The following is a 72,089-nucleotide window of genomic DNA, read 5'->3' on the forward strand; positions in this document are numbered from 1 at the left end:
TTTTAACATTACCATAAGTTTGTATTGTTCTTAATGATTTTATTTTTCAGTATTTGTACTAAATATGATTGTTCTACATACAATGCATACAATATTAGAACATTATGAGTTTGTATAATCATTCTTACAAGTGAGTTTTATGGCTTCCCATGCTTTCATTTTAGTCATTACTCTCTTTCATTCATTTGAACATCCTTTAGCATTTCTTATAGAACAGGTCTGGCAGAAATATATGTCTGTCTAGGAATGTGTTTATCACATATTTATCTTCTATTTCTAGAGGATAGCTTTGCTGGGTACAATATTCTCAACTGACAGGTGTTTTTTTTTTTTTTTTTTTTGTATGTTTTTCCATCAGTACTGTGAAAAGTTCATGCCACTCTCTTGTGGCCTGAAGGATATCTGCTAAGTCAGGTAAACTGGGAACCTCTATGTATTATTCATTTCTTTTCTCTCGGTCTTGAGAATCTTTTCCTTAACTTTCACCTCTGAAAGCTTGACTATGTTTTGGGATAGATTTAGTTAAATTTGACTGATTAACTTTGACCTTCCTCTACTTGTATATTTCCTATACTTTTCTAAGTTTAAGAAGTTTTATGTTATTACTTCTATGAATAAAACTTTCTAGCCTTTGGCATTCTCAAGTCCTTCTTAAACCCATAACACAAATATTTCCTTTTTTAATATTCTCCCAAAGTTCCCAAGCTTTCTTCATTTCTCTTTGTGCTTTTTTCCTCCTCCAACTCTGTATTTTCAAACAGCCTGCCTTTGAGCTCACTAATTATTTATTTAGCTTGATCAATCATGCTATTGATGCCATCTGTTGCATTTTTTAACCAAATGTATTTTTCGCCTCAATAATTTGTTTGATTTTTTAAAATTGCTTTCATCTCTTTGTTAAGTTTGTTTCAGTATTGAAATGTTTTTCTGTGTTTTCTTCAAGCTAATCAAGTCTCTTCAAAATAGACCTTTTATACTCTCTGAGTTCTCTCATTCTGATCTATCTCTCTCTCTCTCTCTCTCTCTCTCTCTCTCTCTCTCTCTCTCTCTCTCTCATAAGTTTCTAGCACCTTATTAGGTGAGGCCATGGTTTCCTGAAAGCTATTAATGCTTACTGGCATGTGATGTCATCTGGGCATTAAAGGATTGAGCATTTATTCCAGTCTTCCTAGTCTAGCTTTGTGCCTATCTTTCCAGAAATTCTAAGTTGGCGGTTTATTCTTTCTGAGCCTGTAGGTACTTCTACTGTTTCCTTCTTGGTGTCATTCAGATCCAGATACTAAGCATCTGCTGTTGGCATGTTGTTGCTCTTTTGGTACTAAAGGGCAATTAAGTCCAGGTTTACCCCCCAAACACATTATTGATGTATTGTTCAGAAAGAAATAGAACAGTCCCTAGGAAAAAGTAGTCTGTCTCCACCTGCCTCTCACTAGGGATAGCCAGGGGAAGTTAAGATACCTTATTCCCAGTTAACAGCCTACAGTCAGGTATTACAGAATTCTGCCCTGCCTGGGGCAGAGTCACCAAGGATGGACCATCCGCAGACTCCTCTGTCATATCTGTGGCCAATAATTCCACCAATCTGTGTCACACCCTGTGCCCATAGCCTTCCAAAACCAGCACAACATGGGTAGGACCAAGCCCACATCACTGTGGACTTCCTATTGCTGAAGTAGACTTATGGCCCAAGACCACTGCATCCAGTCACAGGTGATTCTAGCTAAAGTAGAGTCCAATAGACAGGATACTTGTCTTCCCCAGGTGCTGAAGATATGCAAGATGCTCTGTCCACAGGCAAACTAGGGCTGAGGGCCATTAAGATCCACCAGATATTAGATTGTAATAGCCTAGCTCAAACTATCAAAGCAAATTCTTGTGCTTCCATCTCCAACCTTGTGTGAGCAAGAGTGTTGTTCTAAACTGTGTGTAAATCGGTCTTGTACTAAACTGTGCTGCCTGAGGTTGGGTAGTGTTGGTGAAGTCAACCCCTTGGCTCCCTAGGCTGATGCTAAGTTGGCTTCCACCCGAGTGTCACAGCAGCCAGATCCTGAGCAGCCTCAGTAGTATATCAAGGCCCTTGACACAGGTGGTACTGATGTGGTCCAACACTTGAATACAATCCATAGTGCATAAGTATAACCTGGTGCCAGGGCAGTTCTAGCAAATTCTAGCACCCTGTCTGCAAGTACTGGCCTAGCAATAGCTGTGTTAATAGCAGGAGGAGGAGGAGGAGGTGGATAGTTCTTTTGCCACAGAGGCTGACACCTGGCTGGACTGAATCTGAGTCTCACAGCTTCGGGAGCCTGCTTAGTCCCAGGAGGAAGACAGGTGTGCCCCAGGCCTTCTCCAAGGCTGGAAATGATGTACACTAAGCTTCCAGTCTTTCCCATTTTAACATTCCAAGGCCAGTCTAGGAGCTCTGCCTGTGAGCTCTGTCTGACCTGTATTATGGGGCCTTCAGTTTCTATTGGATGCTGGGTCTTACTGTGTTGATCCTGGAACTTGGCTTCAAGACAAAGCCCTGTACTAGTTTTCATGTCCTGCTCCACCATGGGTGAAGTTCTGCTACTCTGCCATTTACCCAAGGACGGAAATGGAATTAGTCAGCCACCTGGCCTTACACAGCTCAGTCTACAGGTTTTAGCCCAGGGTCATCATGAGCCTTTTCCCAGCACTAGGTTTCACCACAACAGACTTAGTACTTGGTTTTCAGGGAGAAGACAGTCAGCATCTCATATGGGAATTCTTCTGCCTAGAGGAATCTAAGCCCCAAATGGCCACTCTAAATCTTAATATCTCAAGTAATTAACAAATAATAAAACACAAATACTCAGAAATATATTTACAAAAGTGAAGCCCCTGATAGATCTAGCCCACATGGGTTCTTGAACTAAACAAAAACAAAATGGCTCCTGTGGTTTATTTAAGGTGATACACCAAAGGTAAGGTTTCAAGGGTGGAGTCTTGCTTTGTGATATGTTGTAGTCAGCAGATTGAATGACATCTTGGAAGGTCACACCCATCTCAGGTGCTGTGTGGGATCTTAGGCAGAGCTTGAGATGGAGGTTTACCTGTATCAAGCGATCAATCCCTGAGGGGTTACTACAGGGAGTTCACAATGCCAGACCTAACCCCTCATTAGGCTACTATGTGCAACATAGTCCACACACAGCCCATGACGGCCAAGACACTAGGTTTAATGTCTAAAGCTTGTATATCTCTCCCTCGTTAAAGTAGAAGGCATCTTGTTTCTTGAAGGGCTGCGTAGCCTTGGGGGAAGTTTGACACAACCCACTCTTTCCTTCCTGCCTTCTTCAGTACATGTTTTCATTTTGTTATACTGGAAGAAGGCACTGTGGTCTCTCAACTGATTTCCTTAGTTCTTCTGAAGAAGTGGTTTGGTGCATAAACCGCTGGTCAACTTTTTGGGTTTATGGGAAGACAATCACAAGAGGACCTTAGTTGCCATCGTGTTCTGCCATATAATTCTTAAGGTTTCTTGAAGCTGAAGTCTCCACCCACACATCTTTTGTGCTCAGTGATCACCGTTCCCCAAACTTGCAAACAGGAGGCTTTCCCTGAAAATATTAAACTAGGAATGTTCCCGACCTTAGACACCAAACCCAAAAGAGAGCATAGTGAGGCATCAGATGGGGACAAAAAAAACAGCATCAGAAGTTAAAGCAGGTGCACTTTAGTTATTATCCCACATCCCTGGTGAGAGATTAGATAGTCTCTCTGAAAAGACTGAAGTGCTCCAGAAAATATTTGGGATGTTATAATTAAAAATACATCTCAGTTCACTTATATGTCTGTTGATGCACTTGGGGCTTCAAATCCATATTATAATGCTCTTAAGTGGACAGCCAAGGATCAGCAAACACTTGAGAAAATCCACCAATAACTAAACATCAAGAACAACTGAACAAGACAGAGGAAAAAGACACAAGACAAATGGGAATGAGCGTTAAAACATATAATTGTTCAGAGGAAAAAGACACAAGACAAATGGGAATGAGCGTTAAAACATATAATTAATATGGTTAGAAAAATCAGAAACGATTATATTCATGAAATAAGAAACAGAAAACAATCAATAAACCAAAAAATATGCAGAGATCTAAGGACTATGATAGCTAAACATGTACTGGTTTAATGGATGGCTCAAAAGACAAAATCAAGAAATCTCCAAAAAATTAGAGCATAAGAAATAGTTGTAATAGAGATAGAAGACAGAGGAGATATTAAAATTTGAGATTTAATTCTGGAAATCAAATATCCAACCCAAAGGAGTTCCAAAAAAGGACTGCACAGAAAAAAAATAAAAGGCATAACACTCTAAAAGGAATAAATCAACAGAATTTTACAAAACTGAAGGATATAAGCTGAGTCTCAAATTAAAATGCCCACTGAGTATCCACCAGAATTAATGAAGAAAGTGTAAATAGCAAAAAAGAGAAGACATCAAACCTTTAGGAGAGATGAATCAGGTTTCACGAAAAGGATCTGGAGTCACAATGGAACTAGACTTCTTAGTTCCAGCTTCATCGGTATACATCAGAAGTCTGGTTGCCATCATCAACAATTGGAAGTGAGTGGCAACCTCATTTCTGAATTAAAGAATAAGGGAAAGGCCCAAACATGTACAGGAAGTTACATTGTTATGGGTCTGAGCTGTCTATAGAACACAGAAAAGGAAAGTAGTAAAGTTTTAAGTAAATTAAAATTCAACATATGTCCCTGATCTTAATTCAGTCCTAGCTTAGCTGCTCTGAGGTTTCCTCATTTACCCACCTCCACCTCCTTCGTTCTGTCTTGGAGTCAAATAACATTTAAAAGTAAAGTCTTAGAAATAATTCCCATATATTCTTTAATTTATAACTCTCCTCCTCAATGATTTTAAAGGGTCATTGAAAGGAGAGAAAGAAGGAATTGGAAGTAGATTGAGAAAGTAGGGAAATCATAGTATTTATTGAATGTTCAAAATTGCCACACAAGAGCCATTGTTAGTACACAGGGATTTATTTCTCTTTGGCACCTTACCTCCAAACCATTTTTTTCTCTACTTAATATAGAGGTCATTCAGAAGCAAGCTGGGACAAAGACTATTAAAACCAGCATTTTTTGACTAACAACACCTAGTATAGTACTTGGCATAGCAAATAATCACCCTGCTCTTCCCTGCTTTTACTATCTTAGCAGTTCCTTCAGAATCTGTGTGGGGAAATAAATGCAATAAATGTATTGCTTGGTTTATTTTTTAGAATTGGTAGCTGAAATAGTTGGCAAAGAATTTTTAAAGAGTGCAAATTGAAATCCTTGTCATCTTATTCTTCAACACTAGGGGAAAAAAATACCTTGAATGCAGTTTGTACTTTTCCCAAAACTCTCACGTGAGCTATTAATAGGTGACAAGTAAAAGTGTTTTGATTCACCTGCTAATGAGCTGAGAGATGGTCTGAAGAACAAAGAGAAAAATCAAAACCTTATGGTATTCATTTTAGATGAAAGAAAAAAAGCTTCAGTCAATTCAGAAAAATAATATCCAAGTGAAATTAACCCTTCATATTGTTGAAACAGAGCAGTGAGAGTAGCAACAGGCCAGGAACAGCATAAACAAATACCGGGAAAGTTACTTTGAGAATTCATTTACTTCATTCTTAACACTGCCATCAAACCTAAGAGGGTCATTAGAGAAACCTTCTGCATTACTCCACTTTAGCAATCACAGTCTGTATGTAGTATAAAGAGAAATTACTCATGTGCTCCTCCCACTCAGCAGTTTATTGTTACAGTAAACATGACAGCAGAGCATGGCATTGCAGGTTAGTTTATATGGGTCTGACTAGACTGTAGAAAAAAGAAGGGTAAGACAATTAGAATAGAATTTATAAAAGTGTGTTACTGAACTTTGAGCACACAGTAGATGGTCAGCATTTTTAAATTGACAGAGAAATTATTTCTTTAGCTAATCTAACCTAAAAACCACCCAAATCAATATACATAATTACAAAATTTAAATGAAGCCTGCAGATTTCAGGTTGTCTTCATTCGTGGTAAAAATAGCCCCCGTTAAACCAACTGTCCTATGAATCAGTTCAAAATGATTCAACTAATGAATGTTTACCTACTGGGGTGCTTTGCCTAGTATTTACCACGATGTCCATAGAAAGCCATGAACTGACTAGCAGTTTAGAATAAGACTGCTTATTCTAGTGCAGACTAATAAATTCTGACTATTTCACTTTGAAAATAAAGAACCCCTCAGCCCATGATAGTTAAATCAAGCCTCGGGATGATATGGGATCAAACTCTGCATGAAAATAATTTTTAAAAGATGTATATGCATTATAACTTGTGGCACATATTTGCTAATTTTGTTTTGTGATTTTAGGTCCATTAGTGATTCACATCACTTAAATGAAAGAATTAAAGGTACACGTGAGCTGGATATGCTAGTTTAAGATCCTCATTCTTCAGGCTGAGAAAAAGAGCTGGAAACAATTTAATATTAAGAAGGGCTTATGAAAGATTAGAACTTAACCTGCTGGCTCCCCTTTATCACTCACGTCTTGTCTTTTTAGTATTTAAGTCGTTAACAAAAGAGATAAAGGACATCAAGTTGTGCATTCTTTACTGCCAATTATGGATTAATCAATAGAGTCCCAACTGAACATTAGCATAAATGAACATATTTCGTTTTATCTACCTAAAATGGCTAAAACCAAAAGCAATTACTTCAAATTTGACTATGCATAGTATCCATACAGGAAGAAAAACTGGACTGTGTAAACGAAAATTGCATTATGGTGAATTTCACTACTAGTATTAAAATCCTCTAAGAAAAAAAACATTCTCTATCCTTAAACTATGATTGTTAGAAATCCTTTCTAAAAATACTTTGAAAGGGGTGTCTTTCTTCTCTTTGCAGCAGTGCGGTTTGATTATTATTATTTTTTTTAATTTGACGTTTTCCAAAATGACTTTTCCACAACAGCAGAACCGTGCAGAGCACAGAAAAGTTTGAGAGACAAAGAGGGGGTGAGCGGGGCGTGGGGAGGGACTGAGATTCAAAGAAGTATAAGGAAAACAGAGGGCTACTCGGCCCCCTCCCCGCGACCGCCAGCACCCCTGGCCTCCACAGTCCTTCCGCGCCAGTGCCTCCGCCAGCAGACTGGTTCCAGGGCTGAGTGCTCCGCCGCCTGTCATCCCAGGCCCGCGCGGAGCTGTGATTGGACGCGCCGCCGCCAGGCACCCGCCAGAAACACACACGCGCTGGAAAGAGGAAGGGGGCGTTCTTGCGAGTGGAGGGCTTTGGCTTTTTCTCGTCTCCCACCTCCTCTCCGCACTCCATGCCGGGTCTCTTGCTCCAGCTCGTCACGGCTCGCTCTCGTGGCGGGAGAGTTGGAGCAAACCTCGCCGCCGCCGCCTCCTGCCCGCCAGTGCCTATCCGCCTTCAGCGCCCTCCGCTTGAGCCATGGGGCCAACTCCAGGCTCCTAAGAGTTTTGGGGATCTTGGCTGCTCGTTCACCAGCCAAAGAACCCGCCGGCTGGCTATGGCTTAGGGCGCAAGAGGGGTCAGCCTAGAGGTTACGGAAAGGGGAAAGGGCGGCTAACTGAGTAAAAGAGAACCCCGAAGAAAAACCAAACGATGAGTTTCCACAAAGAGGACGGAGTAAGCAGCCTGTGCCAGAAGGCGCTGCACATCGTCACCGAGCTGTGCTTCGCAGGCCAGGTGGAGTGGGAGAAGTGCTCGGGCATCTTTCCCCCTGACAGGGGCAGCCAGAGCGGAGGCAGCACAGGTAACCGGGGCTCTCTGGTGTTCGCTCTGCTGGGACCCCGCGCGCTCGCTCTAAGCTCCCGGGTGCTGATACTCGTGAGCCGTGCCCGGGGCATCTTTAGGGCGCAGCGCCTTCCTACCTCTGTCCTTCCTTTGACTCAGCCGCTGGCGACCTCGAGCGTGGGGTGTTCGGGTTGGGTTTCCACCTGTCTACCAGCCGGGCTTCTGCTCTGCTTCCTGCCTGCCGGCTTCTTTTGCTCTTGGAGCCTGCACCCGGTCTCTCTGCGCTCTCCCACGCCTCTGGTCTACCTCCTGGAGTGAAAGAGGCTACGCGGGTGGAGACGCCCGGGACCGCTTGCGGCGCGACTGCTTGCGGGGGCGATTCGCCTGCGGGACTCTGGTTGCCCTAGCTTGTCCTGCGTGTCGCGGGTCACCGGCTCCGCGAAGGAGCCAGGCGCGAGAATCTATGCTTGAACGCAAAGTATCTCCTGCACAGGGTGCTGCCTTGACCTTCAGGAACAGAAAGAGTCCCCATCGGGTTAACTTTCGGCAGCAACCTGTGGAGTACTTACTTGAGAGCTTTCAAAACCCTCAGCATGTATGATTTTTTCTAATGAAAAGGGAAAAGGCTATAAGTCTTTTCCACACATACTTTCACACCCGTCCCTGACACCCTAACATATAGCATCATTCCTATACCTTCGGGAAACTTGGGTGGTGGGATGGAGAACATCCACCATCAGAAATCTGGAGATGAAAAGAAGTTTCAGGTGACAGATTTTTTTTTTTCTCAAGGCTTAAGGGAAGGAGGCGAATCAGAGCTACCTTTAGTTACTCCTGGGGGAAAAGGTTTTGATTACCCGCGCAATAGTGGGGGAGGGGGACATGGGCAAATGTCCCTCACTTGTTGTATTGGGAAACAAAACACCTGTGCTGAATTTTTCAGCATTTGACTAGAAGGTTGCCTTTCCTTCTGCAGGATCTCATTTTTTTTTTCCCTTTGCTTTCTCAGATCATTTTTGGTCTCTGGTGTGGGGTTTCATGGGTTAAGTGTAGCCAGGGCAACAGGTGAGAGCTGGATGGACAAGCTCTGCGCAGAGCAGGGCAGTAGAGAACCCAGCGTGAAAAGGACTGCACATGAGTGCTTCCCACACCACCCACCTCAAAGCAGTCCAAGACAAAGGAAGGGGAAAGATGGGAATTGATTTGGTTTGGATTTACATACCATGTTTTTGGTGGCATATCTGCAGGGGTTTTCGTATTCTCTCCTTATGGCAACAGGAGCCAAGAGGGGCTTCTGTCTTCGCGTTGGCAATACGTGAGATACTGCTGCTTAGACCCTGGAACACAATGATACACAATTGCTGCTGTCAACCTACTGGAAACTTAGATATTTGAGGAATATATAAATACAGCTGAGTCTTTTCTATTTGCTAAATTCTATTTTCTATTAAATTCCTGTAAGTGAATGAAATTCAATTAACACTGTAAGGGAATGAACATCATGCATCATGTATATTTGTGTCCTGTGTATGATCTCTAAGCAGGAGGTAAAGAAATAGTATAACCTTAGAGTCCACTGTGATGATATTGGGTCAAATCTTCTGAAATGTCTTTTAGTGATACATAGGATTAAGTTAAGACTCTGAGAATAGGGTACAGTGGAGGAAATGAGAGTATTTAAGTTTAAGGCCCCATGTTTTGGACATTTAGTATTTGATAATCTAAATAAAACTACTGATTATTACCCTCTCCTACCCCTTTGTAATCACACACTAAATAGTGGTTTCCTGGGACTTCTTGGCTGGTAATGTGGTAAATGTGTGAAGGTTGAAAACCAAATACAGTACTGCCTTCTAAATCTTTCCACTCTATACAACTATATAAGTTTAAGGCAAAACACACTATATGAATTATAAAACGGTTTTCTGAGTTTTTTCCTAAGCAGTATAAGAAGGTGTGTAGTCCTAATTTCTTTTGGATTTTACCTTGGGAACAAAAAATGTAGAAAAATTAGTCTAAATTGTGTGAATATTTTTTCTCACCTTAAAGGAAAAACATAAGTAGGTTATTGAATTTAGTATGTGAACATATATATTAAGTGGCTGTTACTAGATATATTTTGCTAGGTGATATATGAAACAAAGGTAAACAAGATTGGGCTGCCTTTTCCATTTGCAAATTTATGCAACAGTTGTAAGTAAACTAATTTGCAAATAGACTTCCAATATGAATAGGTATCTATGAAGTAGATACAATGATATTTACTAAATGTTTAATAACATTCATTAGCTACACAGCTACAAAGTATTCTGTAAAGTAGATTTTCTTATAATTAGTGCACTTGTGCCCTTTATTTTAAGTCCCTAAATAAAAGTACTTCCATAGTTGATCCTTCTGCTCATTGTTTAATGAGAAATCTTTGCTGGTAGGAGGACATCAATGGAATTTAATGGTGCAGTGATTATTTACTTTGAAAGTAATTAGAAACAGAAGGAAGGAGAGTCGGGTAATTCCAGTTAAAGTTATTATTTCCACTATTATTAAAGGAGTTAAGAATCATATATATTTATGAGCTATTTTCCTACTTTTTCTAAAATGTCAAAAAAAGAGCAAGCATCACCATCTTTACCACAACATTGGCAAGAGAAGCAGCAGTAGTGTTATTGCCATTTAGGACCCCTTCCAACCAAGTTTATCAGTCTCATATTTTAATAAAATTTGTGACCAGTTAGATTATAGCTTTCAATATTAATTAATCTACTGTTTTAGAATAGTTGAGATAAAAACCATTAAATGGATCCACATTACTAGCATACCAGAACATTCATCATGTGCAATTTTTGGACAATTAGGTTTGGGGGGATTTTTTTAACCACTGATTCTCCCTCTCCCCCAAATAGATGTTACCCACTAAATTCATTTTATTGCACAATATGATAAATATTAGAATGCCTAGAAAAATACAAAACAATATGTTGTTCTCAATTTTTATTTTTCAGATAAACTAACTGAATATACATGATCATTTTTTAACTGGATTTAAGTTCATTTCAGGTCAGTTTTTACTGCAGAAGTGTCTATCAGATTCAATAAAACCATGTTGCTTGAAAGACAGGCCTCATAAAATAGCAGCTAATCAAACCCACTGAAGTTCACGTTCACACATAATAGTTGCATAGACCTACACTTAATACAAATATTTGAATAAGCACTTAATTCATCAGTGTTTCAATTTTGCATTTTTATACTATTTTAATTTGGGACTAAAGATCCTGAAGCAAAACTTTAGACAAATTCTTATAAGTTCATACATGTATTCTTCGTTTTCTTATAGGTGGGGATAATGAGAAGGTACATATCAATGAAATTTACTGAAGCACTTCATTATTAAAAAAATAAGAGAGATAACTAAGTACAGTTTTCAAAATTACACCATGATTTTTCTCTGAGACCATAATTAGGGCTTAAAATGAGTGGTGGGACTCAGTAGGTTTACTCAACAGACACAAAACAAAAAACTATTTAGTTAAGTTATCATTTTTGGATCACAGTAACTCTAGGTTTTGCACATCCCCCTGACTGTCTTAAGAATTACAGTTTAGAAACATTTATCAGTGGAAAATTTCCCTTGAGACTTGTAGGTCTGGAAAGAAAAAAAAATTGAAGCTCAATATACTCATGTGAAAAGGGATGCATGAAAACATCGTTTTTCCTTCCTCAACATCATCACTCCACTGGAAAATGGCCAATTTTTACTATTACTTGTCTCATTGTCACATGATTATTAATGCACATTGCTCTTGGTCTCAGTTTACTCCAAAAACAAATGGAAGACTATCTTCAAAGGCCCAGCAGGTTATAGCAAACAACCATTTTCCCTTAATTCTGGGATATCTGGCAATATTGAAGGGATTTTTCTTTTTGCATTTTATTCTTGTAATAAACTAAGATATGTATTTCTTCTTTTGCTGAGTTAGGCATCTCTGAAATCTAATTGTTATGCTAGCGATTTTATATAGTTGTCCATTTCATTTAAATCACATTTTCTTTATATCTTAATCTTCAATGTAATTTTGTTTTTATGAAAAAAAAAAGTTGATCATTTTTGGGAGTACATCTACATTCGTTTATAAGGTTTTTTTTACAAAATTTTGGAAGAAGACAAACAGTACCATAAATTTTAATGGAATTTCTAATGCTAATTAAAATTATCTCTATTTTTGAAAGTTTAGATTCTTCCTGATCTAAATTTATTCTACTAATGATATGCACTTTTAAGTAACTAGAATGTAAGTTTTTTTTTGAGGGCAAGGGTTTGCTTATTCTTTAATCTGTAGTGATCTATGGTACATCCTAGAAGTTCAATAAATATTTGTCGAATGAATAAAATAAAATCCTATTTGTAAACGAATAAGTTCTATTTAATAATTTTCAATTACCCTGTGAAATTAAGTTAGGTATACCTGTATCTTTGTGTCTCCAGTGTCTAATACAATATCATATAGATAAGTCTACAAAATATTTTGTCCATGAAAATGCCTGGAAACAGAGCACTTGACCCAGTTAAAAGTTAGAATGTAATGAGAAACATACTCATGAAAAAGCAAATGAAAACAAAATGGATGTCCATTTATTTCTCCAGAGTGTGTTCAGTTACAACTGTGAGTCCATAGCTAAACTTGTAAGTGCACAATAAATCGACTCAGTTTACTGAAGTTCTAGGAAAGTAGGAATATCTGTTTAATCTAGATGCTCCTTGACTTATAATGGGGTTATGTCCTGATGAACCCATCATAAATTGAAAATGTAAGTCTAATATATATTTAGTACCTAACCCACTGAACATTACAGCTTACTGTACCTATCTTAAATGTGCTCAGATCATGTACTTCAGCTTATAGCTGGGCATCACAAGAGAGTATTGCAGCACATATTGCTAGCATGGGAAAAGATCAGAATCCAAATTCTAAGTATAGTTTCTACCGTATTTGCACCACAGGAGAGTCATAACTCAGGGCCATCTGTATGTATGGATGGATGGATGGATGGATGGATGGATGGATGTATACATATGCATTTACAACAGTAAAAGAAGGCATGTAAGTTTGCTTAAGAAGAAAATATCATGGAAAAAATAACCATGTCATTATTTGAATTGCTGTTAGTCATTCCAGTTAGAATTGGGAATCATCATTTTGTCAGTAAGAAAACCAAGGCAAGAAAAATTTAAAACTTCCCCCCAAATCACAAAACTGGTTAGTAATGAAGTGAGGATTAGAACTCAGGGATTCTTAGAGGCCAGCCTAAGTTACAGAAAGAGAAGAAAAAGAAAGAGGAGATCTTGAGGGCATTTCTTGCTGCTAAGGGGCACTGGAACAAATTTTTTGCAAGGATAGTTCTCTCAACTATTATTATGCCGTTGTCTACAATTAATGACATACTAGAAGGTGTCCATAAAAATCTCTCAATTTGCCATTATTACTCAAATCCTAACCCTTTGTCTTTACTACATTTGCTATCATCCAAATCTGACACACAACATTATTTATTATTTTACTTGAGTATGTGCATATATATTCATTTAAATCCACATGAATATTTGTTTACTCATATTCTTGGCAAATAGAATTTATTTGTACCAACAATAAATTATGGAAAAGATTTTAGTGTGTTTGAGATGTACAACTTTAAATTCATAATTTCAAATGTAATTCTTTTTTATGTGTTCATACAAAAGCCTATAATGAAAACAGATATTAAAACAAACAGTTAAATTGTTTTTGTTAATTTGTTATTAGGAAAATGTTCATCAAAGTCTCATTTGTAATATGTTCCTGCCATAGTTTGTCCAAGGTAAGTAACTAACAGTTCATATCATAATTAAAATTCATTACTGTGAGGCACTGGAAACAACATGACAGTGGAAAAAGAGCTGAAAGTCATCTTATTCAAAATCCCAAGGCATAATTAGTATGAACATATCAAAGAAACTGGACCTCCTGTTAGTGTTATTGTTAAAGGTCAATAAATCATATTATCTCATTTTTTACTTGTACAATGCCAATTTCCATTTTTTGAATAACCAACACAGATAAAGTTTAGAAACATAATCCTGACTAAAGAGATGGCTTCTTGTTATTGTCTAATAAGGTAGATTTATTTTCTTCATAATATCACATATATCCTAAGTACCTTTTAAATGTAAGAGCTGGCATTAATATGACTCAGATTAACAGGAAAATATATATTAATATATGTTACATAAAACATAACACACATATATGTAACACACACACACACACACAGAAATCCCCGTATGTCCTTGGGTTCCATATTAGTAGATTCAACCAAGTATGGATGGAAAATATTTTGGGAAAAAATACATCCATAATGAACATGTGCAGACTTTTCTTCTTGTTATTATTCCCTAAACAATACAACTTTTAATTTGGATTATGCATTATAAGTAATACAGAGATTATTTAAAGTATTTGGGAAGATATGAATTGCATATGTAGAAATACTGTTTTACATTCACCTGAGGGATTTAAGCAGCTATGGATTTGGGAATTTTGGGGGGGGGGGGTCCTAAAACCAACCCCAAATGGATACTAAGAATCTACTGTGTGTATGTGTGTGTGTGTGTGTGTGTGTGTGTGTGTGAGAGAGAGAGAGAGAGAGAGAGAAGAAGAAGAAGAAGAAGAAGAAGAAGAAGAAGAAGAAAGAAATTGAATTGTTCTGTGCTGGCCTTGGAGCCAGAAGGGTGGATCATCTGGGGGTAGGGGGTAAAAAGGAACTAATATTGGTAATTTTTTCCCCTTCAGGTAGATTTTGAAATGTTTTACAGCCTATTGTCTAATGTATTATTTTATTATTATTTTATTGTTGAATAGGGAACCTCACTGTCAACTTTGAAGTTTGTGAATGTCAGTTTGTTCATACTAAAAAATTATCTTCATCAAACAAAAGCTATTGATTTCTCTCAATCTTCATGATTCCCTTACTTCTGTTTAAGTACTTATGGAATCATAGGAATAATGAACAAAATAATCAGAAGCTTATTATGTTCCTGATTTTATTTATGTATCTAATTCATTTCTAATGTTACAGTAGGAGTTATTAATATATCTAAAAATGCAGTCTTCACCATATGATTTTATTCAACAAATATTTTTAAGCATTTTCTATGTAAAAGCAACTGTGCCAGGCATTGAACTGTACTGATGCTACTAATTAAGTGTATGATAATCCATATGATTCTTTTAGTTCATGTAAATGTGTAATATATAATCACAGATTACAAATTATTTACACAATTATGAGAATATGTAAAGATTTTAAAATAAATTTGAATACCATACTGGTAACCATATTTGATTGAATCTAACAGGCCATTCATTGATTATAACAGTATTTGGTGTAACACCATTATTTTATGTAGCACCAAGAAAGTAAAGAGAATGTTGACAATTAAATTATGACACATAATTTAAAGCATCCTATTATATCTTGGTAAGATTAGGAGTTAATGAAATTTATCCTATAGGATAAATTTCTTATCCTATAGGATTTTCATTTTATACTAATGGAAAGATCTCTTTAAATCTTAGAGATTTTTAAAATCATATATTACATATGCAAAACCATAAAAAGGAAAACATGAAATAAGTAGATTAAAATAATTTAAAAACTAAAATTCTGAATATGATTCTTCTAAGTGGATTTTTGATCCAGAATTGATAGTGCCTTTGTTTTTTCATAGTGAGGAGGAACCAGTGCTCAGGCCACAGTGAAGAGCAACCAGTGAAACAAAAACACATGAAAAATATCATCAACTAAGTTATCATTTTTATATGTGAAATAAGACTTTTATGCAACTTAAAACATTAAAGATAACTAGAAATTTAAAATTAAAAAAATAACAATTCAGAAAGACACACACATAAGTGTACTAATTGAGGCAGTGGTAACTGGAATCAAGAACATGAAAACTGTTCTGTGTTTTTCTCCATGATCATGACCAGGCCCATGGTGACAGCAGTTGGACCTAACAGTGTTCATGAGTCAAGTCACAGTGGGTGAGATGACACACATGGGATGGCCTGGTTATATAGACGTTGACAAAGTTCTGCTTTTCTAAATGTTTCAGAGGAATTCGCATTTGGAGCATTTACTGTGTTTTCTAATAAGAATAATCTTTTGTCAGTTTTTCAGAACTCTGTTGCTTCATTTTGCTATATTAAGACTCGATAAAAGGGTAAAATGTTTATAGTTAAGGTAGAGATGTATATTCAGACAAAGAGTCAGATAAGGAGATAAGTAAATACATAGTGTGGTAGAGAAATGTTTATGCAAATGGATGTAATCAAACTAGAGTTTGAGTAATTTTAAACCTCATTATCTCAGAGCCTAATTTAATCTGTGTAAATTGCATTACCTCCTAATCTTACCAAGATATAATAGGATGCATATCATATAATGGATTCTTTTTAATTATCTGGAGACATTGAAAATTTAAGCTAGAGAGAGAGAGAGCTCAGTCATCAAGTTTACTCATTGTCATGTGTAACTTAGGAGTTCATGTGGCACAAACAAGCCATTCATATTCATCAACGGGGCCTCCCAGCAGTTGGCCCCTTGCCTCCAGTATTCTCTTCTCTGCCTTACCACTTCCCCTTTATAATGATGCTGAAACACGTGTCACTATGGCAAACAATATTATATTAGAATTACCAATTCAAGTATTTAAGTCCCCCCCACACACACACACACAAAGCTCCTATGTGTTCATCTTTCTCAGCAGGAATGCCAGTTCATGAGCCTTTTCTCCTTCCTACTTCACCTCCTGCTTGCCTGTGAGTCCCCATCAATGAGTACATCATCATACCTGGGATGTCTCATTTCATCATCACAGTCACTTTCACTTGGGGTTTATTACATTCTCCTGAAAAACAAACCAGAAACCTCACTCATGGATAAATACAACTGTTTCTTTTTTCCTACCTGAAAGCAACTGAATAGGAGATTTTAAAACCAGGCAGACGCATATCACTCTCTTTTGTTAAAAAGAAAATACTTATTTTTGGTTGTAGATGGACACAATACTTTTCCATTTATTTATTTATTTATTTATTTATTTATTTATTTTTATGTGGTGCTGAGAATTAAACCCAGTGCCTCACACATGCCAGGTAAGTACTCTGCCACTGAGCCACAATCCCAGCCCTCATATTACTCTTATTAGCTTCCAATTTCAACACTATGCTGACTGGGCATCTTACTTTTTCCTATTCAATTTTTTCCTGTTCTTTGTAGATCCTGTTTCAAAATTTTCTTACCCTCTAAATACTGCAAATGTTATGGTTTGGGATCAGAAATGTCCCCCAAAGGCTGACATGTGGAAGTCTTTGTTCTCAGTGCAGTAATGCCCAAAGGTGGGGCTTTGTGGAAGTAATTAGTTCATGAAGACTCTGACCTGTGGATTAATCCACTGATAGCTGAAAGGACTACTGGGAACTGTATGGACTGCAGGCAAGGCTGGAGGCAGTAGGTCCCAGAGGGCATGCCATTGGGGACTATATCTTGCCCCAACCCTTCCTTGCTGCCATGAGATAAGCAACTTTCCACCACCCACCCTCCCCACCATGTTCTGTGTTGCCACAGGTCCAAAACAAAGGGGTTGCTGGACACAGGATTGAAACTTCTAAAACTATGAGCCAAAAATAAACTTTTCCTCCTCCATATTGTCTATCTCAGGTATTTTGGTCACAGTGACAAAAAGCTCATTGACACACCAAATTATCCCCAAATGTAGCAAAATAATTGTCAGTTGACTCTCTAACTCCCTCTTTTCATAGAAAAATAATAGTTATAAATAAAAATTTCCTTGACTTCTTGCCCTGAGGCAAAACTGATCAGCATCCAGAATGGAAACCTTTTCTTACAAAGGAAAATGTGATCCCATTCTTTCACCCTTGCTTCAGACTCCATCCCTTGTCAACTTTTGTGGGACTTCACTTTTAATTACTCCACTCAACTTCTTTTCTATTGATTCCTTTTCACTGGTTTTAAGCATGCTGAAACATCCTACCTTATAAAAATGTTCAACTCTGTGTGCTACTCCAGTTTTTGCCCCCTCTCTACTCCTCTTGTAAGTACAATTTCTTAAAGAAATTACTTGTGCTCACAGACTGCCATTCTTTTCTTAAACCACGTTCGTGGGGTTAGCATAGCCTCTTCTCTATTGGTCTCATCAAATTTGCTAAAGATGTACTTATTAATGGTAATTTGTCAATCCTTATTTCAAATGAGCTTATTTTGACATTTTGCATTGTTGACCACTCCTTAAAATATTCTTGTTCTAGCTGCTACAAAAACTGCTGACTTGATTTTTATTTCATATCTTTTTTTTGCTGTTTTTTTTTTAAATTTATATATGACAGCCGAATGCATTACAATTCTTATTACCTACATAGAGCACAATTTTTCATATCTCTAGTTGGATACAAAGTATATTCACACCAATTTGTGTCTTTATACATGTACTTTGGATAATAATGATCATCACATTCCACCATCATTTATAACCCCATGCCCTCTCCCTTCCCCTCCCAACCCCTTGCGCTATCTAGAGTTCCTCTATTCCTCCCAGGCTCCCTCTCCCTATCCTCTTTTCCAGTCTTTTATTCAGGCTTCTTGTTCCTTAAAGTTCTCTTTCTTTAAATATTGGTGGACTCATGATTCTACTGAGGAACTTTTCTCTTCCATGGATTCAGATCCTACTATTTAAGGAAGTCTTTCAGTCTTGTCTGCATGACCAAGAGCCTACGCAAATTTCTATTTGCATGATCACAAGTGCTTCAGCCAAAACCAAAATCGTGGTCTTCCTTTCTTCACCATCCTGCCTGTCTCCCAGTGAGTCATATTCCTGCCCTTTTTTTTTCTTCACACTTCTTCACTAGAACTTTTTCCTTCACATTCCTTCACTGGAATGTTGATTTCCAAATTTTCTCCTGAATCTTCTCTTTTTCCTGATTCAGTAACTCTCCCTGGAACCAGAGCACTCTTCACTGAGTCAATCAGTGTTTCTTCTTCCAGACTTGTCTCCTTTTCTGTCTTCTCTTTGGCCAGACTTCTATTTCTGAAGTGCATATCTGATCATTTCAACACCTGACTTAACATGTTTCTGGGGCTACTTCATCTTAAGTTCAAATTCATGATACAGCATGAATTTAGATCATGGTTAAATGATGAATCATAGTCATAAAAATGTCATTTAAAAATTTTGATGACTTTATAAATTCTCCTAAATCCTCAGTCTTTTGATTTTTTTTTTCACTTTGTGGAATGTAGCTTGTTGGAAAAAAATTAACTCATAAAGACCTGAGCATTAAACACTTGGTTTCATTTTCAATGCTTGAGTAATATACAGTGCCCAAAATTTTACATACCTTTCCTTATTGAACCATCACAACATTCGTATGAAAAAAATACAACTACCCTTATTTTACACCAAGGTTCTGAAGACCTAAACAACTTGCTCAAAGTCACACAGGGTTGCAGATGACATTTGAACTCAGGTCTAAATGCCTACACAGTATAAGATAGAAGAGTTCTATACCTTCCCTCCAAATCACCCAACTTTCAGTTAGTCCAAACACCTAGAAATCTACACAGCTATGTGCCTTTTCAAATAACTCCCAAAATATGAGTTCAGTAGATCCACCAACATCTTTTGACCATGTGATATATACTAGACACTAAACATAAAGAGGTGAATAAATTTGATTTCTGTTCTGAAGGATCAACGAACAAATGTACTGATAGGGTGGCAATGTTTAGAGAAGAAAAACACATCTGAATTTTATAATTCTCTTATCCACAACTATAAAACCCAAAACTTCTGAAAACTGAAAATTATTTTGTAAATTGTAAATAATCTGGCACCTATAACTTACCTGAATCAGCATTAATTTGTTTGTTAGGACAATAGGTTTTTATGGCCTTCAGTGTTTTTCCTAGATAATTTGTGCCATATTATATATATCATACCCAAAAGAAAACAATAATATTTTTAAAATGCATCATGCTCCAAGAGTGGGGTAAGAGGATTATAGGCCAATCCATGAACCCAATACTAGGGGTAGAGTGGTTAGTATGGCTTCAAAGTCCATTAAAAAATAGAAGAGAAAGGCAGGGCTACAAGGAATAAGTACTATTAGGTCTTATTGCTGAAGCATAAATAAGGATTTGTCAGGTGGCCAAGTAAGATAAAGAATGCAGAGAAGTAAATGAAATAGCACCACCCCCCAAAAAAAAAAAAATCTTAAGAAAGTAATATGTGGTCAGATAAGGAATATAGATAGGGAAGTGGCAGAAGAGGAATGTAGATAGGGAAGTGGCAGAAGAATGAAGTTAGATGGGTAGCCAGGGATCAAATCTCCAAGATCTAATGAGATGTCTTAGGAAGTTTAGATTTGGCCCAGATGGCTCAGGCAAGACCTGGAAGGATTTTAGGCTGAGAGAGGCAAGGTGACTCTACATTCCAAATGCCAGGACAGGAACTTGTTTTTTTCCACTATCCTGGCTTTATTGATAGCACAACAATTCACTCAAAAGTATCCTGATTTTGGAGAAAGATTACATGATCTTCCAAATGATAGAACCAGATGTCAATTTTAGAAAAAAAAAAAAAAAATCAGCAGTAGGGAAAATGGAAGTAGGTTCAGAAGATTTCCACAGAGCCCTCCTGAATGACAAAGTATGAATACCAAATCCATCTCTTGGGAACAATGACATATAGGGATTTTATAAAACACTTGTGGGAAGAGTATATAAGTTTCTCTCAAGCCTGATCCCATGAGAAAAAAAAAATGAACCCATTTTCAGTTAGAGGCGTGAAACTGCTCACACCCCCACCCCCATCCCATGCGGTCCTGGAATTTTCCTACATCTTGTTTTTGGCTCCAGCTGCACAGGAAAAAACCTGTTCAAGAAGGTTTTCTTAAAGTAAAATATACAGAAAAGTATAAGTAAATAAAGCTGAAAATACATGAAGACTTATGAAGCTTAGACTCTTTAGTGTTGATATAACAAAAAACCACAGATCAAGAATTTATAAAGAAAACAAATCTATTTCCCTTAGTTCATAAGGCAGGGAAATCCAGTATCAGGTATGGCTTTCATGTTGTGGTAATCCCATAGCAGAAGGTGACAGGGCAAGAGGGCACAAGAGAACCAGAGACCAAGAGGGGGCTAAGCTCACTTGTGTAACAAGCCACTCTCTTGATAACTAACCCACTATTAGGATAACAACATAATCCACTCAGGTAGGCAGAGCTTTCAGTAAATGAATCACCCCTTTATTAGGTGCTGCTGCATTGGGAATGACAAATCTGACACATGAACATGAGGGGACACTTTTAAACCAGAGCAGAAGACATAATTTTATTTTTTTATCCATATTTAAACCATAGGTACTAATCAGGAACTAAAACTAATCTCTTTTCCTCAAATTATACTGACAAGTAATAAAAAAAACTATAAAATACGAAATGTGGTCCTACCCTTCTCATCAATGCAATATAAAGGAGAAATGCCAATAGTTACTTTTGTAAGCAACTAGAAAATGAAGAAAAATATTAATGTTTGTGTATCACAGCATGTGAAAATTCTTATTCATATAATTAAGTAGCAATAAAAATTTGGAAATGTTTCAATTTCTGAATGGATTTCCATTAGCTACAAATTTTATTTTACCAATTAAGAAAATGGATATTAAAACAAGGTATCATCTCCTCATGAGGTTAGTAAACATTAACATACAACAATATTCCTGTTAAATTGTGGGAACTGGTAAACTTTTCTGTTGTTTTTGTGACAGCAACTGTTGTACTCGTTTTGAAAATAGCTATACAAAAATTATATAATGCACAACAAATGACCCACCAATTCTGTTTCAAAATATTTACTTCAGAAGGACATTCACAAATATATGCACAAGAAGAAAGGGAGACACAAGGATGCTCACTGTAGCTATGTTGTAGTATGAAACATTGGAACATAAATATCCATCATGACTAATTGTTACGGAATGTTATATATCAGATGAAGTTTGACCTCAAATATTGGTGAATAAAAAGTAAAGCAAATTAAAGAATAAACACATAGTAAGCTATTTATGTTTTAAAAAGAAGGAGAACATTATATAATTGTATATACTTATTATTTTATAAGAGAGATTTTGTTTGTTATTATTGGGGCTGGACAGGCACACTTACTTGGTATCAGTGGTTACCTCTAGGGAGGGATGGAATCTCTTAGACTTAGTCATGTTTAAAGGAAATTAGAAGCTATTCTGTATTTAGTTTACTAGCTGCCATACCAAAATACTCCAAACTGGAGATAATGAAAACTTGTACTTGAGGATAGAAGGGGATGGTAAAGCTGAACTCCACTAAGGCCCTTCCTTGGCTTGTAGATGACCATCATTCTCCCTGTGTCTTCAGATAGTTTTCCCTCCATGTGTTATCCTTAACCTCCTCCTCTTATAGAACACAGCAGTTTCATTGAATTAGAGCCAACTCGTATGACCTCATTTTACCTTTATTACTAATCAAAGGGCCCTATCTCCAAATACAGTTGTATTCTGAGTTACCAAGGGTTAGGACTTCAAGATACAAATTTAGAGAGGAATTATTACTTCTCTATCTTACTATAACTCTCTAAAGCCCTAGTATACTTCCTTTGGTTGTCATGTCACTAGCAGTTAATTTTATTGTCAAGAATGCATGCTTTACTCTCTAAGCTGAGTATGTCTGTATAATATTTTTTTTTAAGCTTGTACTCAGACCTCATTTTTCTACTCCCAATACTTATTTATATTTTTCCAGCACTAGCTTTAACTTCAAGCTAAATATCATTAATTGCTGTGCCTTAAACCCTGAGGTTACTGGTCACCTTCAAGTTAAAACTTGTGCTCCTTCTATCTAGAATAAAGAATTTCTAGTGCTTATAAAAAAAAAAAAAACAAATTTAGAGAGGAGACAGACACTATTCAGCCCATAATATATTCCTAACATTTTAATTTAAAATAAACAAAAGAGATTGGATTTATATTTGATGTTGAGTGCAAACAAAGTTGTGAAGAAAGGTGACTCAAATCTAACAACATCAAAAAAATCCTTCATAGGAAATCTATTTGATTTTCAAAGTTATAAGAATACTAAATAATCAGATTGCTAACATTGGTTGCCGGGTTTCTGTTCTCGTGACTAAAAGGCTCAGGAGTCACTCCAGGTAAACTGGGGTAACTGGGCTATGCAAAATAACCACACAAGAGACACAAATACCTTTTTCTTTGGGGTCACTGTGATGGCTCCTCTGACCTTAAGGGTCTGCAGGAAGAGAGAGAGCGACAGTATACATGCTGACCCCTTTTATTGAGGAGAAGCTATTCAAATGAGGCAAGGAGTCAGGTTTCAGGGGGCTGAGTCTATCTTCATGATTTCCACTATCAGCAGGTTGACTGACATCTGGGTAGGCCACACCCAAGGGCACAGTAAGAGAAGAGGACATACACAAGGCACTTCCATGGAAGATTCTATCCTTAACAGGGCAAGGGGTATACTACAAAGGAACAGGTGAGCATAGCTTCACCCAAGGGGCTGAAGCAAGACACACCCATGCACAAGACACGACCCTCAAACCCAAGAAGGGTGGGGAAAGCTCTGCCACATTTCTGTGACTGAGCGCCTCAGCACTCAGCCGGGGAGTGTGACTCAGTCACGTGTAAGGTTGGTCTCCCACAATTGGTTATCTTAGGAAGGTGAAAAACTTGGGAGCAAAGTTATCAGAAAGGATTTGTGAAGTTGAAAATACAACTAATAATATAACCCATTCATAATTAGTAATGTAAATGTTTACACTAATATTTAAGATCATTTTCTGCACAAAGAATGAGAGGGTTCATCTTGAAATCAAAGATGAAGCAAGTAGAAGCATTTCCTGTTGTTGCACCTTTAGAGTTTAATGTTGCAGTTACATAGTTGGTTGTAAATTGTCAATCATGTTTTTTACAACTCTTGAATCCCTTGTATTTTTTAAATTATATATAATGCTTTTCCTTATATAACTGGGATGAAACTTTTCAAATATCTATAATAATCTCACCATGTCTGCCTCTTTATGTATAACATTCATTAGTATTTCTTTATGTTGTCATTTTTTTTCCAGATATTTCAGTCAGCCTATTAGCAGTTGTCGTCAGCTTCTGTGGCCTGGCCTTGCTAGTTGTCTCACTTTTTGTCTTCTGGAAGTTGTGCTGGCCATGCTGGAAAAGCAAACCTGTGACCCCCAATGTCAGTACCCTTCCACAGAGCATTTCAAATGCTCCTACTGAAGTTTTTGAGACAGAAGAGAAAAAAGAGGTTAAAGAAAATGGAAAGCCAGCACTAAAAGCTATTGAGCCTGCAATAAAAATCAGCCACACTTCCCCTGATATCCCAGCAGAAGTCCAAACTGCTTTAAAAGAACATTTAATTAAACATGCACGTGTGCAAAGACAAACTACTGAGCCTACGTCTTCATCCCGGTAAGGAAAGATTAAATGTGTAAAACTCTGTGTGTGTGTGTGTGTGTGTGTGTGTGTGTGTGAGAGAGAGAGAGAGAGAGAGAGATTTCAGAAGAGTAAAAAATCTTAAGTGGGAAAGTAGAAGTAAAAAGAGGAACAGGAAGGATGGGAAAAGCATAGGAAACACATAATTCCATAAAGAGGGAAAGGTAGGACAGTGTAAGTAGGAGCAGGTGAAACTGAAGGCAGAGAAGGAGAAAAGGGGCAGTCACATGAAAGAACTTGGTATAATTTGAGGTATTAGTAAAATCATGTCACACAGATTATTATTTGGCTCTTTCCTTTGAAATATCACTGGTTGATAGCTGCTACTGTAGTCTTTCAATTTATTTTATTAATACATATAAAAGTAACCATTTGAAATATATATCATGTAAGAAAAACAAAAAAAAAGGTCAGGAAATATTTAACAGTTCATAATCACAACTAAGAGACTAATGTTTAGGTTACAACTATCTAGCACCTACATCATGAACACAAATTTATGGAAAGTGGCATTGTTTATTTGAGCTCAGGTAGACCAAACTTACGCTGGACAGTTCCACAGGAGCCTAATATTGGAGCACACAGAGTGGAGGGTTGCCCACCCAGGAGCCAGTTTGCCTTCACAAAATGCACTTTACCTCATCCTGGGAGGATCAGCCAGTTTGTTTGAATTTCTTTTAAAAACTGCCACAGCATATTCAAATTGTATTAACTGAAAAAAAGAGATTCTGGCAAAGAGGTGTTTTGTTTTTTTTTTTTTCCTGCTAAATATAGTCATCAATTCTTAAAAAAAATGACATCATGATAGTAACATTTTCTCTGGTTCCTAGAAGTAGCAACTAGTTTTACCCAGGGGTAAATTCAATGGTACTGGGAGGTTACTAATGTTTTCTGCTAACCAAATTACTTCCTAATCTTACCTCCTACCCCTGTAAATGTAGGGTGCATGTGTGCTTTCTGACGTGACATGTTTTCACAGGTTGAGAAATCTATCAAAGTGAAAACTGGGTAATGTTTGCTACTGGGATTGGTAGACTATTCAATATATCTCTTGTTTGCATAAAAGAGGATTGTATTTATAAATAAATACACTCCATTCTGCAATATTTTCTAGAGGAATCAGGATAATTGTTACCACTGAAGTGAGGATATTTGGGATAGGAAGTTGGATGGATGGAGGTGCCTTTTCCATATCACGCTTTTCTGTACTACTGAAATCTTATAATCAAGGCATGACTCGTATGAATTGTTATTTTGACTTGTTTTCTGGACAGTGGCCTTTAGTTTGATTTTAATGTTTCTTTTTATGAGTTTTATATAATGTAATCCAGTAAATACTAACTTTAATATATATTTACCTATAAAATAATTATCCAATATACTCTTTCCTACATATTCTATAAATGAAAATAAAATGCCTTGGAGTAAATCTCATTTTTCTAAAACATTGGAGATATATATATGTAAAAATATTTTATATATGATTATGAAAATATTATATATAGATTTATAGAGAGATTTTAACTGCTTTAAAATGACCTCATGTGGCTCCTCATTATCATTATTACTATCCTTTTGAAAACTGTGAACAAATATGATATTTAATATCCAAAAAGTCTTAAGATACAAAAATTTTAGGATAAAAATGTTGAATTAAACAACAAAACATTTTTTAAATAGCGTAGTTCCCACTTACGCACAGGGGAGGTGTTTCAGGGGATACCTGAAAGTATTAAGCTCTATAAAAATATGTATTTTCCTATGCATACATATCTATGATAAAATTTAATTCATAAATGAGGTATAGTAAGAAATTAACAGTAACTGATAATAAAATAAGATAATGATAACATCATACTATAATTTAAACTATATGAATATGGTCTCTCTTAAAATATCTAGTTGTACTGTATTCACACTTTTTATCACATCACATAGGCATTGAAATAACAATGCCTATGTGATGTGATAAATAAGGTGAAAAATGTAGGCATTGTGAGGTAATGTTAGGTAACTATAAGGGTTACTCAAGACTGTGGATTTGATAACCAAGATGACTACTAAGTGATTAAGAAGCAGGTAGTATATATAACATGGATACTCTGGACAAGGAAATAATTTACATCCTAATGGAAAAGAATAGTGCAAGATTTTACCACACTACTCAGAATGATGCACAAATTAGAACTCATGAATAGTTTATTTCTGGAATTTTCCTTTCAATATTTTCAGACCTCAGTTTATCACTATGTGAAACCAAGGATAAAGGTGGGAGATTATTCTATGGACAGCTACTTTGAAATATGTATCAGTTTAGCTTTTAGAATTAGTCAATGCTTAGTTGGTAAGTACACTTCATATTAGAAAACTTTAAGTCAAATTGAGGTAATCAGTGGTTTTCAGAAGCTTTAGAAAAACAAAATTCTATCTCAAAAATATTATCTGTTGATTAAAAATAGACCATTTATCTGATTACCCTTAGCTAGAGAAGAATGAAAACATATGTGTGAAGATTGGGGTTTGGATGAAGAATTGGCTTCTGGAAATAATATGCACTAGCAACAAAGATACATCTGTTTAGTCCAGATTTCTTAGTAATTATGTGAAACTGAAAACATCAGAAAAAAGTTTTTATCTCAATTAAAAAAGCAAAGTTATATTGCACATTTGGTATTCTTTAAGAGGAAAAACACAATACAAATTCATAGTTTTCTTAGAACTTTGATACTTCATCTGCTCTTTGAGTTCCCTTGTTTATTTGGGTGGCTGGGAAAGGAAGAAGAAAAACATTTTTGAGCACTTACAACTTAGTCACTGTGCCAGTGTATCCTTCCTTCTAATCCTTCTGTATGATTTAAGGATTATTAATTATCCTCATTAGTTGTGAGTTAACTGGAGTCCAGAGAGATTTAAAAATTTGCCTGAAGACACGCAGCTACAAGAGTAAGAATGCAATTTTAATCAGATTGACAGAATACAGTTTAAGTTTTAAAGTCCATGAGAGGTAGTTTTTCTGTAACTGAGGATGTTGGTTACAAAATTTGCTGAGGACAAGCAGTTAGTCCTCAAAGAAGAAGAACCTCTTCCTGCTCATTCTACTCAATTAGAAATTGGGGATTGTATATGGTTATTGTGAATGACCACAGTCATGATTTTAAATCTGTTTGGCCTTGGAATGAATTCCTTGTATAAAACTTGATTATTCCTACTTCTCAAAAAAACCTCATCTACACTAATTACTTCATCATCCTAGAAATTACCTTTATATAGAGAGGAAGAGGAAATTGCAGAGTTCATTATGCAGTCCACTTGGACACAGAGATGGACAGTATGTTATCACAAATCAGATTATTCAGTTCAAATGCCAACTTTTCCCTGAGATGTGACAAAATCAAACCTACTTGCAAAAATGCATGTGCACACACAAACCAAATTTAACTTCAAGACTTGGTTTCCATGCCTTGTTATCCCCAGCTCTGCTCAGCTGTTGGGACTCTCTTTCATTTGGCTAAGACAGCAGATGACAACATCCCATTCTTCTGAATTTCATTTGTCTCTATACTGAAATAACACTTTGATAGGTTTAAGTTTAGTGACATCACTGGAAACTGTCACAGTTCCCAATTTTTCATCTCCTTTTCAAATGCCTGTAATCCAATGTACCACCACCCATCAGGCAACCAAATGACCCAGTCAGTATGTGTGTATTTCTTTTTTTACATTAGACATGCTTCTAATGTCCATCTTGATTGATTGTTCATTCATCTAATAACTTTATTCAACTAATATGTTTACTTATGGATAGAGTCATTGTATTCTGAACACTCTACTCTGAAAACTCTAGATGCCATAATTTTCTATACAGTATGGAGCTAAGACATGGGTTACCAACTTCAGTATAAGGAATTATAAGTGACAACTATGTGATGGAGCATGTGCGATTCAGAGGCTAGAGAAATTATTTCCAGCAGAGTCATGGAGAAACTCCATTACACTGAGGATAGAGAAACATAGGAATTCACATTCTGTACATGACAATGCAAGAGGAGGGGCATCCCAGATAGAAACATTTTTATGTGAAAATTCATAGAACAGGTAGTCTTGTTAAGAAAACCAAGTAAGCTACCTGGATTAGAAAAGAGATAAGGAGAGAAATAATGAAAGATACAGTCAGCTGGAATTAAATTATAAGGAGTTCTTGAAACCATGGCTAAGATGTTCCAACACTATCCTGTCAAAAATATTTTCACTACAAGAGTCTCTTGGGTATGAGATATGTTTCACAATAATTACTTTGGCAACAGTTTATAGAACACACTATAAGGGAAGGCATCTATGTATTTTAAAACTAATATAGTGTGTAGTTCAGGCATAATTAAAATCAGGAAATATCAAACATCAACAAAAAGAAATCTAAGAAAATTTATAAAGGAAGAGTCTAAGGTCCCTTATTTTTTTTTTCAAAATCTAGAAAATTTTATCTTAGCAGACAATACTGATACAAAAGGAAATGAAAGTAGAATTCTCTGCAGAATAATAAAGACTTATTGATTATGTCTTCATTTCTTTTGATTCTTTTACCTGCTTTTTGTTTTGTTTATTTTCATACATGTACTTAGGGTAATGATGTCCTTCTCATTCCACTGTCTTTCCTATCTCCATACCCCTCAACCCTCCTTCCCCTTTGCCCCATTTAAAGTTAATCTATTCCTCCCATGCTCCCCACCCCATCTCCATTATGAATCAGCATCCTTATATCAGAGAGGACATTTGGCATTTGTTTTTTTGGGGGGGGATTGGCTTACTTCACTTAGCATTATATCCTCCAACTCCATCCATTTACCTACAAATGCCATGATTTTATTCTCTTTTAATGTTCATTAATATTCCATTGTGTATGTATACTGCATTTTCTTTATCCATTCATCTACTGAAGGGAATTCTAGGTTGGATCCACAATTTAGCTATTGTGAATTGTGCTGCTATAACCATTGATGGGTCTGTGTCACTGTAGTATGCTGTTTTTAAGTCCTTTGGATAAAGACCAAGGAGTGGGATAGCTGGGTCAAATGTGATTCTACTCCAAGTTTTCCTAATTCTCCATACTGCTTTCCATATTGGCTGCACCAATTTGCAGTCCCACCGGCAATGTATAAGTATGCCTCCCCCCCCCCCCATCCTCACCAACACTTATTGTTGTTTGTATTCTTAATAGCTGCCATTCTGACTGGAGTGAGATGAAATCTTAAGTAGTTTTGATTTGAATTTTTCTAATTCCTAGTGATGATGAACATTTTTTTCATATATTTGTTGATTGATTATATATCATCTGCTGAGAAGCTCTGTTCAGTTCCTTGGCCCATTTATTGATTGGGTTATTTGGTTTTTTGGTGTTAAGATTTTTGAGTTCTTTATATATCTAGAGACTAGTGCTCTATCTGATGTGCATGTGGTTAAAAAAAAATGTCACTTCAGTCATTCTATGTCCATTCCAAATCTTTAAAGAGCCTCACACAGAATGAAGCCTGTTGTAATCTGACAAAGGAGCCATTATACCATTTTGGTTCTATAAATACTCAGACATATGGCTATATGATGCTTTCTTAGGCAGAGAATCTGCTGTGTTTACTTTTATATTGCTTTCTGATGCCTAGACAAAGGACTACAGAAACTCAGGGTATATTTTTTTAAATTAAAAAAGTAGTATATAAATTCAATGACCTTATTTTGCTTACTCAAATAGACTTTCCATGGTTGCCCACTAGAAGGGTAGTTGGCCTTTACATCAGACTTTTGGAGATCTTAACTCTCTTTGTCTCCATTTTTGCTCATGCTGCTTTCTTTATATACTGTAAGATCTTCACAAAAAATGTACGGAGAGTCTAGTTTTTCTGCCCAATTATAAACTTATTAGCCTTTATTGTTTAAAGCTGCAGTTACACCCTAGTCATTGTTTAGTGTCTTACTATTGAGCTCCAAATGTTTAACAAACCAAATCCTAAATTCTCAGAGAACAAAGGTGTGTAACCTACTTTTATCCCTTCCTAATCCCAGCACTGTGTAGGTGCATAATAAGTACCAAGTGAATGCTTTTGATTGATCTATCATCACTATGCTTCATTTTGCTCTTCACCAGGTGGTGAGATAACTGTGCTCATATTAAAAGGAGGTTAATGAGGGTATACTCACAGGGAAGTGTATGAGACCCAATGTTCTGTGCATTCATTATGGTATAAAGATGAAGTGAATCGTCAGTGGCAAAATAATTTGTTGAGAATGAGGAATTATAAAGGTTTGACACTGTTAGAGAGGATTCTAACTACCTGCTGCAAATAATTAGGTAATGTAATGGGAGACCCAATGGAACATGAACAAAAGCAGGAAAATATACATGGAAAATAAAATCTCTGACTCATGTGTTCTGACAGATTTACAACATTTACAATTAGCTATGGTTAATTAGAAAAGTAGTTCTTAAAATGATCACACACAATGCCAGAAAGAATACTCAGTATACCTCATTATAAGGAAAATGAAGAATTATGTAAAAAGAAATCAATGGGATTCCATAGTTTTCTTTACTATAACAGAGTTAAAAAAATTATCTTGAAAGAAATCAAAAACTGAAATTGTTCATTCCAGTCCACTATGAGGAATGGAAAACAAGTTGCTTCACAAAGACAGAGTTTAAGAGGTTGAAATCTAGTTAGGAAATCAAGAAAAGCAATGCTTGCCAAAGCGACCCGAGTTCTTTCTCCTTGAAACAGATATTCACAAAGCATGCTTTCCAGTAACTTGACATGGCCCGACAATCTCCTTTATGGAAGATGTGGATCTGATGTACACACTTGCTTGTTCTCTGAAAAGGGTAGCCCTTAGAACCAAAGTCAGACCTTTACTCAATATATTCAAACTTGAAGAGTTTGTTTTCTGGCACTGATAAATATTATTTTTCTACAGAAGCACTAATTGTAAGTTGATTGGTGTTTCTTCTTTATAATGCAAATAATTTGGGGAAAGTTTGATGTTATTAGACACAAGTTTAGGGTAAACTGTTTTCATAAACATGCATTTCCTTAGTTCCAACACATGTTTATGATGAACGCATAAAAAATACTTAGTCTTAATAACACTTAATAATACTTAATCTCTGCCATTATAAAAGCCATACTCTAGAAAAAGATTTGGAGAATGGAAGACATATATGAAAATGCATAGGTTTAAATAGAAAGGGAAGAGTTAAATTGGACAGTGAATATACTGTCCTCAACTCTAACCAGGAGTTTTGCTGTGAATGTTAGAGAAACAGGAGTACAGAGAGAGGAAGTTGGGTGAATGGAGGATTTCTTTAAGACCCTCTTATACCTCAACTAAGATAACCTTTCCAATTTGCCAGAACCTCCAATCCACTGATTCTATCACCACACTGTACTCTCTAATTCCTTACTATTATTTTTTTCCTCTACTTGGTTTCAGTTCTGCAGTAAATCATTAGAGCCACTGTCTTATATGCATCAACAATTCCCAGTTGCACCCTATTTCTTATTTGCACAGTAAAACCACAGCCCTGAGTGAATTCAACTCTGTCATCTCTACATGTTCAAGTGAATATGACTGGAATAAAACAAAAAGCAACTCTCACTGATCCACTTTAAATCTGTGACCACATTCCTCACACAGGTACTCATGCTACACAGCAATCCATTTTTCCTCTCAATCTTACACGCTATTTCACAACTTCTCACCTTCTTCAAACTTCTGCCACATTCATCCTCATACTCCATTTCAATTAATGAGTTTATTTCCAATTTCAGTAAGAAAAATGGAGAAAGCATAAAACTTCCACAGATTCTTACCATCTTGTCAATTCTTTTACCAGCATCTATAGATATGTATTTTCTTGATTGATACTAATGATCAAGGCTGTGATCTAAAGCCAAAGCCACCACACTTGTGTGCCAGAGCTCATTTTTCCTCACATCACTTTTAGTTATTCTCCTCTCTGATTCCTGCATTATTAACTCTATTTGATCAGTACCATCAGAATAAGAACATCCTGTTATTGCTTCTATCTAAAAAGAACCTGGGAAGGTGGGAGGTGTTGATCAGAGAGAGGCAGAGGCATGCATAAAATTGGAGTTGTGGAGAGCTTGCAGTTAATGATAAGGATGAAACGTGGTAGTAAGGGAAGAGGAGAACATCAGTGGAGGAGAAGAATTCATAGAATTTAGAGGCCGAGCAGTTTAAAGAAACATATACATTGCAAGGATTTAGAGCAGAAGCACCATCAAAAAGAGTGTTAATGAGCCAGGAGACTAAAGTAGTGACTTTAAAATGATCAATGTGGATATCAATGAATGACTAAAAATAAGTGATAATAATGGGGAAGTGATTCATTGATGATGCTTCAGCTGAAAGTGGTGGTTGAAGGGAGAATGGTGTGAAAGTGATAATGGGGGACAGGGGACCAGTGGTATAGGGCTGTGGAAAAAACAATAGCCACAACAAGATAGAGCTCTGGAGGATTGGTAATCACCATCTCCTTTTCTTGGGGAAAAGGCCAAGTTGCTTCTAAGCAATACATTGAAAAGAATAGTCAGGGAAGAGGTAAACTAATTTTTAAAAATTCATTGTGGCATTTTATATAACTTAGTCTGCCATGATATACACAGTTCCTTTCATGATATAAGCTCAGATATTTGTGTAATGAAGGAATTGCTCTTGTCCTTGTCTCAGATCAAATGGAAGGGAAGAAGAAACAAAAGATGAAAACTCTGTTTATCAGAAACTTGATTTAGTCTATTTGAACTTCCTTATCCATAAAATGGGGCTATAATTTTAAATATATTATAATTTCCAATGCTAATTTCATTAATCAGAGACAAGAATCTCTTTTAAACATATTTAAGAACCAAATAGAATGCTGCTAAAGAAATTTTTACTTTTCCTCTTCGATTTCTCAAAAAAAAAAAAAATCAGGTTAACTTACTGGATGATAAAGACGTTGTAAATAAGAACAAGAGGATATCAGTTCCCACTTTGAGAAAAGAGACTTACTTTAAGAAACAAGTTGGGGAGTAATCTAGGGCATGCTCACACAGGAACAACTTTGTATGTGCCATCCTTACATCCCCAAATAGGAAGATAAAATTTGAGCTTGTCAAAACTAGAGAGTTCATTATGGCATTTGAATTTCAGTTCCTTGTGTCCTGAATTTTAATGATAATAATTAATATCAATACAAAGGATTACAGTTTTCAAAGTTCTCTATAACTTCATTTTACTTTCACAACAACTATGAAAGGCCTGTTTTGCAGAAGAAGAAAATTAAGCTCAAGCCAAGTGAAATGACCCCCTCTGCACAGGGCAGCTGAAGCTACACTGCAGTCAGATTCCAATTCAGCACTCTCCCCAGTGTTTGGATGGTACTCTGCTAGATCTGAGGGATGAGAATGGGATTAGTAACAGTCAAATGGCTTGCACTTCCACCAGTTGGATATTTGTGTGAGCCACTAATCACTGTCATTCTAAAAAAGAAGAAGAAAAAAAGATCTGTGTTGTCATGGCAATAGTTTAACATTGTAATAATTAAAGCTTTTCTTAACTGACTAGCTAAACTGTGACTTAGAATATACACTATTTACCCTGTAATTAGGACAATGGTTTACAAGAACAAAAATGTTACTATGTTTTTGACTCCTGTTAGAAGAGGCTTTGATTTCTTTTAGAAGAGGATTTACAGCCTGAAAAAAATCATATTCAGGGCATAAAGAAGACATCTCTGATCTTTGAGGGAAGGATAGAAGATTTAAGTTTTATTACATTGAAGAGTATGAGTGTGAACTAGGGAATAAATCCATAAGAAATAAGAATCAGAATCTCATTGCATGGGTAAAAGTGATTTTAACAGAAATATTTGATTACTCAATAAAATATCTCAAATATTTTAGGAACATTGCACAAACCAGATTAGAATAGATCAGTTTAGTACCTCACAATATATTGTTATTATTATTTTCATGTATTCTCTTTGACCATTTTCCTAAGTCCAGTGTAGGCTACTGATCCTATAGATACCTGTGCAGATTTCAAGGTCAAATTACATTTCATGGCATGCCTAGTAAATGAAAATGGGATAGATCTAAGGAAACAGCACTTCAAAATTTAAGTTCGTAAAAAAAACTTTGCTTATATACTTGGTTATAGAAACTAAAATATTGAATTTTAAGTTCAGTATGATTTTAATTAATAGAATTAGTAGCTAATTCTCTCATTTGAGGTAAAGTAGTCCTAGTGTATCTCTCTGTATACAAACAATTTTTTAGTTTAGTCAAATTTTAACTTGACCATTTTTAACATATAATATAGTATAAATTGTAAACACATTTTCCTTTGACCCTACTTCAAAATATGTCAATTTTTTATAAGATGTACCACAACAGTAAACGTTATAAGAATGTTTTACATAATGTCTAATTATAATTTAACTTACAAATTGAACATTTTTGTTCCCTTTCAATTCTTGGTAACTAGTCAAGGAAGTGAAAAACATCTCTAAAAATACATCTCAAGCTATTTCAACCAAATAAACGTTGGATCTGATTGGATTATATAAGTATGTTATAAATAATGTTTAAGTGAAAAAGTTATATAAAAGCATATATAAATAATTTTTCAATATCTCATGTGATTACTTAGTAGAATGACTAATTCCTGAAATAATGTAATTAGGCAGCATAACTAGGAATATGATAGTAGAGCATGGTGGTCACGGGTGTGGCCACTAGGCCCAGGCTCCCTCAGTCAGATTTTAATTTGAGCACCAGCCTAGCTGTGCTACTTTGAATAAATTATGCCTCTGTGCCCCAGGTCCTCACATGTAAATTAGAGAACACTATAGTATGTACTTCATAGGGTTACAGGAGGATCAACTGAGTTGATAAGAATTTAAGCTTGTACCTGCCAAATCATAAGTACTCATTGTTAGTCTTTACTAGAAAAACCTAAAGAGCAAGGATGCATTTTAATTTTTAACTGTGAAAAAATCTGATAGTTTATTAATTTTTTCCTGTCTTTTATTATTCTCCTTTGATATTATCCTAATTATCACTGGATATTATTTTCTCTCATTCTGTTTCTTGTATTCTTCAGCACATGATCTGATGCTGGATGTGATATCATTTTTTCTGTAAGTCTTTTCATCCACATAATTGCAATAGCAATCTGCAAGTTCCTTATTCCAGGTAAAGCCAAGCAGGATGTTGGAGATCTTTTGAAAATGCTACAGTATATTTTCACGTTTGCCTCTGGCAAAGTTCTGCCACTATACCAGTCTTAATATGTAGCCCAATTTACGGTATATGTACTGAATTGTAATTCCTTTAATTTTTTTGAGAAATCTGTGACTAATACAAATAACAGACAAAGAGTTGTTCATACTCTCACAACTCATTTTGGTTTATCTTTATCTGTATAAGAGGAACTATAGAGAAAGGCTAAATAAGTTGAAGTACAGCTCTAAAATTTTTTTATGGAGTTGTTTCAATAACTTCATCATTTCAGTTCAGTTGCAGATAATAAGAAAATATAAGAGAATGAAATTGGCAACACCTCAGACTATATTTCTGATTTTAACAAATCCCATTTTGGTAATACCATGGATATTTAAACCTATAAAATTATCAAAGAACCAAAGAATGACAGAATCACACAACCATTCAGGGTTATACAACCTCTAACTGTTTAGCACCTCACTTGAGGCAAAAATCCTTTTCTTCATCATCTAATCTCCGTTTTAATTATCCCAGTGTGGAGAAGTTCATTACTTCATCATGTTGGATAGCTCTAGATATTTTAAAATGCTTCCTTTTATGAAGCTGAAGTTTGCCTACCTACGGCTTCCATAAATCCCTATTGTCATGAAAGTTCTTCAGGCATTAGCAGACAGTTAGCATTAATTCTATCTTTGCCCTTAGCCCCTGTTTTTTTCCTCTCCTTTTTAGGTTCAACATCCTTGTTTTTTGATGTTCACTAAGTTTTTAATTCCTATTTAGGAAATCAATGTGCATGTATGAATCAATGATTTAAATATTCATTAAGCAATGTCCTGAGTATCAGTGTTATAAAGGTGTGGAACTCGACTCAATAGACAACAGAAGTGAATAGAGGATTTTGAAGTGAGTTACCTGAGAGTATGCTGAAGACTACTGGAGAAAGCAAGGATATGGTGATGAGGATTTGGACTGAGCAGAAATGGAAAGGGAATGGGATGGATAAATATATGAGATCAACAGATTTAGAAAACTGAATAAATCTCATCGATGAAGGGAAGGTGAATCAAAGCACATTGCATGTTTCCAAGTATGAGTGACTCATAAAAATGTTAGTGCTGTTAGTGATTTTAAAAGAGAAAACTGGTTTCAGAGAAAAAGGGAGAAATAGATGAGTTTGCTTGAGTTTAGGTAGAATTAATACATCCGTTTAGAAATATTCATTGGATTTCTAAATTGGAAGACTTAGAGATATAGGATTTAAAATTATTGTAGCTAGGAAATATCTGTGGAACTATCAGATTCAAGACAACAATTATAGTCTAAGAACAGATGATTAGTCTGATGGACAGACCAAGGAGAGACAAGAAAAAAGACCTTGGACTAAGTCTGGAGGAGACAAATGGATTAGTATAGCTTATTCTGTAAGTTATGGTGTTAAGAGAAGCAGGTCTTAAGGCAGATCACATTTAGAAGACATTAGTAAGCTTACGTATTAAATAGTCTGGAAATTTTGACAAGAAGAATAGTAATAGTGATTAAGGAAATTCAGTTAGAATTTTTAAAACTGTTATTTTGACCCCAAATTCTAGAGTTCTACTTTTATTGTTTCCTTAGAGCTTCTAAAGCCAATCTATGTTGAACAAAGGAAAATGTACTCAGTTTGTCTGTCACAACATTATATTCTTTGTAAAAGTAAATATACAATTATTTATTTTATGTATTAGAAATAACATATGAGGACATGTGAATCTATATATATTTAATACTGTAACAACTAAAACATGAAATTTATGAGACCCAAACATCCACATGGAAATAAAACAGTCATATGAATACTTTATCTGTATGAAGTTTACACTAGATACACCCAGGTGATTGACAGCATATTTTTGTGCAATATTGAATTTTGTTGGTAATCACATTTCTTTATGCGCTTATTATTATTCAAAGTACCAAATTCAAAGCCTCATAAAATGTATATCTGTGAGTTTCAGGTGTTTCTAGAACTTGAGGAGGCTTCTTCTTGAATATTGCATATATCACTTTTCAAAAGTATTTATGCATGTGTGTGTGTGTTGGTGTGTGTGTCTATTTAAACATATATATACATATACATATGTGTGTATATAATATATATATATATCATATGAATTTAATTAAATATATATATCATATGAATTTAATTCCTATTTAGGAAATCAATGTGCATGTATGAATCAATGATTTAAATATTCATTAATTAAATTCATATGATATATATATATATTAAATATAATATAAATATTTATATTATATTTAATTTATATTATATTTAATATAAATATTAAATATCATATAATATATTAATTTATATTATATTTAATATAAATATTAAATATAATATAATATATTAATTTATATTATATTTAATATAAATATTAAATATAATATAAATATTAAATTCATATGATATATATAAATATATCTTGGTGAGGAGAGTTTATGTACCTTTTTATAATATGGTCATTAATTTGATCTGCCTAAATGATATGTTTTGTGTGTGTACAGCCACAATTCCTTCAGGAGACATCTACCAAGGCAAATGCAAGTGTCCAGTGTTGATTACAGTATGGGCACTGAACCTGTTTTACAAAGAGGAGAAACAACCACCAGCATTGGGAGGATAAAACCAGAGCTGTACAAACAGAAGTCAGTTGACTCCGAGGGCAACAGAAAAGAAGATGTCAAAACCTGTGGGAAACTTAACTTTACCCTGCAGTATGATTATGAAAATGAACTTCTAGTTGTCAAAATTATCAAAGCCCTAGATCTTCCTGCTAAAGACTTCACAGGAACATCTGACCCTTATGTGAAGATGTATCTTCTTCCGGATAGGAAAAAGAAATTTCAGACCCGTGTACACAGAAAGACTTTAAATCCTCTGTTTGATGAAACTTTTCAATTTCCAGTAGCATATGATCAACTAAGCAACCGAAAACTCCATTTCAGTGTATATGATTTTGACAGATTTTCTAGACATGACATGATTGGCGAGGTGATTCTTGATAACTTGTTTGAAGTCTCTGATCTCTCCAGGGAAGCCACAGTCTGGAAAGATATTCATTGTGCTACCACAGTAAGTAATAATTTCACCATTATATTGTTGTTGTTTTTTACTTACAGGAGATGAATTATTACCTAGATTATTAGGATGAATTCTACAGAATTCTAGAATTTAGATCCTAAGAACCTGCATAGGTAGGATTTGTTTATATTGTCATCATCATCGTCGTCATCACCATTATCATCATCATCATAACTTGGGTACCTAACATAATACAGATAAAATTAGTTATTGTGTAAATATCTAATTAGCCCTTTATAAATTACCAAAATTAGCAGACTTTTCTCTTATAAAATATTTATATGTAACTTACCATCAGGACCTAATTTCCTCATGTTTAATATTGAATTTCATTATTTAATGTGATTTTGTGCATCAGATCAAAACTGAAAATGTACTATGATGTTATTCAGTTTGATCAAACACAATCCATTACTTCAGAAGCCTTCATGGAATTCATATGATTACAGCAGATGAAATACAGAATGATCAAGAAGTGGTCACACTATAATACTACTTTTTCATTATGAAATTCTTTTTCCAATGATAAAGTAATATTAATTTTGTTACTGAAAATTTTGAAAACAGTCAAAATGCATAGCATAAAATTAAGACAATAAACAATACTACCAATTATATAAATATTTTGGTATAATTCTTTCCAATTTTTGCTATGTATAAGTTAACATAATTAAATCATACTGTTAAGGTTTTTCAGCATAATTATCTTTCATATTGAATCTGTTTTAATGCATGTTTTAAATATATAATCCATTTTATTATTGTTAGATGTTTAATTTAGGCATAAATTTTTATACTAAAATTATAGTTTTTCATATCTGTTTTTTTATTTGACTTTGTCTATGATAGAATTCTAGAAGTGGAATTAAAGAACTGGTTTCTTAGGTTAGATTGCTAGATAGTTTTTGGTTTATTAGTTTTAAAATGAGATCATTTGGCTTCTTCCCAGGTAGTCTATGTATTTTTAAATTTTTACCAAAATTAATAACCTTAAAATATTGCAGTTTTGAATAGAGAGGTATTACTAAGAAAAAGAAAGAATAATTTTCCAATTAAAAATAGTTCCTTTTGGACTAGGGTTGTAGCTCAGCAGTAAGCACTTACCTGGCATGTGTGAGACACTGGATTTGATCCTTAGCACCACATAAAAATAAATAAAATTTTAAAATAGTTCCTTTTTGTGGCTGGGTTGTGGTTCAGTGGAGAGCACTTGCTTAGCATGTGTGAAGCACTGGGTTCAATTCTCAGCACCACATAAAAAATACATAAATAAAATAAAGGTATTGTGTCCATCTACAACTAAAACAAAAATTACTTTTTAAAAAATAGTCCCCTTTTGTGTTTTGTCCGCTGATCAGTATTTTGATAATTGCAGTCAGTATTTGGGTTGATTGTGCTATTATTATGAATTATGTAGATAAAGTAATTTAAAAGTTTATCCTGCCAATTTAATACTGTATTACATCATGTTAGTTTTTATTTCATGGTCTCCATTGTAATATTGATTAGGAAACAAAGAAGGAATTTTGAAACTGAATCATATTTCAAAGGCACTCTGGAGTTCTTTTGATTTCACATTAGTTTTTTACTTTCTTGCTTGAATTCCTACAGGGAAAATATAGTGAGCAGTGCTTTTTACAGCTTTTAAAAACATGACAGCTTCTAGAATTCTACAGATGCAGATTGTAATCAGTTGTTATTTCTTTGACTCTTTAGTCTTATTATTCCTTTGATTATTTTAACAAATAAGTTCTGAGTGCCTACTCTGTTTTGGCATGCTGTAAGTATTAAAGATGCAACAACACATTTATGTAAAAACAAATTTTTGAGGCATGTTCTTTTCATACAATCAGGTTCAGAGATAGGTAATCAGCAAATGAAGTCTAAAATTATTGTAATTTTCTAGGAGATTGGTAGTAAATCTTAAAATTTTTTTAAATCATCAGCTTCTGTATCCCAAATTGGTTCTCAGATGAAGGTATTTCTTTTGAGTAAGAAAATAATTTGTGTGTAAAAAATTAATTTTCATGTAGGGATCATCTTACTATATATCACAACTATAGCAAGCCAATTACTTCTATATCAACATGGAAATATCCCTAACAAAAGGAACTATCACAAGGAAAAGCAGTGTATATCAAATACCACTATTTCTGTGATCAGAAAGTAAACTACATATTCAGTTACACGTACAAAAAACATATCTATGTAAAGACACCCATTAATTAAATAATAAACTGGCAAATGTGGTAAAACTGGAGGAAGGAATATAGAAAGGGAGTGACTTGCAACTTACTGCCTTATGTATTTTTCTTTTAATTTTTTAACTATATTGTTCAAATGTTTAATTAGCTCTTGAAAAATTTGATCACTATAGAGACTAATGTATTTTGAATACTTAAATGTAGTTTTCCTTACACTCAAGAAACCATTGAAAGTATAAGAAAATGAGGAAAAGATTTCCCTTTTTTCAACAGAATCAACTTCATTTTGCATATTTATTTATTTACTCATCTATGCAGTAAGCATTTTTTCACAACATTGTCCTGGATACTTAAAAATTCTCACAAGAAAGTAAGGTTCATGTGCACACCACATTGACCTAGTTTACAGGTATGAAATGTTTGAACCCATTATTTTCTAACTTAGCATCTGTCAAGTATTATTTGTAAAAGCAGCCCTTGACATAACAATATAAGAAATTGTGCTTATTGCACCAACCATTCAGAGTACTAAATGTTCTGATGACTATTGAAGTAATGTATTTCATTACACGTTACTAAAGTTTTTTAAAATGTTTTAAATGTTTTTTTCTTATGTGTGCAATATATTTTTAATTTTACCCCCAATTATACTGGATCTATTACAGGATCAGAATAATATCTCCTCATATATTAAAACGTATATGAGTGTGTGTGTGTTTGTGTGTGTGTGTGTTTGCATATGTATAGGTTTTTTGCATTTCATCATTAATTAGAAAAAGTTATAACTATGGAATAGTGTGTTAGCTAATAACATTTTAGAATGTGGCAAAATTCCAATCCCATTATAAGAAAAAGTGTTGTAGATGTCAGGGTAGCAGAGAATGGACATTTTGGTCAGGGGCTGTCTGCATCTCCTGAGATGTAGCAGGCAGTACTGTAGCCACAGGTCTGCAGGTCCATAGGTCGGGACAGCTGGCCCACCCCACATCTGTTCCTCTTTGAGCAGACCTAGTTTGTTCTGTGTGTCATTTCTGTAGTAAACCTAACCCTAGAGTGCTATGGATTACACATTTGCTTATGGAATAACAATTAATTGATTACAGATTGACTCAAATGACACAAGTTTTGTGAACCTATCTTTAAGATCTTTGAGTCATCTTGTAAGAACTGACAGGAAGCATGTCTGTTGAAGTATAAAAATGAATTAAATTTAAGTCAAGCCTCAAATTATAGGATCTATCATAGATGATCACAAACATATGAGAGTTCTCAAAGCATGATTCTTCCTAGTCTAACACCTGCCCAATTCAGGCACACTTGAAAAGAATTCTGAATCACGAATATTTAATAATTCATAAATCACCACTGTTTGTTACATTATTTTTTACATTAGATCACATTATGTACATTTATAGAAAAAGGTTTCATTGTCTGTTGAGATTATTCTGACCATCCTTGAATTTCATGGGAAAGGTTGCAGGTAAATTGGCTATAAAACAGCCCAATGCTTCAGTTAGTTTTTTATTAACAGTTTAAACAGAGGTTTTCTGTAATAGTAATTACAGAGTTCTGTTTCACAAAACAAATATTCAATATTAATGCAAATATGAAATTTAAATTTGTACCACTAGTGTTAAATTCAATTCATCATGGATGCCACACTTTTTAGACAAACAGAATTATTGCATTAACTTCCCTGCCTCTACCTATAGTTTGTGAAGGTAGTCACAGGGATAATGGGGAAGCTACATGGCAATTATAATCTTCACAAGTAAAATGATGTAGAAATTAAATCTGGAAATGATGTAGGTGCAATGAATTTAAGGAAAATAATCATCTTGCTTTTTAAACAATCTCAAATATTATCACTAAAATGTTTGTAGCCATTCCTTAAGCAACTACATTGGCTACCCATTTCTGAATGATACCCTTTCACAATGAGTCAGAGTCAGAGAGAGAAAATTCCAGGTAAGCTCATCTAGCTCCTTATAGGCCATGGAAGGAGCTTCAGGATTTACTTACTCTAAGTAACATATAAGACCATTGTTGGGTTTTGTTCAGAGAGGAGCCATAGTCTCATTTAGTCTCATCAATAAGATCTCTGACTACTACTATGTGGAGAATAAACTTTGAGAGGCATATATGGTAGCATTTATAAATCAATTTGAGATAGATACTAGAATAATGAAACCAAGTTTATTCAGTCCAGGTGTCCAGTTACAGCAATACTTAAGGGATTCCTTTAGTTAGGAATGGTTTTGTAAATTATTTAAATAATTTTACAAAGATGCTTGGAGAGCTGTATATGGTTTATTGAATGATTTACTATGCCCCTATCTATAAATGATGATTAAAATTTAAGTGAGTCTCTAATTCCTTTCACCAAGAATCTTATGAAATCTCTCAACCAGTATATGTTGAAAGAGTTCTTACTAAATGTGTATCTTTTTATTTTCCAAATAACTCTTGTCCCAGTATCTGTGGTGGGCTATTCTCTCTTTGCTTCATTACACAGGTAGTGAGACCTAATTTGCTAAATCAAGGAAAAGCTGTTTCAAGGTCCCAGTTCTACCTCTCTAACCTGAATGCTTCGTGGCTGCTGGTAGCTAATGTCCATGTCTGTGTTGGGTAAGAGCTAAACAATCTTGGTAGAGTTATTTCCCACTTGGATGAGAAACTGAAAATGAGTTTCCACTGAGCAGAAACATGGGCACTCTTAAATAGCATCCCTGGCAACTATAGTTCTGTGTTGTTATCATTAATCATGCAATACCCAGTAGGCTTTGCGACTACCCCACCCTGAACACTGCCAACTTCTCTGCCCTGCTTTTGCCTGACTTAGGCTAAAGACTTCATTTGAATTTGTGCCACAGCCAAGCAAAATGCTTAAGATTATGCACTTATTTCCCCATAGTAACTATTTTACTATGTTTCCTGTAAAATATTGTCAACCATAAATATGCATGATATTTATATTTATGTAAATTTTTTAAAGTTATTAAAGGAAAAATCTAAAGATTACATGTTTCATACAAAATGCATTCCTTCCTTCATGCAGAAGTCAAGGAGGTCCTGCTAAGGGTGAGCATTTTCTCTGATTTACAGAGGAAATAGCAAAAAAGATTCAATAATGCAAGTATGTAAAAATCTAACCAGGTTTTATAGAATAGGCCTCCTTTTCCCATATTTTCCCCCACTTTAATTGAATATAATAAAACCTAGTTTAATTAGAATCACTTGGAGAAAGAGGAAAGGCAGGGAGGAAATGCCTTTGAAAATTGTGGTTGTTTGAAAGAAAAGGGGGACAATGGGATAGAGACTGGAGAAGGGTGATAATGTTAATTACACTTCCTAATTGACAGCTTCCTCCTCCTTCTCATTTGCCATCTAGTGTCACTAGACTACTTGTGCTGGCTAGTTAAGGGGGAATGGCCAGATGTACAAAGAAAAAAAAAAGCAATTTGCAGACATTAGGGAGATATTTGATTCACTATAGAATTATAGCCAACATAATCCCAAACAACATACTCTCTAGAGAGAGCAATAGAGAAGTAAGAATCAATAAGACTAGTAGATTAGCATTCTCTAACTGTAGCTCCACAAACCATACATGTATCTTTAAATGGTTCAAAATTGCTGGTAATTTATTATATTCTCCAGGCCTTGGTTTGAGGACTTGGCTGCAATGGCTATAGGGGTTTTACTCACAAAAACAACACTTGTAAGAAATATCTTTGCTTACATGGTCTCTGGCTACTGAGTAGTGTTCACCCCTTCAAGCAGTAGATTCCTCTCCTGTAACTGCAGTCATGACCTGGCTTAATGCTTTGATGATTTATTAACTCATTTATTGGTTCAGTAAGCTCTTTTTTTCAATTTTTTAATTTATTTTAATTAGTTATACATGACAGTAGAATGCATTTATGCACTTTGATATATCATATATAGATGGGATATAATTTCTCAGTAAGCTCTTTATTAAGCACTAATCTTTTGCTAATCATTTACCCCAGAAAAATTATAAATGAATAAAAAAAGATATTTTATTTCATCATCTATTATATATAATGCTAGAGAACTAGACCTGTAACATACATTGTTTTTGGATATTATCCCTTTTAAATCTGACTATGATTCCTTCAGGTGATTTTTATTAACAATGAAAATGGAACTCATCCTGACTACAGAGAAAATCAGAGGTGATACGGTTAAGTGTTCTTCTAGAAAGGGACATTTAGAATAAGGACACTGTTTCCATTCAGAGTATAATCTGGTATTGCCAGAGCCAGTGCTTCCTGTTAGACTTTGTGATCATCATCAGACACTTCACCTCACCTAGAAGCCTGTGTGGATACTGCTCTCTCTGCTTTTAATTTCCTTTATCTTTCCTAGTTCTTCAAGGGTGAGGTTATTTGTCCATCACCTCTGAGGCCTAGATCCTCATGAGAAAAATCAAATACCTTTCATCACTATTCCTGTAATTAGACCCAAGTAAAAGCACTTTCAACACTGGATCAAAAAACACACAAACAAAAACAGAGATATAATTTAAAATTATATAGACCTGTTTTCACTCCAGCTTGTCCCCTAATTAATTGTGTTAGGTTCTGAGAGGTTAAGTAATTTGTTCAAAATTACCATAAGACCTGTGAGGAGATAAAGTGTGGGGTCATCAGTGTTCCCAGATGACTAGAATGCTTGACACTTTGATGCTCTCTATAAACATGAGCTTGCTAATGAGTGATTGTTTATAGATTGAAAAGGCATTTGAAAACAGCTGGCATGCAAAATTTGGAGATTGTGAAAGTGTAATAATAAATTTATAAGATGAAGGTTAAAAAATTGAGGACTTAATTGTTAGGGGCCACACATTCATACCAAGGAATTGGGATTTTATATTTTAAGACCTGTGCATCCAACATATACTTATCAGTGAATCCCACTGAGATTTTTACCTGAGCCCAGAACAATATAAATGACATTGCACATTCATTAACCTGGTGGCCTTTCTTCATGAATCCTCAACTAGACCAACCCTGACATTCACTGCCTTGAGGATTAGTTCTTCCTCATCTAATGCATTTTCTGGATATTGAAATGACAGGTGGTTTTTGTAACTGCTTGTTCTTCACCTTGAAATGAAGCTCTCAGCACCAGTTAATTTTCTGTTGTGTTTTCTATGAGTCTCTGCAGCCCTACAGCAAACACACCTGAAGGGGCCTGTCCAGACAATCTTGGACGTGCTGGAAATAATTTACTTAGTCCTCATTTTTTACCAGACCTTATTACAGTAACAAAATATCAGAACTAGAATTGAAATAAATCTCACTGAACAACCTCATCTTAAACCAAAGATACTGAAGTGAGGTTAAACAGATGACTCAACGTTAAATTCCATGATTTTCTAAGGTGAATCAGATGTGTGGGTAAGGGAGCAATAAAGCATTTATACTAGTTTTAGTCTGGTATGAATCTACATTTTTCTCTAGCTTCATTTTATGAGCAGGTGGATGAAAGAATAGTAATGATGAAGAAGCTCATCTGATCTAGTAACATCTCACTTTTAGCAGTGTCAAGAAAACCATATGGTTTTCTTACCCTCAAGGAAATGCAGAAGGCAGGCTGCATTTAGGGTGCTAAGTGGATGTGATGACCATGGTCACCATAGCAACCAATTGTTTAAAGTTTTTTTTTTCAACAAGTATTCATGATTCTTACTTCTCATGATTCTTAATTCTCCCTGAATTCAACCTTTCCTCGGCCAACACCTCCTACACCTCTTTCACTTCATTAGCCTCTCTCCAGTCTTTTTTCAACCGAATGTAACCTTCTCAAGATAAATAAATGATTTTCAAATATTATTTTCAGTATCATCATTATTATTTTTGAATGTCTATTTATACCAGGCTCTTTACTTACTTAATACCTACTTCTCAAGATAATGTTATTATCCTCATTTTACTTGCAATTTAACTTAAATTCAGGGAGGTCAGGAACTAGTACATAGAAGATTAATGACTTTAGCTCCATCATTTTCTTACCTAGGAACCTGTGATCTTTCCACTCTGCCAAGCTCCCACTCCTTCATGTTACCCGTTGCCTACTGAAGCCATGAAACATGTCACCAACTTCTCAGTTTTCAAGATACTGCCCATTCCTATTTCTGAATATTTTTCACAGTATTCACATGCAACATTATTCCTCTTACTCTCTGTGAAATCCCATCTCTTTCATTCTTTAATTCACAATGCAATTATTATCTCCCTCCAGGAAAGCTTCCCTTGGTTATTGCCAAGACTTTAATTGGCTTCCTCTCCATCCCTTCAGTTTCTACAGCTTGACTTTACTATTAGTTCTGTTAGTCCTGAAATAGGATGGGCAGTGCAAACATTTGCATACCAATTTACATTTTCAGTGATATTTAGTTATATTTTGGAGAAAGAGTACAAAGGAGAGCTGGGGGTATAGCTCAGTCAATAGAGTGCTTGCCTTGCATGCACAAGACCCTGGGTTCAATCCCCAGCACCACACATACACACACACACACACACACATAAATAGTACATGGGAAAAACATCTCACTGACTGACTGTGAGGTTGACTAAAGTCAATCATCAGAAAATAACCTTTATCTACTCAGCTCCATGTTGGTAGAGCTGGGATGAAGAAACCAAGTGTGTGTGCAGCCCAGCCCAGCCTCCTCTTAGCCTTTCTCCAGAAGCCCCTCGCCAAGCATGCACTCAGAAGATTGTCATTGTAAATGATCAACCAAATAAGTGCCCATGAGGATGGGTTACAGATCTTCTTACCAGAAAGAAATTTTATGGAACTATATCCATTTAAATAGCAGGTTAGATGCAAGAGTTTTTCAAAGGCTAACCTGGCAAACTCCTGATTATATAATATTGAAGATAATAAGATGATCATATTTCATTGCAAAACCACTGCCACCACATTCACATATATTAATGTGTATTCCATGCATAATAATCTTTCACCAACGACATTTTACTAAATGCATGATTTACAGTAATATCAGCACAATTTAAAAAAAATTCAAATAATGGTATAATGGGCACACCCCACATTTTTGCAAAAAAAAACTTTGACATAAAATCTGCCACAATTGCCCAGTGTGGTGGCACATGCCTATAATCCCAGTGGCTTGGGAGGCTGAGACAGGATGATCATGAGTTCAAAGCCAGCCTAAGCAACAGTGAGGTGCTAAGTAACTCAGTGAGACCCTGTCTCTAAAGAAAAAATACAAAATAGATCTGGGGATGTGGCTGAGTGCCTCTAAATTCAATCCCTGGTACCTACCCACCCCTCAAAAAAATCTGTCACAATTATGTAATGAAATACAGGTTTACATAAATAAAATCTTTAGAAGCTCAAAGCCTTTATCATTTTAAGCTGAAATTTCTACTTTAAACATTTTTTAAAATGTGGATAAAAATAACTCAGAAAATAGTGTACTCTTCTCTACCTATTTAACATACAGGATATATTGTCTTAACTTAATGACTCAAAGCCATCATTTTAGTATTAATTTCTGTTCAAGTTTGTAATAAAATGCTGAGTTTAAGTTTACTAAGGTTTTATTAGCATCAGTTACTCTTAATACAAGATAATTCCAGATAATTATTTTTATTTATATATATATTTTATTTATACCTATTTATTTTATTTGTGTGTTTATATATAAGTATTTGTAAATAGCTATTATTTATTGTTTCTATTAATTTCTTCCTCTCCATATTTCATGCCTGAGTGTTGACTGTATACTTATGGCTGCAGATTAATATAGCAAGTAAACATTCTTTTTTACAGTTTTGTCTAAAATAACAATAAATGGATGATTAAAAAATTATGTAGTCTCCTTACATTAAAAAACCCTTAGTGTATAATTTTCTAATATTTATGATGTATGTTCAGAGGCCTTTTGCCTTATTTCTGGGTTCTTTATTGGGCAGCAAGGAGTTCAGATTGCTGTTACTGAGTGTAGGTTTAGAAACCACAGTATTGGGGACCAAGTGAGAAGAGGCAACAAGCAAAGCTCCCTGCTCCCTATAGCTGGACTGTCAATTCAGGGACTGCTCAGAGGTATTTCCTGAGAATGTGTGCACGCTGCAGTTGGGAGCACAATAGCCACAGTCTCAAATTCTGACTTACATCTGTTACAGGATCATTTTTTAAGGTCATATAGCCCTTAACTTCATTACTTTCATTCTCTCACAATTATCTCTTAAATCGCTTCCATTTTTTAAAAGTTTAAGAATATTGGTATTTACCTTAGAGTATATTCTGCCCTTTTCAGTACATAAGCAATTGTTCATTCACATTCATGCTTCCTGAAGAAAAATTTAGTCTAATGAAGAATTAAATTTTTGTGCAGTTATTATGCATGCATACCATGTATCAGTTTTTACCATCCAGTTCATTCCAGTTTCTGAAAACTCTTTTGAGTACATAGAGTTTGAATATTTAAGTGAATTCTTACTGATGCATTAGGTATAAGGGCAATTCAGAGCCCTTTTAGATGTCCTTTAATCACGGCTTCTGCTTTCTGTTTATTGGTGTTAGTTAATTTTTCTATCAGTATCTGTTAATATCAGATGGTCAATATTGTGTTGCACTTGAATGTATAGAAAGGATCTTTGAGAATTGGAACATGGTAAAAATTCTTTGTTCTAGCCAATGAGCATGCAATATATCTAAAGAAGTATAAAAATTACTTTCCTAGATTTTTTAATGTGCAAAACTGTATCAGTCAGATATGTGACTGTTATATGTCAATCCCTTTAGATGACTCTCTTTGTGTACTTTTTCCCCTGTTTTTGTGTGTTGCATTTCCTGTTGTATTCCAAGCATTTCATATCAGTGATCATGACTCTTTTTTCTTAGCTTCTCTCTCATCACCTACACCATGATTCTTGGTAGAACTTGGTATCATGCTCTGCATCCACAGAGGCATTCCTTAATTTGATCAGATAGCAACAAAATATTCCTGTGCTTCTTGATAGTAATAAAGGAGAAATGCCCAATGAGGGAAGAGGATCACCTATCAGGCAGGAAGCTTCAACCCTTAGACTGAGCCTAAGGAGAAGAAACAAGGAGAGAATCATTAGATAAAATGGGATTCTGAATAATTAGCTCTCTTCCTTCTCAACAGAGACCTTCCAGGCAGAATAATACTTTGTTCATCTTGATATCCACAGCTGCTGCCACTGTACTTGACAAATAATGCTCAATTATTTTCAGGTGGCAAAACGAATGAGCCTCCTTAATTGGAGGCTATGCTCCTCCTGTTCCCCCAAGCCTTCTTCTGTGGGACCTTGTTCACTATCTTTGATCTGTAGCAATCCAGAGGAGTCCCAGGTAGATATCTGTACCTCTATTTTAGAATACTTATTTTTACTAATTTTCTTGAAAGATAATAAATGCTTCCACTTTTTTTTTTCATGTACCAGTACCTGCTGAGCACCTGTTATATGCTAGCAATACAGAAGAACAAAACAATATCCAGGGATACCATATGCCAGATGCTGTGTGAAATGCCTTGTGTGTTATTTACATTATCTCACTGAATGCTTAAAAAGCCTGTGACGTGGGTGCTAGCCCCAATTTGAAAGTGGCATTTCAGAGATTCAAAGCTTTATTTAATTCCTTAGGATCTCATACTTAAGAAAGAAAATTGGGATCAAACCCAAATTTTAACTACAGATGAAGTTGTGCTCTTAATTACTAGGCTCTATTTCTAGACCACAAATAAAGAAACCAAAAGTATGTAAGTCAGAACCTGAGCTGTAAGAATAAGTCTGACAAATGTTAGACCTACCTCAGAATGTCTCACCAGCAGAGATTTGATTGAATCCTGTACATAATTCTTCACAATTCTGCAATTGTTCACCATCCACATTCATTTTCTTTTGTCCACCATCAATGCAGTAAAGACAGCACAACAATCTGCATCAGACTACTATGGACAATTCTGCCTTATTTTCTGACTAATTAATTTCTTTGTTCCTTCAAAGAATGGGTACTGAGAACCAGCTATGCCTTTGAGTAAGGTGTAGAAAATAAGACAGCCAGGAATCCTGCTGTCCTGGATGCTATGTATAGAAGTCAGGGAAGCAAAAAATGAACTTTAAAGATGATTCCAGTCAGTGATAACATTATGAAAACATGTGAAGGATCTGAGAGTGGGGTGGGAATGGGATGGCAAGGGATGCTGCCTTAGAATGGATAAAAGGGGATGCCTCACAGAAGAGGGGCTGTTGGAGCCTGGTGAAAAGTCATCCAGATAAATACACAAGGAAAACAAAGGACTTGTCAAAGAAACAAGAAAATGCAAATGCACAAAAGCATTAAGAAACATCATTCAGTTGAGTAACAGAAAAAAGTTTGTGTCTGTACCAGAGCTGGTGGGGGCAGAGGGAGCCAAGAAAGGAAGATGTAGAGAAAGGTAGAGTCCAGATGACATGGGTCTTTTGTGTTAGATCTTGTAGGGTATTGTCCAAACAGTCACAGATAAGAGTGGCAGGGATGCTCTTAACAAAGTGAAGCTAGAGTTTCCCAGGCACAGCAGGACTCAGTTACCCCACTATGTGTCAGTAAGGAGTTTGAATTTTATTCTGGTACAGTAATGAGCTCTTGATAGTCTGAAGCAGAAGAGTGACATAATTTGAGTTGCATTTCATATACTATCACTTTGACTACTATGTGAAGATGAACCTCTGGAATGGAAGATCAATCTCAGATGCTAGTAAAGTAATCCTAGCAAGAGGCTATAGTGGTTTTAATGGTTGTGATACAGCTGAAAAGAAAGTCACTGATTTATGATATAGTTTGTAAATAACATAGACAAGACCCACCCATGGGTTGGACGTAGGATTGAGGGAAAGAGCAGATTAACAGTGATTAATGGATTTTTGGCTCCAGCTTCCAGGTAAATTGTGATGACACTTGTTGACTATGGAAAGACCAACAGAGGGTCCAGTTTGGGAATCTGAGGGGGAATGGACAGAATCAGCAGTCTGGTTTTAACTGTGTTAAGTTTGAGATTCTTGTTGTAAGTGCAAGTGGAAATATCACTTTTTTCTTACTCCATTCAGAACTGCTTTCTTACAATGTTAATCTATATATCGCAATAAAAATTATTTAAAACAACAGTCCAATATTCAATTAGATCCATAGCCCTACATAATGGGTTAAAGCAATTTTCATTTGTCATTTCCATTTCATTTTGTTTTCCTTATTTGGTGTTTGAAGTTGCTAACATTGCTGATTGCCTTCCTAGGAAAGCATAGACCTGGGTGAAATCATGTTTTCCCTTTGTTATTTGCCCACCGCTGGTCGTATGACATTGACCGTGATCAAGTGCAGAAATCTGAAGGCAATGGATATCACCGGCTCATCAGGTATGTACACAGTTGACCAGAGGCCAGGGCACATTCCCAAATTAAATTTGCCATGTATCTAAAATTATATATGGCTATTGAATTATTTATAATGGGGTACAATGAAAGTATAAAATTACAAATTAAAATATTCTAAAACACCTCTTTTATATACAGTATCATTATGAACTTTTAGAAGTTATTTTCAAGTAGAATGACTTTGAACTTGAGTTCTTGTTTTCATTTCTTTCCCTACTGATTTTGTCCCATCTCAAAAATACATAACTTTTAATCTACTTCCCCAGTTTCAACTAGATTACCATATGCAGACATATTTGATTGAACTTATTGCCCTCACCTGCTCTTCAGAGAAACAACCACATTCCAAGACCATCATTTGCATTTGCATTCTTGCAACTTTTCCAATCAAAAATTTGGGCATCTGTAGGGACTGCAAGAAACAATAAGATAAATTAATGCTGTCTGAATTTTGTAAAGAAGTTCTTGAAAAAATTTCTCTTGTGCTGACTTTAATAAACAGGCAAAGCCACATAATGCTCTTTTATCCTTCACTTAATTCACTGAAGCTCTCAGGGGATAATTTCTAACATAATATGTGAAAATCGGCACAGATTTGTGGAAGAAAAACAATAAAGGATGAATGGGGATGTCAGTAAACATTTGATGAATTAAATAGAAATAAGAAATCATAGTGGAAATATAACAAAGGATGATATTAGAGAGGAGGTTCTATAACTTTGTAGTTCTTCAGAACAAAAACAAGCTAAATTCACATTACACAAAGTATAACATAACTCCAAGTTCTAGTGTGGGAAAAGCTCCAGGATCTACAAGGCACAAAAATAAATATGGAATTATGCTCACTTCTGTGCAAGGATGGAGAATTTAGAACATAAATTCATACTGCCAATATTTGCATAAAAATAAGGGACTGGTACATCAACAACAATGGTGAAAAGGGATGGGGACAGATGGGATTGTGATATTGCATGTCTCTCGATAACATCTTGATTTTTGAACATGAATTATCTATTCATTTTCTTTTTAATTTGCAAAAAATAGCATGTAGATAAAGGCAGAATAGAAAATATATTCCACATTTATTTGGGGGAAAAATTCTTGGGTCAATAAATATAGAAGAACTTAAGATAAACAGTGTACTCTGCAAATTATTGTTTACTCTTCTCTTTTTACCATGTATCAAAAGAGATCAAATTTTGAGACAAGCAAACAACATTAAAGTTGTAATTAAGTGCAAGATTACTTTTTTATTTATATGAAGTTTTCTTTGGAGGAGCCTGTACTTGGAGAGCACCACCTCATTAATCCTCACAACAGGCTTGTGAATCAACTATGGAGCCAGTAAATTATCCTTGTCAGAAGAGAAGAAATGCAGGCAAAGGCACAGTGGGGATAAAACTATGCAAAGGATAAACTATGCCTCTTTCCCATTGTTCATAGGCCTGAGGGCTCATCCTGTGTCACAGAAGCAAACTTCTTTCTTGGAACATGCTTCCTATTATTTGAGAAAAAAATCAAAATAAATGGGAAACAGACATTAACACTGTCCTGTTACCTTGTCATTACATACATTATTGCCAGCAGCAAAATAGCTTTTTTGTTCCTTGAGGAAAATGCTTTTGAGCTATTTCAATATATTTTTCTAGAGTTTAAAAAGCACATCCTGCTCAGTAAATTAATATTTCCAACATCAGTTTGTCTTATTCTAAAGAAATAATACTTATTACTCTAGAGATAGAGAATAGAGATGATGGAACTATCACTGTACAGTAGCCAAAAAGAGAGAGCGTGCAGCTGTGATTGTTTTACCTGTCCAGCATGCTCACCCTAACACCAGTACTGCTCTCAAAGCCATGAGGCTTCTTAGAAATGCTGTAAAATGTGTAATTTTCTATAATCACATAACGTTTTTTTTTTTTTTAAAAAACTTAAGATGGTAAGGGTAAGAGAATAGGGATGAAGTTATCTGTGGAAAAACTAGTTCACAATTATTTGTTCCATTAGGCCCATAACAATATAGTAACCTAAAATTTTCTCTTTCAAATAAACCCCACATAAACAATGTCCTATCAGAGCCTTCCTGTGACCACCTTAGAATAAATAGTGCTTTTTATTATATACCATGATGTAGCTACTAAATCACCTTAGTGATCACTTCTTCAATCCAAATTTATCAAGCAACAACACTATGATTAAAATGACTCTTCTAATTTTACCACCTTAACTAGCCATTGATCAAAATTCTAAGTATAATTTAGTTTTTCCTTTCTAATTTCTACTTATGGTAATTTCATATACTTGTCCAGATACAGTGCTGCTAGTCTTTCACAGGTCTTAGTTTTTTTTATTCTAAATCATTCTGAGGTGAAGAAATCTAAATACCCTTATTCTTATTTGTTTGGTTTACATCCTATAAATCACTTCTAAAAATATGTGCCCTAAAAGAGCAGTAGTCAAAAGACACATTAGAATTCTGAACTAGCTCTTGATAAACTACTGTGTTTTCTCTCCTGTATTAAAAATAATGAGGTCAAATTAGTTCTTTTTAGTTTATTCATTATAAATTGCTTACCTTTAAAATAAGAAATCTTAGAGAATCTATTGAATCTATTCAATCTATTTGAACTTTAAACTAGTAAAAGGCTTGACAAACCACTTATTTAGTAAAAAGGAATTACAGTTCTATTTATACTTGATATGAATACTTTCATTTTATTAAAATTACCTTCCTACTCCTAGATCCATATGTCAAAGTATCACTGATGTGTGAGGGTCGAAGACTGAAAAAGAGAAAAACAACTACAAAGAAAAACACTCTAAACCCTGTGTACAATGAGGCTATTATTTTTGACATCCCTCCGGAGAACGTGGACCAGGTCAGCCTCTCCATTGCAGTCATGGATTATGATAGGTACGTGAACCCTCCACTCAATACAGAATAGCCACAACCAGTGCAATACTGGTCTAATTCAGTTTTTCAGGTTATTTTCTGCTATAACAGTGTTAATTTAAGTTGGAAAAGGAATAATTATTCATTTGAAATTCCTTGTTTCTTACGTTATAGTTGTGGGAGGTTTTCCCCTGTAAAGAACTCATCCTTAAAGTTCACCTAAGGCTAGAGAGAGAACGGGTCTAGATATAGTATGTATGGAACACTTTATAGACAGCACTACTTCAAAGTCATTCTATAGTAATAACAGAGTCCACTTCAATAGCTTGTGTTACTAATGGGACTAGAATGTGAGTATCGTGATGCTCAGTGGAGCTGGATCTTAACTAGCTGTGTGAAAGGGTTCATTATGTCATCCCAGTAGGATTTAGTTTGCCCATTTGTGGAACTTCGGCATGAACCATGAACCATGGAAAGTGAATACTGGTCATTGGGAAACAGGTTCCATATGTTCACATCTATCTTAAAACATTACTTCATTGACAGCTCCCCCAGCTCACACACATAGAGTCATCTCTTTCACAAAATAAACTGTATCGGGACAGTTTTGAAGGTTCTTCCTGCTGCAGCTCCTGCCTTCGCCCTTCCACTCTTCCCTTAGTCTGAGATGTCCCTCATAGTGTGTACCTTGTTCCAACCACGCTTCATAGCCCAGCTCATGTTAGCACCCTGGAAGTCTTTCTCAGCCGACAAAACTTCTTCCTCTGAACTCTCGTTCCACTAAAGGCTCATTCTCTCATTTGACCCTTCCTGCATACATCTTTGGGTTGTTTTGCTTTTTATAAGATTTTTGGAAAGGGATGCTGTACGATTTAAACTACAAAACTTTCAGCATGAAATACATTTATTTATAAGCCCTAATACATTTATTGTGTTTTAAGGATGACATGGTAGTACAGGACATATACAAACACACAAAAAGAATGTCTTTTTTATAGTATTATGAAAATGATGGTAAACAGGACCCTAAAAATACATCAAATATAAGTAGGTAAATTAATGTGCCATCCTCTGGCTCAGAGCTACAAAAAAAAAGGCACTGAAAAATAGTATTATTTGTACCATCTATTTGAATCCGTATCAAAGGAGAAAACTGTGGTAACTTAGAAATTAAAACTAGTTCAAATTTCAAATTCTAAACTGTAAATGTTTTCCTCAGCAGCCCCATTTTGTTTTATCCTTACCTCCATTGACTTCTGACAGCAATGAGTGCAAGTAGATACACTTGAACATTTGTCACCCACACCTTTAAATGATCCTTATAATATATAAACAGGAAAATAAAAAAATATTTCTGAAATATACTTGTTCGGGAAACTTCATATTAAAGGATATCAACGTGAAACAAATCATACTAAATATCCAGATCTACATTAGTGACAGAAAGAGAGTAATGAAATATTCTAAACCATTGAAAAGTCTCTTCAGAGATATATGTAAAAATAACCATATGGAATACCTTTTAAATCATATTCTGTTCTCAAGAAGAAACTTACCACATGTATTCTTGAATCAAATGCCCAGATTCAGCTCCTGCTTCTGCCTCCTACAAAGTGTGTAAGCTCACACCAGCTCCCAACCTTCTGGACATTTAGATTATCTGTAAAATAGAATAATAATGTTATTTGTAGTCATGGGGTGGGAGTTAAGTGGGTCAGAACATTTAAATTACTTATAACACTGTCTGGTACATAATAAACTTTCAAAAATGTTAAATATTATTATTTTTTATTTGTTCCTGTGAAAGCAGGGCATGAATAAAAACTAGGAATGTCATCTAGTGTGCTCTCTGTTGTGCAATAACAATCAAATGTAATGGAACTGAACACAACCCTGCTCTGTTTATTTGTAGTACAAGCAATAATATACACTGATATATCATTCAGAATCAATTAAATATGGTCTTTTATGCAAGAAAATGAATACCGTACCTATGGTGTAAAACCTAAATGTCATTATAAAGACAGTAAGCCTTGTAAAAAGAACAGGGTTTGATTTACATCACTTAAACTTAATAGGACTGCTTCTGAAAAAGCAATGTTTCATACATGTAAGGAACTAGTGGCATTGCCATTCACACTATTGTTATTATTGTGAAATGTGCTCAAATTGAAGAGCTTAAAATGATTTGTGAGTGCTTCTTATCCAAATTCATTTTCTTAAATGTTCATATCATTTAGTTAATTGCTTAGTAAATTTTTGTTTGCTTAAAATTTTTCATTTGATTAGAAGTGGTATATAGTAGTCCCCATTATCTGTGAGGAATATTTTACAGTATGTTCCACAGATTGCTGAAACCAATGGTAATACTAAACCTGATACATACTATATATACTGTGTTTTCCTATACATACACACAGATGATAGTTTAATTTATAAATTAGGTACAGTATAAGCGAATAAGAGCAACTAATGATAAAATAGAGCAATTATAACAATGTACTATTTTAGAAGTTATTTTTTTTCTGGAATTGTCCATCTAGTATTTTCAGAGCACAGTTGTCCATGGGTAACTAAAATGACAGAAAGTGAAACTGCAAATAAGGGGACTACTATAATTTGCAAAATGACAGCATCTAGTTACTGTTATGTTTACCATTCATTTAAGATGTGTGAGATTCCATTACCTTTGAAAGTTGGAAATGAAAGTATAATATTCCACAAATCATAGGGTGGGACACAACGAGGTCATAGGAGTGTGTAGAACAGGACTGGACGCTGAGGGTCTTGGGAGAGACCACTGGAATGAAATGCTGGCTTATCACCGTAAACCAATAACACACTGGCACCCCTTGCTGGAGGTAAGCTTGTGATCACCTGACTTTTGCTCTTATCTTTTCAGTTTAAATATTATTTATTTGCTAACCCATATCTGACATTTTAATATATTCACCTTTTAAAAAGATTCCTCTTGCTTTTCTCCCACAGTCTCTAACATTTAGTATTCAAAATTCTGTGTGTCATGTGGGATCATAGAAACCACTAGACTTTCTGGGCTTCATAATTGATAAGCCCATAAGCACTGCAAGTCTGTCATTTTCTCACAGCCTGAAAATTCACATCAGTGAGCAGTGGAGCAATCTAGTATGTTTATTACTGAGTGGACACTGTATTTTGGTGAACAGAGCTACCTTTCCCCAAGTCCCCTTCCATTTAAGAATCCTTAAATAGACGTAATATCATCTGTGAAAAGGGTCAGGGATATCTCCCCCAGCTCTCGTCAGGAAGACCTCACAGATTTTAAAAATATCAAGGCACAAGCTTTAATGGGTGATTATTTATTGTGGAACCTAGGACAAGTGCCTTGAACCTCTGAGTTTTTTCTATGGTTCTGTAATGGTAATCAACTCAGCGAAAGTAAATACTGAATACAAAGTGCTAGCAGACTATTAGCTCCTATGAGAACTACTGGTAATACTTACATTAATCCATTTTTGTTGGGATTTCTAGCCATGAAATAGTTTTCAGTCTACTTGATACAGTGAATGTTGCTAGGGAGAATGACTTTCTTTCTTGTGAGCCTCCTGAAGAGTTACAAAGTAAATCATTTATAGGATTGAGAGGTAATGCAAGTTCAAAAAGGATGTCTAGTAGGTGAAGGATTTCTGCATTCAATTAAAAAAATCATCATAATAGCCACATAGTATATGAATGATATATCTGTCATCTCCCCATGGATAAGATTCTGTTTCTTGTTTTCACACTAGACACTGGGGTAAGAGAACAAGAGAGGTTGTACACTGTTATTGATTAAATATATCAATGGGACCAGGTTCTAATCTCAGTTTAGTCACAAAAATGTGACCTTGGCTGTGTTATATAAAACACTATAGGGTAAATTACATAAACACTGCATGCTCAGATGATAGAGGAGAACTGTCATCACAGATATGTTTATATATATATAAATGTTTAGAGTCTTTACCTAACTTCATAATTTAATGTAAATCATAAAAGACAAATGCACAGAGAGAACCCCAGTCACATGCAATTTTCCAACTGGAAGGTTTCAGAAGTAGATACAGATGCATTCTCTGAATAGCTTGTCTTAGGTTGTATTTCCTTTCAGTGGTAGCTACTGTCTGAAGTCTCTTCTGATTATTGTAGAATTACTGTCCATTCCCTGCTTCTAATCTTGCTTTTTTTTTTTTAAAGTTTGAACAGTGAACATCAGTTCTAAGAATCTAGAAAGGAAAGCACTCACCTGCCTAGCGCAGTGCTTCTGCTCTCTGACTGCCCCCATAAAAATCACCTCCTGCCTTAGAGCAAGTGAAACACAGGCTTTTGTGTCTAGAACTTCTTATTGCTCTTACGCAGCAATTACTGTCACTATAGTAAATCATTATTTTATAAAAAGAACTAAAAGCTTGTCACAAAACGTGAAATTATTCTGCACTCATAAATAGTTGCTGTTCAGTGCTGCTTCAGGTCCCATCTAAATGGCATGCTCTGTGTACATCTCTTTGAAATGTTTGTTTCCCCTCATTTGACCTGAAAAGATGAGTTCTGAAGGATAGGAGAGCGCCTACAGCTTCTCTTCAGAGGCTTGCATGTCATGGGTAAACATTTCCTATTAAAAGGAAGCATCAGCCAGGTACAGTGGATTGGGAGGCTGAGGCAGTAGGACAGCAAGTTCAAAGCTAGTCTCAGCAGAAGCAAGGCTCTAAGCAACTGAGTGCGACCCTGTCTCTAAATAAAATATAAAAAACAAAGGGCTGGGGATATGGCTCGTGGTCCAGTGCCCCTGAGTTCAATCCCCAGTACCCTCCTCCCCAAAAAGAGAAGCACCAATTACCCATTGTATTTTTTCTGCATGAGGTCAAATAAAATTACTGTTTTTCAGCTACCTGGCCGGGCAACCAGTTTTGATAGTCAAGGATCCTGCTCTTCTCCCAAACCACCTTCCACACCATAATGCCTCCAAAATAAGACCCTTATGATAAGGACCTAAGATGATGTGCTTATTGGATCAGAAAAAAAAGTGGAAGGTTTGATTGATTTCCTCATTTAAGATATATCCATGTTAATGAGCAAACTTGATGTGTACTTTTTTTCATTTACTTCTTTTCTGTTTTATAACTTTGAACATCTTAATACGTTTTACTTGAAAACAAATAGTCCTTAGTTAAATAAGGCATTTTATCCTTCATGTTATATGCCTATTAGCACAAAGAGTGTTTTGATATGTTGTAATCTTTGCATAAGCAAAGAAATACGTTTTTAAAAATGAATCCTCATGTATCTAAAATTAAACATAGTTCATACTGCTGTTGTATAAAGTAGTACATGTCTCATAAATGTGGTTTTGATTTTGTTCAACTGTGTTCCTTTCATGTGTACATGATTCCATATAACTTTTAAATGGACATTTTTAAACTTAATGTACCCAGCATTAAGTTCTTGCACATTCAGAATAGTATCACTTATTAGAAAATAGTTTTTTCTTTCATTCTCAGCAAATTACTTGTTGAAGTTTGGTTCTGCCGAACTGAAAACTTTGTAGCTCAAGCTTGTTCTTTAAAACATACAGATAAAGCTGTAAATTTAAAGAATCATTTTGAATATAAACTCAAGAAATGATATTTAGTAGCTGGAAAGTGGAGGTTGAGCCTTTTTGGCTACCATTTTATAATGTCTTACTGTCACATTAGTTCAAAGATCTGTTGCACTGTTGAACTGATACTTTTAAAATTCTAATAAACTTAATCTCAACTGTAGCATTGGTATTCCTAAGTGAATAGCATCAGTTCATTTTTCAAGCATTTGTAAGATTTCAAGTACTGTGACATGTATTTCTTGTGTGTGACATGAAGTTATTATGTATATCCAGTATTTCTGATAGATCACACTAATAGACACCAAAGGTTCAACAAACTGTCTGTGCTCATTGTCATTTAGATTATATGCAGTAATGGTGACTCTTAAACCCAATCAGAAGCTCATCATCGGAATTGGGTATTTTCTTAAACAAAGCATGACTTATTTCTCAGCAAACTATAGAAAAATACCATAGAGTGTAACTTCAACATGTAGTAAAACAAAAAATTTATTCTAAAGGCCCAGACCTCCAGTCCTTTTATGAAAGGCATTACCTTCACAAAGATTAAGGACAGGCCACTAGATGAAAAAACTATGCAAATACTTTTACAGGACAGAAATTTCCTTTTCATCAGGTCAACTTTTTTTTTTTTTTTTTTTTTGTCTCATTTCCAGGCCCCACTTAGAAGGTAGTGAATTATCCCAACCTTACTTTTGAGATGTGGTGCACTACACATAATGCATATTTCAAGTTTATCCAAAATAGAGGTTAAAAATAAAAGCAAGAAAAATTATGCTTGCAATACAAAAACAAATTCATCAGGATGAGAAAATTTATTTTCATAAAATACCTTATATAAATATTTAAAAAAAACATAAAATTTTACAAGCCTTGAAATTTTGTTTGCTGGCTTCTTATAAGTTGGAATTATGGTCAATTAAGCTGTAAATATTTTTCAAATTCACATTTTAAAGAAAAATACAGTCTGCCTAAAATTTTTCAAAACTGCCTATGTCATCCTAACAAATAAAAAAACAAGAATTCCTACTTAATATTTTTTCATTGAAGAAAATAGAAAAATCTATTTCAAAATACTTGGCTACCTTATCAGGCCTAAAAGAACCACTTATAGTCAGAATGACTGAAGAATGACATCTGAATTTTGGAACTCTTTTACTGAGAAATAGAAATTATCCAATGGAGGATGTACTTTTAATATACTGACATTTTTGTAGACAATTATTTTGTTAGAAGATATACTTATAGCCTATAGAATATTAGCAGTCATATTTCCTTTGTGAGTGTGATATGTATTTTCACCCAAAAACATATTTTAAGGACTTCTTAATTCTTGAAAGCTTGTACTTTTCTTTGTTCCCTAAGGAGAAAAAGCCAATGCTTATGATGAAATAAATGTGAACTATCAGCTAATCAGGAGACTTTAATATGAGGGTTATAGATTAAAATAAGTTTTTAAAGAAATTTTTTTAAAAAATTAAAACCTTTTTTCCCTAGGGATTAGAATAAACTCATAATGCCAGAGTACTTTGTTAACCCTATGGAAGACACTGAGGGAAAGAAATTCACAACTCTGCTTTCATGTCAGATGTAAGGGATGCTCACCACAAATTGATAGAGAAAAAGGAGAGTTAGGGTTCTGAAAATGTAATCTTACCACATTTAGGACAACAAACCCTATCCTCCATATCCATACACACCTAACTTATCTTCTTTCAGCTTTGATTTAAGAATGAAATACTTTTAGTTTCAGTATTTGAAATAAAGTTTGATGTTAGAAATATCCTCCACTAATTTGTGCAGGATAAACTTTACTGTTAGTATTGACACATTATGAAGTTGTACTTTACATATATATCAACTACCTAATTTCAGGGACTTATTCAGGGATTTACCAAAATATGAGTCTAGGAAAAAGGTCAAGTATTGACTCATTAGCATAACATGCCAATGTCCTTTTTTAGTTATTTGGGTTTTGTTTTTGTTTTTACCTGATTCATCAACAACCAATCAGGGGAAACAGTAGAATGAATAAGAAAAAAATATCAAAGTTTGTAAAGTATATGTTTTTTTCCCCATAAAACTGAAGAATTGATTCCTTTTTATCACTAGTTTTCTAATAATATTTTGCTTGGCAGTTTTAATTTTCTAAACCAGGCCATCCCTGTGTCTGGACTTTATTTTATGTGTATTAATGCATCACAGTTCAGCAACATTAGGACTAGTGCCAGGGTGGAATGGGGATGCAGAGCCAAGCACTCACCTTCTTGTGCAGTCTTGAGGAGTGTGTGCACGTTCTAGTTACTGCAGGGAGATCACAACTGATCAATACTGACTCAGGTTTTATATTACAGCAAATATATTTGGACCTATTTGGTTGTGGTATTTAATTGACATTTACAGCTATGTTTATTCTCCTATAATGTTTATTATTTTAAAACTTTGCAGCTCAATAAAGAGCTACCAATCTCTTATAGTTTTCATTTGATGATTAATTACTTAAAAAATGAAACAATCGGACTTGCAGCCCTACCCATTAAAAAAAGGTAACTTATTTCAGAACAAGTGCCCAAAAGAATCAAAGACAAAGGGACACATCTCAATACTGAACACATAGCAATTTTTTTACCTTTTCAAAAAGGCTGCTTGCTATTATTTAAGAATGTACATTTTCATAGAATGGAGTTGGTTAGTTTTGTTGTTTGTTTTTGTTTCTTTGCCACATAAGTTGTAACTATACCCAGGTAACTCAATTACCTGATAATTTAAAAAGAAAAATGGGGTTGATGAGAATTAAAGAAAGTCATTCAATCTCTTAAACTAAATTTGAAGAAAACATGGAGATCTGTTTCTTTTTCATCTTGTTCTTCTAGCAGCTCCCTTTGCTCTGTGATACTCTAATTGATCTTGACCTTTATAATCTGTAGGCTAAAATGTACTGCTGTCAAGGAGAAATGAGTCAAAAGACCTGGAAGTATATAATAAAGTAGGCATCTACATAATTAAATGAGAGGTAAGCAAAGATCTTTAAGCCTATGGAAATAAAGATATTAAGATATATAAAACACTCCTTTATATTTTAACTTTAGTGGACAGAAAAAAATTCCATGACACAGCATTTAATAGTTACTCAGTGACATGGCTCAGGATATGATTCATCTGAACCTGCTGTAAGGATCTATTATTTAAAAGAAAATGATGAGTTTATGTTTTTCATAGGAAACAGGGATAACTAAAAAAAATGCTGTTTCCAATATGTTATTCAGTGTTACCCTTTTAGGTAAGAATTTTCTCTCATTAAGACACTTCTGTATTTATTCAGTATTCTGTTGATTAAAATAAATTGTAATTGAATAAAAGATGTATTGATCATTAATTACTTGTCATCTGTCATTAATAGTAAACCAAAAAGATGTGTATTTGAACAGTGGCATTTAACATTTGGCTAAAGTATATTCTCTTCAAAGTAAATGCTCATTTTTACCATGTTCATTATGAAACAAGAAACCAAAATTTGATTTGGTAGCCTGACAACATCAGGCTACAGAGACTCAGAGTAAGACCGCACTAAATTAAGGGCTGAGGTGGGATTTAATGATTTATTTAATTCAAACACTTTGAATAGCACAAACAGTGATTGAAAAATAAATAGATGTTTAAGAAAGAAAAAAGAGGCTTCTCATGCCTGAGATGATTTGAATATACTCCTGCCAGGAATAATTGATTAAATCAATTCTGTTTTACCTATACTAACACCAGAAAGGGTTTGTTATTTATAGATACATTTTATTTGGAAATATTTCAATCTCAAACCCAAAATAATTTCTTCTATAAACTCACCTAGACCATAAGAACCCTCCTCAAAGATTTGAACTATGCCTGACCTTATTACCAGAGTGTAAAAATAGGTCATTTCTTCTGAAATTTTGCTGAGTTGCACCTGCTGTGCACAGAGTTTATTTACTGTACAAGATGGTGAGTTTTACTCAATTTCATGTGTTTTTGTTCCCTCAAAAACAAATTATTGAATATTAGTGTATATCATTTTGAATCCAAAATTGTCCTGTAAGCCTCAAGATTGGAAGGTTAAAACATTATGTATCTTTGTCACCTTTCTAAATTGTTTTGTATTCACCCCATCTGAATAACATTATAGAGACTGTTATTTGGCTATGATTTTGCTTTAACATAAAGTTGTGGACTCCAAAATAACTATGATCTCTAAGATCATGTACAAACTGGTCAAATAATCATTCTCTATTGCAGACTGCATATTTTATCCTAATTATATTTATGTAGATCATCTTAATGGGTTCATTATAATTTCTATTGTTTTCTTTTAAAATATTCTTTAAGCTTTCCATTTAAAGAACACAGTAGTCTCCAGTGTGAAGAGCTTCACAAACTCTATTACTGAATAAATAAAAAGCAGGTAGAACAACTCTAATATATAAAATATTTTCATTTATACCTTGTTTGATAAACAAAAAGTCCAACACCCAAGTTGGTATCATTGGCATAAGCTTATTATCAATGTCTCCAACTAAGAGCAGTGATTGACTTTATCTGCAAATGCAGATAAATTACAGACTGCAATTAAGTGAAACCATAATTTCAGAATGAAGAATAAAGAAGTCAAAATAGAAAGGAACTGCCTCATGTTGTACTTGGAATGACTCCACTCATCCCTCTTCCCCCAAAATGGATATTTATCAATTATTCTATACTGGCAGGAACTACTACAATTCATTTCACACATCAAATAATTTAGATCCAACATATCTGATCTTTCTTTATATTCTTCAGTCATTGTTCATAAGTGACTTTTTAACTGAAGTTTGTGGTTTAATACTTAGCCATTGTTCAAATCAGTATCTTTGACTTCCATAGTATAGAACAAAAATTTTAAAATCTTTTGAAATTCATGTTTCTGGCTTTTGTACCTGGTAACCAGCCATTTGTGAAACTTGACAGCATATAATTGTATAACTTAGAACAAATGTTTTTGCAACCACCTTTAAAAGATGTTACATACTGCAGTATTTTTACAATGTCTTCTTTGGAATGTGTGAACATATTTGTCAGGTTCAGATGAATTACGTAACAATGAAACCTCAAAGCTGTTATGAAGCATAGTTTGTGATTTTTTTGTAACAGAAAATGGAAAAGCACTTGAAATATAATTTTATTGTTTCATATGTATTTTGAAAAAGAAATAAAGTGATTACAAATTATTTTTGTCTGTCTTTGAAGAAAACAACTTTTCCAGATTTAATTTGGGGACCTCTGTTAAGTTTTCCTTTAATGTACATTATTTTTGGTACACATTGATAGTGCAGTCATTCATTTTTCAATCAATCAATAACTCAAGGACTGATGATAGTTCACAGTCCTGCTATAATACACACTATTGAGGAGCATAAAGGTGTGACATCATAAGGGCCAGGGCTGAAAGAAAGTGAAGAGAAAAAGCATAGCAAACTTTTTAAATCAAAGTTTTACAGAGCAAACTTATTTAATCAAAGTTTTTACACTGTTAAAGCACTTGCCTGGCACTTGGGGATGGGATACAGTGCTCTGGATTGGATCCTAAATATCACAAAAGAAAGAAAAAATCACATAATGAGAGCCTTTAGATATACAGACCCAAAGATCCAGAAAAAAAAATGTATATTTTGATTTAATGAAGAATACACAACAGTGTAGAAATGTGATTGGACACAAAGAGAAATGGTAATTGGCTGCGAGGGGAAAACCTAGCAAGGCCCTCCTGTTCAGATTCTGTGTGGCATTTCTTCCTCCCAGGTATAGGGCAGGACCACTTCCAGAATGAGGGTTTCATGATCCACTATCCAACAAGATAGGTCAGAGAATTTCTCTATGGCCATCTCTAACAAAGAAAGCCTGGGGAAGACAACAGGGACATTTTGGGTTCTGTGGCTGGCTACTGAGGAGAGGAGCTCTAGTGTCTATGGACTGCCCTCCAAAAAGGACAGCAGGAGAAAGGGCTGGAACAGACTGCTCTGGGGCCCTTTCCATGTCCTTCAAAGTACTCAGCATGACAAAATGCCATTCTTTGCATATCATGTTCTAAGACTCAAAATCATTTTATAACAAAATTATAAACTTAAGTTCCTTGATTATTTCCATTAAGAAGAAATAAGTCAAGCATCAAAAGAGGTAAATATTATTTTCACACATTAGCTTAATCTTTTTACCGGTGAAAGAGTTCCAAGTCCCTAGAAATACCTCAGCAGGTGATCCAGTATTTGGAGTATATCTGTTATTTTGCTTGTTATTTTTTTGTTGTTGTTTATTCTTTGCCTCAGAGTTTCCTAAGGACTGTAGGCATAAGCCACTGGTTTTAGACACTCAGTAGAACACTGATTCAAAGAATATCATACTTGTTAACACACCAGGGGTTCCACACCTGGAGTCACTGTTTACACATACGAAAAAATGCAGCTAATAAGAAGAAGCAAGTAAATAAATCTATTTCTCTGCCTCAGATACAGAAGAAGGAGCCAATGATTTGACTTGTCTAGCCCTCCTTAAGTCCTTACATCCCAAAACTGTGAGGTACCAGAATAAAATATAAATTGCTTCTTAAAAAACAGTCCAACTGCCACTTTTTAAGACTTTTTTCCCCCCACATTTCTTCTCAGGAAGGATTTATATTTGTATTCACACTGGGCTAAAATTTATATTCCTGCTAACAATATGTGACAGTTTCCAAGTACCTTAGTCAACATTGACACTGTTGTTCCATTTATTGCCAACTTGAAAATGAAAAAATGATATCGATGTTTTAATTTATATTTGTCCTTTTTTTTTCTGCTTGACCATTTTTTACAAATGGACTGACAATTTGTTTTTCATTGTTTATGTCTTTTCCCAATGGCCTTGTTGGGATTTTCTTTCTCAATTATTTTTAGAGGTTTTTGCTCCATTTTTAAAAAATACATTCTTCACATAATCATTTCTCAAACTTAACTCCATTCTGCAAAGCAGAAGGCATACATTGGGTAATATTCATAAAGGCAATTTGTGCAATATGTATGAATCAAGAATATATGTTGAAATATACATGTGAAGACGTGTAAAGCAAAGTACAAACAAAAGTTTTCAACTCTTGAAAAGCATGAGTTTTTATCTTGACAATTTCCAGATGATTTGGGGATGTAACCACTGGTATTTTTCAAAGAATTACAAATAATCCTTTTCATGGAAAATCCATTATTTATGCTATTGTTAAAAATTCTTTTTTGTGCTACATTTGAACAGTTTTGTTTCTATCCACTCATGAAGTGACACAGAACAAAAGGAACCTAAATCCATTAATGCCCACAGAAGCAAAAACCAAAACTCTAAACAAAAACCACAAATCAGACTTAAAGTTATCAGTTCAGGCTGCAATTAGAGATTTTTCTTTTTAATCCACTTTTCTCCAAATAAATATAAATCATTCAGAGTCCCAAATTTGATGATAAATTATGTGAAGAGAAACCAATTTCCATATGAATACATTAGTGGATCTAACTGATCAGATTGTTTTCATGAGCAAGTTTTGGATATATAAATATTATTTATGTGTATATAAATTAATATGTAATATTATAATTTTATAAACTGATATGTAAATTATATATTATTTAAATATATATAAATTTCAAGATATACATGACTAAAATTTTTGCTTTAAATGGGAAGCCTAGACCTGAGGCAGTGACAGGAGGAACTCGGACCAGAAAGTGAAAGAGCTAACAGAGAAGGATCATATTGAGAACAAAAAAAACAGGCCCCCAAACTGCATGTCTCCACACATGCAGTCTATGTAAATGGTGCCATCAGGAACACACAAATCAACCACTTCACGTTAGTAAATATCAAGACATACTGAAAATGAAAGCTACAGAGTTGCCTCAACCAGAAGCTATAATTAAACCATAGAGAAAAAAGTTGAAGGCCATATTTTTAAGTATTGGTCATGTAGCCTGAAACATACAGAAAGTGTGCAATGCACCAAGCACAGTGTTCATTACATCCTTATCTCTAATGTATACAAAATCTCTTTGACATATTATGATGACTTGGGGGAATTACTGAGGATTGAATCCAGGAGTACCACCATGAGCTACATCCCCAACTCTTTTATTCTTTGAGACACAGTCTCACTAAGTTGCCTAGGCTAGCCTTGAACTTGTGAACCTCCATCCTTGAGCTTGTGAGTTGCTGGGATTACAGTCATTTGCCATTGCACTTGTTTAATTATGAGCATTTTAAAGATGGAGAAAAATTAAGACTCAAATCAATTAAGTGGATACACAGGTAGTTAACAAGAGAGCACAATTTTGCACACAGACTTTATTCAAAGTGACTTTTTGTTCTCTATAAGTCATGAACTCTAAAAACTAATATTCATACAATTTAAAATATTTCCAAATATATATATATTTTTAATTTCTTCCTACAGGGTATATAGATTTCATCACCACCATTCAACATGGATGATACTTTTGGTTAAGACAGGTTAAGCAAAAACTCAAGGCAAGAGGGCTTGGCCTCAAATCTATCTTTGGCCCTTAAACAACATGCACATTTTATAACTTTTTGCTTTTTCAGTGGAATACACTCAACATACTGGTAAACAAAAGAAAACAAAGGTATCATTTCCTTTTTAGATAAATCATCGAGATGAAAGATGTATAAACCTCATTGACAGACACTTCACTCACCTAGAAATTGAGATCAGTTAGATGCCCGACCTATCAATCAGCTAATGTATGTACCACTTTTGTGACATATAAAACTCTATGCAAATATTAAGACACTAGTTTTAAGACACTAATATTTCCCATCATTAATAGCTGAAAGTCATGGATGATGATATGAATATTTTAAAACCCATAAAATAGGTATCTGTGCAGATCAAGTGTCTAAGAAGGAACTAGATGCCAAGATGACCCTGATCTAACTAAAAAAGAAAAGAAAAAAGCAAAGAAGGATAGGGAAGGGCAGGGTCTATAGGCTCAAATCCCAGAGAAGAGATTTCTGTTAATCATAATTCATATTTTTATTATTTTCCTATTATCACTACCCTCATTCAGGATGTGCAACCTCTTTCTACATTTTGTAAATCTTGAGAATTGGTTTAAAGACATCTACATACTCATAAAAGCCACTGTCTACTACACAGATCCATCTCGAGAAAATGTATATCTGAACATTAAACCCTCTTACAACCTAAATAAAGAACTTAAAGGGAACTTAAAAGGGAAAGTGATTCTAGAACAACTGGAAATCTATAGGAATATAAAACAAAATGATATGATATTTGACCCTTGTAAACTATCATAAACAGAAACTAACTTCATATACACAACACTGAAATGGAAATCCCAAAAGCTACAAAGCTTCCAGAATACCAGGCAAGATATTTTTGTGACCTTGTAGTAGGCATTTCTGGCTGAGATCTGTTTTTTTCTTAGAAATGACTCAACTTAATTGCAGAAGGACCTATAAGTGTAAAGATTTAAATTTTCTCCAAATGATCTCAAAGCAACTCATAGTTTCAAAGTAGCTTCAATCAAAATTCTAAGCTTTGTTTCTGTTTTAATGGAACTTGACAAGCTCATTTTTAAATATGTATAAAAAGTAAAGTATTATAAATAGCCATTCTACTAAAAATGGAGAAAGATGAAGTAAGGCTTAATCTAACAAAATCATATCTTATTCTGGATCGATAGCAATCAAGGCATTCTGGTACCAATGGGAAGACAGACAAAATGACAAAAATAAAAATATGTCAAAAACTTATGAAAATTAGATGTGTAACAGGGGACATACCAAGTGGTGGGAGGAAATGGGACTATTTAATAACTTCAGCTTAAGAAATTATTATCCATAAGTAAAATGCAAGAATGACTCCCATTTTTGTCCATTTACTAGATTCAAATGAAATTCATTGTCAAATGAAAAATTACAAAATTCTATTGTAATGTATAATTTGGAAAGAAGGAATGGTTAAGGCACAAAACATGCTCTTCATTTAAAAAGATCAATACATCATATTACATTAAATAACTTATTATCAAAGTACAACTTTAAAAAGTAAAAAAGCAAGACACGAATTGAGGACAAGACATTTACATTGCATATAATTAACAAAGGGATAGTGTCAAGTTTTATAAATAGATCTTACAAATGGGCAAATATATGAATTTACCTCATCTTTCTCCATTTTTAGTACTTGATATGATTTCGTTAGATTAAGCCTTACCTCATCTTTCTCCATTTTTAGTCTTTAATGAAGGAGGAAATGAGTATAGAAATAAAAACAAAGAGATGCTGCATCTCATATCAAGGAAATGCAAATAAATGTTGTAATGAGATAATTATATATAACATTAATTGACAAAGTCTAACAAAATTTTCTCCACAGAGGTGGTCAACCAATTGAATTCATAATACACTTTATATATGCAGGTGTTCTGAAACTGTATATATGCGTACATATTAAAAGACATTTGAAGAATTAATTAAAAAAAATCAGAAAAGAATAAAAAGCCAAAGATTTTAAAAATAGAGCGGTCACAGTATTAATTAATTGTCTCTAAGGAATAAAATTATTGAAACAATATATTGTTTTAATAAATACTAATTCATTGCAAAACTTACCATACCATAAAACTTTTAAGAGAGAAAACATGGTATAAAACATGAAATGATAACATAGACTTAAACATCACATTTCACCAAAAAATGGAAATTAAATGGGAAGGATGGAAGAAAAAAAAGATCAAGTTGAATTTATTATGATACACAAAGATAGTTAATGGACACCAATAGTCAAGGAAAATAATAGGTGATGATATATTTACCTGAAAATAGGTATTACTGAAATGAAAACAAAGTCTATATCATATAAATCAATGAAAAGAAAAAATATATAGTTTATATAGCAAAAATAAAATAAAAAGAAGAAAAACAAGAAACCATTTAAAAATAATAAATTATACAACAAGAACATAAGAACAAATATTAGTTAAGGTAAAGGAAGTGGAATGTATCACATATCAATAATGTCCAATAAAATAAATAGCATAAATATTCAACAATAGGACTTCTGCCCATACTGCATTT

At 34.6% G+C, this 72,089-nt stretch overlaps 1 protein-coding gene across 1 annotated transcript; it reads left to right on the top strand.

Annotated features, from left to right (window-relative positions):
• Positions 1–7,651: 7,651 nt before the first annotated feature.
• Positions 7,652–60,305, top strand: Syt10 (synaptotagmin 10). Its single transcript, XM_027934220.2, has 7 exons — positions 7,652–7,802; positions 24,017–24,374; positions 38,219–38,786; positions 52,299–52,419; positions 55,180–55,351; positions 58,062–58,191; positions 60,234–60,305. Exons 1-7 carry the CDS (start codon positions 7,652–7,654, stop codon positions 60,303–60,305), a joined length of 1,572 nt encoding a protein of 523 aa, XP_027790021.1.
• The last annotated feature ends 11,784 nt before the right edge of the window (positions 60,306–72,089 follow it).

Source organism: Marmota flaviventris, chromosome 3 (assembly GCF_047511675.1).
Source record: "Marmota flaviventris isolate mMarFla1 chromosome 3, mMarFla1.hap1, whole genome shotgun sequence".
Lineage (NCBI taxonomy): Eukaryota > Metazoa > Chordata > Mammalia > Rodentia > Sciuridae > Marmota > Marmota flaviventris.

Coding starts and splice junctions, on each gene's coding strand:
- Syt10 (XM_027934220.2), top strand. CDS start 7,652: ATGAGTTTCCACAAAGAGGACGGAGTAAGCAGCCTGTGCCAGAAGGCG. Junction 24,375..38,218: donor GAGCCTACGTCTTCATCCCG/GTAAGGAAAGAT, acceptor GTGTGTGTACAG/CCACAATTCCTTCAGGAGAC. Junction 52,420..55,179: donor GGATATCACCGGCTCATCAG/GTATGTACACAG, acceptor TCCTACTCCTAG/ATCCATATGTCAAAGTATCA.